The following is a 72,089-nucleotide window of genomic DNA, read 5'->3' as shown; positions in this document are numbered from 1 at the left end:
AATAAATTCTCTTCCATTTAATTTAGCTTATCTATGGTTTATATTTGACAAGAATTTAGGGCTTATACGGGACGCTATTGGGGCAAGGTAAGATGCGACCTTTTCCCTTTGTGTTATTAATGTAACTATAGTTATATGAGAGCTCTAATTTTAACTTGTAATTATTTTATAATAAATCAAATAGTAAGAGATAACTTCGTAACTAGATGATTAGCTACTTTTTAGAGAAAATGTAACTCTACTAGTTACTTTTAGATTTTTGAATGCTACTCATTACTTTTATAAAATTTTGAGAATTACTCGAATTCGCTAATTTTTTGAAAAAAAGATTACTATTATCTGAATCTATTTATTTTCAATGAGCTAACTGTAAATTGACATTTAAAATTTGAATTTACATTACCACCCCAACCAATTTCAGCGGATAGAATAGAAATAATCAAAATTTTATAAATTTTAGGAGAGAAGATAAGTAAGTATTTTATAACAATTTTTTAATAATAATAATAAAAAGTATGGATTATTTTTTTTAAACAAAAATAACAAAGAAAATTATAATTAACTTTTAACAAAATATGTCATAGAAGTTACATTAAAAAAATAAAACAATTTTCTTTGTCAAGTTTTTATTGTACCCTTTTTTAAAAAATTTTTTTTGTCATTTCCTCTGCATATGACATAATTTCACATCTTAGTAGCCATTAAGCTTTATCACCTGTCATGGCCATTTTCTTATCACAATAACATCTAAAAATTAATGGATATAAAAATGTTTTGATTAATTTATTTGCAATAATTAAATCATAAAATTAGAGCTAAGTTAAATACAAAGTCTTGATTATATAAGATAATTTTAGCATTAGATTAATATATTACGATGCGCCATTTTAATAATTAGTCAAGTAAATGCCTTACTTTTCCATGAATGTATATTGCATCTAGAATTATTCTCATTATTAATCTATTCAATAAAGGCTTGTTTTGGAACCAAGGTGTAAATTTAGCAGGTTTGGCGCGGACTCGTGCACGACTAGCTTGAGCTATACATTTGCCCATTTTCTATTAGCTTTATTATATCTACGGGTCTGTAGGTAATGCGTTATCCATTATTAATAATGATTCATTAACTTTTTATTTGGGGGGAGGGCTATTTACAGTCACCAATTGTATTAATATCCTTACAAAATCCTATTTAAATATTAATAAATTACTTCTAAAAATCAAAATAAACTAGAATAACCGCCATACAATATTATTTTATATATTATTAGAAATTTTAACACTAGAACTAATTCAGTTTAAACTTGAGTAGGCAGAAAGAGACCAATAAATCAAACGATTAATTCTGATACAATTAAAAAAATGAAAATTATTAAAAATATTACGATTTATGATACATCATTTTCTTAATGCTACTTTTTACATATTTTATTTTTAAAACCAAATTTGATATATTAGCTATAGGGTAAAAAAAAAATTCTATTCCTAATCTCCAAATTATATACAATGAAATCAATCTGTCAGGTTTTCCTTTCATGGGATCTATAAATTTTTGAGTCACATTTTTTTTTGCTTCTCGTCCTCTTGAGAGACAATAAAAAAAAGTTTTTTAAATCTAAAATATATATATTTAGCAGAGTTGTTAAAGGATCTAGATACTTGTATCTAGATCAGATATAAAAATGTGGTATCTGTATCTAGATAGATTTTTGATTAAAATATCTGTATCTAGATATTATTTTTTAAAAAGTATCTTTTAACAACTCTGATATTTAGTGATGCAAAATCGCTCCATTTAAGCCGATTTTTAAAAACGGTAAACTCACTTTAGGCAGAAAAATATTGCATAAGCCTCGAGATTTCGCTAAATGTTCAAACCTTTGTGCCATCTATGAGCAAAATCTTCAGTCTGGCGTAATAATTATTTGGATAAAATACTTAATGAGCCTTTTTAAAAATCGGCTCAAATTAAGACCCATTTAGTTTATTATAAATTTTATCTAATTCAAAACAGTGAAAAATGTTTGAAAAATCGAAATTTTCATATTCTCTTAAAAGTAAAAAAAATTGAAATTAGGAATAAATTCACTTTTAAAACAAAATTACAAATAATAAATACTATTAGAAATTTTTTTTTGAAATTTCTTCCCCGTTTCTTTTCTCTCTAAATCTTCACGCTATAATTATAAACATTTTTTATGTGTCACATGATTTTTAATTAGTGACATTTTTGGGAATATTTTTTTTATAATTGATAATTCGACTTTTAATAAAATATAAAATTGGGAATTCTAAATCTAGCAAAATTTTCTCTGGATTCAGTACGGGTTTGGTTCAGGTGGATCCAGAAAGACCTAACACAGTCTCACTTATTTTGAAGATATCAATCAAATATCGGGGTCGGGTTTGTGAATCTAAATATTTTCGGTCCGAGTTCGGCATGGGCTAGGTCCGGAAATTCGAGTTCGGGTTGGGCTCGGTTCGGAAGTTTGAGTTTGGTTTAGAACCCTGAATAATACTTTTTAAAAGTACAAATACACTTTTTGAAAAAATTAACTTAGGCAGTTGGATTAAAGGATTGCAATGGGTAGGGTTTTACCCACTTACTATTTAGTATAAAAAATTTTGAAAAATATAATATCCTTCACCCATTAGTTTAAAAGGGTATTATAATATATAGCGTCCTATAGCATATAAGCTATTTACTAGATAATGCCCAAATTTTATTAAATTAAAATGCAAACAGATAACGCTCATTTTAACGTATTAGCCCTAACTTCTCTAACTATAACTCTCCTCGAGCTGGTTAACTCTAATAATTTGTTGCGTTTCTGCTAAGGTCTTCCAACCTTTTAACCGCATCTGTCACTCTAAAATAATGATTATATAAATATATAGCATTTACTTCTTATAGTTCATTTTCGACTTAACAGTGTATCATTTCTGACTTAAAGTGTATTATTTTAATTCAAATCTTTAACGCTTCAAATATCAATTTTAAACTCATACCTATTTAAATAGTCGTTTCGTTTGAAATGATACTTTGCATGTTGTAAATAAAATGATACATTCTATGTTTTAACTTTTAAATGATACTCTATGATATAAAATGCTATTGCATTAGGATAATTTACGACGTTATGCAAAACAAATTATAAAAAGATCCTTTCAAAGCAGTGGCCCCTACACTTTCTGAGCAAATGAAGCAGAATACCCCCCCCCCTAAAAAGTACCCCCCCCCCTCCCCTCGAAAAAATGATAATTATTTTATGACACCCATAAATTTCAAAATAATTTTTATTGCATCATAATATAAATAAAATGCAAAAAATATATACTTTATAAATATTATTTTTAAATTAATAATTTTAGATAAATTAGGGGAAGAGAAATCTAAAGAATTTATAATTTCATCAATATTGAATTGTTTAAATAAATTTTTTTCCATTGATAATAAATATGGTTAAATTATTGAGAAATGAATCCTTCATGGTACTACGAAGTCGTTTTAATTAATTTAATTTTACTCATGACTCTTTCGGCAGTACATGAGGTTGTAGGAATGGTTAATAAATATTTATATAAAATTATTAAATTAGGGAAAGCGGAAAAATTTAAAAGTAGACGATAAGGTAAAATAAATGAATAGTTTTTCCAATCTGAATCGTAAGTCTCTGAATTATCATCATCATCAGAAGAAACTAAATAAAGTATTGGTAAAAATATTTTAATTAAATAAATTTACAATTCTCAGAATCTGACAAATCTTTAGATTCTTGAACCTCTAGGTCATGAGTAATAATTACATTCCCAATTTTGGCCATCTTATAAATATTTCTAAACTTCAACATTTCTTCGAAAATTTGACTTGAATATAAATTGTAAAATTCACAGATATCCTCGATATCTTCTTTAATAATTGATTTTTCTGCCATTCCCTTTGGCGTAAAAAATGATGTTTGATGTAAAAATTTCATCGAATCATCATTAAATCTTTCGTTAAACTGCATATGTTGTATTCATTAAAATTTAATAAAGCTAAATTAATATTTATTACTAGAATAGAGATAATAGGAATTTCTTGTTCTACTTTATCAAATCTCTGCTCTGTGTCTGCTTATAAAAAAATATAGCAGAGATAAAAAATAAGAGTAATTAAATGACCTCAGGTTTACTAATTTCATGATCATTATCAGAATCATCAGATACTATATTTTCTTCTAACACATTTTCTTTATTATTAGGACACTTTTAAAAGATAATTATATTAATTAAAAATATTTATTATACCAAAGCATTGAATTTCCAATTTTTACTTCTTTTTCTTAAATTGCGATTTAATACCCTTTATAATAAGATAAGTATAAATAATTAAATATTTAGTAAAAAAAATTACTTTTCTATTTGTCCAATTTTGAATAACATTCTTAAAAGCTACTATTTCAAAGCTTTTCTTTATATCGATAAAATTAAGCCCACCATGTCTTTTTCTAATCTATCCATTTATCATCTCTATATTATGCGATTTGCAATTTTTAATTAGGCATTTGTATTTTCTTTGGTTAATATTTTTAGGCATATTTTAAAATTGGAAAAATAATTTATGACAAGAAATCTCGGATAACAACCTAATTTACTAAACATCGACCAAAATTTCCGTCAATATATATTAAATTAAATATTAAGTTGGGAGGGGGTCCTTATTATTACATTTATAAACCAGAAATCACTTGATCATGATGGATGTAACAAAACAGTAAAAGAATTAAATAATAAAGCCCCACTCAAATTTACTAAAGCAGTTGCTTCGGACCCCCCCCCTACCCAGTTGTAGGGGCCACTGTTTCAAAGTGTTGTTACCATTCATCCCTGTAAAATTTGGTTTTGTGTTTATTTATTTTTTTAAAATTAAAATTATAAAAGAATATTTTATGCCCGCTTTGTCTATCCCACACCCATTTATAAAAAATTTTGCACTTCCATTGTTTAGATTTTTTTATCCCACCCACTCCCGCCCGTTGCAGGCATCCAAATTGCGTTTTAAAATATGATAGCGTTACAAATTTAAAGTTAAAAAAAGGTAGCTCAGTCACTTCAATTAATTGGATTTAATTTAGTATATCTCTCTCTATATATATATAATATAAAATGTTATGGATAATCAAAGAATGGAAATTTTTTTTAAGATATGCCCCCTAAAGGCATCATATTTGTAGCCATAATATACTCGAAATTTTGTTACTTTCTTATTTTATTTTATTCTATTTCATACTTATACATTTTGGAAAAAAAATTACAAGAAACGAATATAAATTAGGTTTCCTTTGTGATATCTTGATAATTTATTAATATATTTAAAAATAACCCATCTATACATTTTTTTAATTAACATATTATTATTTAAAGAAAAATGATGATATTTAATAAAAGTGTTTTATTTTATTAATATATTTCGGGTTGTATAGTAGAGCTCACATCTGACAGATCCGCCCAGATATCCATCCGAGGCTGTTATTTTTTCGACCTAACTCTTTTCTAGAACTTCGATTTCAAATTTAAAACATTTTTTTAAAATGAGCAACCTACCACGCTGAGCACTAAAAATGAACCGATGCGGGAGATTTATACTTAAAATTGTAAATATCAATGTTATGCAGAATTTATTATACTCTCCAAATTCGGCAAAACTGAGAATTTATCTCATTAAAACAAAAATAAATGAAATTTTTAAACTCTATTCTAGTAATAAATTTGGGAAAAATATTTAATTAATTATATATAATTTCCCATTCAAATGCGGCCTCATAGTTTAATGAATTTCTAGGCTAAAAAATCGTTCTTCGCTCCCAATCGATTTATTAGAAGCCGAATATATGGCAAATCAGAATTTTGCCACGAATTGTGAAGGGTTCGCGAAATTTATTTTCAAATATAAGAAACTTTTAAATAAAATAGATTCTTCTAATAAATATGGAGAGTTTGTATTTAATTTTTTTATACTTTTGACTTTGTAAATATATACATAATATTTAAATAAAAATTGATAAATTCGTAATTTGACAAAACAAAATTTACAAATACTTATATATCTCGTTCTTTAATTATTTTAATTAGTCAATCTCACTTTAAGAATACAGATCTAAGTATGTTTACTGTATTATTATCATCACAGTCTTACCATTAAAACGGTGCCCGAACCCTGCTCGAAGCGGGTCGTATTTTTTTTACAAAACCCGGAATTTACATTTGAAATAAAATATCAAACTAAATTATTTAAAACAGGGAATTTTAAAAATATTTATGGGCAAGCCAAGCTGAGTTAAAATTATTTATAAAAAAATCGTGATGGAGCTTAAATTTTTTTAAAAAAAAATAACATTTTGATCTCTGACATTATTAGGCCAATTATCAATATAATATTTTTGAATCTAGGATCATTTAGACATCCTTACTAAACATGAAAATAGATATAAACCCTTTATTTAAAGAGCAATTAATAGTTTAATAATAGACTACAATTATTTATTATTATTTTTCCTAATTAATCGATTTAAAATTTTTAAAAAGCATCTTTGCCAAAATATGGGGAACATATGAATATGATATAATATATAGTAGATCAATTTGATTTCGGCCATTAATTATTAATTCAACTTATGAAAAAAAGAGAATAATTAAATCGATAAACTTATTTTAAAGGAGATTTTAATTTAATTGAAATCGAGAAATATCTTCTAAAATCACGTCAATCAATGGGAAACCGAAATTCTAATTTTATTTTTAAAATTATAATTTTAAGCTTATCCAGTCTAAAGCACCGCCTTTTTTTCCTTCCCAACCCGGTTTTAGCCTGGTTTCAGAGTTCAGAAATGATCTAATTTCCTTAGGAAGTCAATCAAATTATTGTCATTCCTAATTTTAAAAAATCTAAATAGCAGTTATTTTTGTGCTCGTAAAAATAAAATTTTTATACCACATATAATATCGTTAAATGTGACAGATAACTGATTCACGAGAAACCATGTCCACAGATCTGGGTTCAGTAGAAGTCTGTCATACCTTCACTTTCTGTCACGCATACAATTGGGTAATTTTTATTTTTTTAGTTGAAAACTATTACCTCAGCATCGGGTATTTTTACCTAGGATAAAGCAAAAATAAGTTAACTCACCCCTCTTTTTGGATTTTTCGGCGCGTTAATCTGATTTAACGAATATAGCCAATTTTTATCTACCAACTTAAGTAATCTCATAATTATTATATTATTGCTAATTTTTACAATATATATGTATATACTTAAAATCCACTCCGCCGCCTTTATTTTATAAAAATATAAACTAGTAGCTTATTTAGCATACAAATATTTATTATTTTTTTTAATCATGATATTTTTCTTTTCGAACGATGAAATAAAAATACCATATAATAAATACTAAGTGAAAATCAACCAAGCATACATAAACCATTTTTTTGCATATTTAAAATCTTCTACCCTATCGATTTTTTTTTAAATGATAAAAATTTATGTTCATTATCAAAATATTAGTTGTATTTGGATTATTATATCTTAATTTCGCTATTGGACTACGGAAAGTGGAATGGAACGAAACATGAAAACAAAATCTATCTTTATAATAATAAGATGCACTGGCATAATTGCCAAACTAATAATTCTTATAACATTTTGGGAATCTTGTAAAAAAATATCTTAAATTAACCTTAAGAGATTTAACATCATATTTTTTTGTCCCTTTCCCCAAACTTTGTATAAAGTGTTTTAAAGAATTCTGTTTTTTTTAAAAAATATTTAAGAAAGACTTGCAATTACTAGTATCTGCTGTGTTATATCATTTTTTATTTTATTTTATCAGGATATTTTCAAGTAAATTATATTTAAAAAATTATAATTAACTTTAGATAATTAACCAATTTTCTTGTCAATACGATACCTTAGCGTAACAGAAAATTTTGAGTAGGTGTCCAATGTAAAAAAAATTTCTTTTGTATTTCATAATTTTTTTCGAAATAATTAATGTCAGATATTTATTTAATTAAAATGCAAACAAACAGAAATTACAATAATGAATTTTTTTTTAGATAATTATATTGCGCCCGTTAATATTGTGATTTTATGTCTAAGAAATTAAATCATATAATAAAAAAAGAAATTTAAATATCGCATAAATTATAAATTTCACAGGTTGAAAAATATATGAATTGTATAAAAAAGGTATTGAATTTGAAAATCGAAGAAATAATTACAATACAATGTAAACTTGTCTGGCAGGGACCAAGACCATAACGAATATCGGTTTGGGTTCAGATATAAATAACAATTTCAGGTTCGTTTCATTAAAAATAGTTCGGGCACCAAATATTTTAACGGTATGTTTAGGGTTCGGTAAATAATAACGATTCAGGTTCGGTTTAAATCTCTGCTGATTGGGTAAAAAAAATTACAAATATAATTTATTTTCAGTTTAACTCTCACTAAGCTTTCTACCATTTCTTATAATATCTTTTCATAGTTGGCAAGGGAGATTTTGGATACATTTACTAAGGCCAGTTAAATTTTTTTCAACGCCTCAATAGGATTCTGAAAACTATTTGAGGGCTTATAAGAATATTGTTCTAAAATGGGTTTTAATAATAACCATCTACAATATCTAAAACATAAAACGAAGCTAATCCCTACTAATTATTAAAATAACTGGTAATATCACATTAAAATACAGTATGAACCACAAATTTTATAGTATATTAATGTATATGAAATCAGAGTTTCAAATGTTCTAAATTTTTCTTAGGATTTTAATCAATTTTACCTTAAACTTTAAAAAAAAATTGTAAAAAATATTTTGTGATTTTTATGTATTAAAAATCTTTCATGCCTAAAATCATGGCTTCGAACTTTTAAATATAGCGGTTCGGTTTTTAGTTAAAAAATTTTAAAGGTTTTGTTCCATTTCGATTTTTTTTGAAAAAATTCATATCGGTTTGATTCGATTTCGAATTTATAACTGTTCTTTTCGGTCCGTTCCGGTTTTTATAAATTAGATTTTAAAAAATTAACCATAAACCATATGTGCATGAATCTTAGAGAAAAATCTTTTTAATTTGTATTTTTATGATTCCTTATTTAATTTAACCATGAATATTATTTCTTATCTAATAACTAGTAATTTGCCTAATCTCTATTAAATTGTATATATAATGTAAAAACAATAATGGTGATTTCATTGTAAAAAATTTTTTGAAAGGAAATCACGATTAAATTGTCACTGAGGAAAATTAAAATTTTTATTTTTTGATCCTGAGGAAAAAATCCAATTTTTGCTCAAAATATTTGGCTAATTTTTTTTTTTTTAAATATTATTCTTGCGTTAAGGAAACGCTTTAGAAATTCATTTTAATAGTAACCTAGAATTTATTAGCCAAATTTTTGGAAGAATAAAATGTTAAAATATTTATAATAGTATGGTCGGTCGTTAACAAAAAATTCTAAAGCCGTGTCCTGATTATTCTTATTTACAAAAGAGTCGTCCGTTAAGCCGTCTACAGCCTAGAAAGAAAAAGAGTCTATTTAGATTTACTTAAAGGGTAAAGATTCTTCGGAAAAAAAATAAAATTAGTGATCTGCATGGGGCCTAATTTTTCAAGCTCTAAATTATTTTTAAAAAATTTGCCTGTCCGGCCCGATCCCGAACGTAATTTTTTTTATTTGTCCCGAAAATCCCTTCCTTAAATAAAAAATTATTTGTCCGCCCGGTCCTGCCCGAATTTATTTAAAAATAGAAAAATTTAATATTTTTTTTGATTATAAAAAAATATTAGGCCTTGTTTCTTGCAAGAATTTTAAAATATATCAATATATTTAACAAAATGTAAGGATATCATATTTAATAATTTAAGCCCGGCCCGAAATATTTAAAAAATATTAAGTTCGAGTTCGAGCCATTCCGAACCGAAATTATTTTTAAAAAACAGACCCGGCCCGGGGCCATGATTTGTAGATCTCTAATATAAATAACAAATATCATTTATTTAATATATAAATATAAAGCAACCAAAATGGGGTGTCCTAGTTCAAAATCTGTTTGGGCCTTTTAATAAAATAAGACGAAACACACCCTAATTTTTTTTAGTCTCGTTTAAAGCATGAATTGTATTTCGAATTATCGCTTGAAGATAACGGTATATGACGAGCACACCCGTAAAACTATTTACATGGGAAATTAAATATATTTTGAATAAATTAGCCCATATATTTCAAAATTTTTGTATTAAATATGCCTCGTGTAACCATTGTTGGATTAGGGAGGTATATTCACACCCCTTAGTTACGCCACTGACAATATCATCATTGTCATTAGCCATGGTTATCAGATCAAAAAAATTTTTTAATGTGGGAAAAATTTTTAATAAAGTTTTTTCACTTACTATTTTTTTTATTGAGATTTTGGTATTAATTTTTTCGAAACGCTATTTTATTTTACATCAATGACATGGCACTAATATTTTTCCTGTATAATTTTCTTTTAAAATCACAAATCATTGTTACATTATTAAATTTATTCCACTCCTAGTATTGATTTTTGTATTGTTGCGAAAATTGGAAATGATCGTGGATATTAAATATAATAGTGTGCATTGCATTTTACAATGTATTTCATTTCATGTATATAATAAAATATTGACACAAAACAAAAATAGTTTATATCAGATAAATCATTATTGCGTCGTATTATTTTGATAAATTTTTGTGATCAATATTTTATAATAGGAAATAAATTGGCTTAGATATTATACATTATTTTTTTCAAAATAAATTATAAGCTCAATTAAGATATTACACTAAAGAAAAAAATGGCTAAAAAGATATTTAGATTCAAAAATTTGAAGGAAAAAGAGAAGGTTTATAATTATTTTCGAATCTAAGAAAAAATGCGCAGAAGGTAGAATGGAAAGATACAACTTATGCAAAGAAATGACTTAAGGTAACTAGAAACAAAAGCTTAGCGGAATATTTTGAAATATAAAATGTTTGCTACGAATAAGATATGACAATTCGATATAAAATTAACCTACTAACGATTCATTCATTTAAATATATTATAATATATCAGCTGGTCATTTTATTTCCCGTTTATATTAAAATTTTTATGAAAACTTTAAAAAAAATTTCCCCATAGTTTCATTTATTTATAAAAATTCTTATACTGGAAACAAAATGGCGTGTCCCTAGTAATCAATGCTTCAAAGATGCATTTTAATGAATTAAATTATCAGTTTAAGTAAGTATTATTATCTCATTAACCCAAGGAAGAGTGGAAATAAAAAGTAAGAAAGAATGGCTTGCCATATAAATATAAGGCAAGGGGAGATAAAAGGGGAAAAGTTCTGATTTTATAAATATATATAAAAATCATCCATCCATTTGTCTTTGTTTTATTATGAATTCGGAAATTTTTTGGGGGGCCTTTTATTTATACCAAACAATAATTATTTTTTTCATACTCCATGACATTGAAACGTGAATCCTTTGTATACGTAAGATGTGCTAAATTGTATATTTAAATAATATTAATAAAAAACTTTTTATAAAAATGTTCAAATATTTAAAAAATAATTTGAAATACGATATAATTTGTTATTAAAGAATTAAAATAAACTTTCGATTTAATATATTTCATTTTAAAACTTCTAGACTACAAATGTGCAATAACATTCATGAAACCTTGGGTATGGAGGGGCGGGTTATTCTATGCTTAAAATTATTCTGTGTACAATTTTACTAATCCTAACCCTACAGTAACACGGAATATTCTTTTAAATTAATTAGTATTCATTCTTTGAAAAGAAGGATTTTTTTTAAAAAAAATTCAAATGATATATTTAAATTTACTATAAAGAATTTCCCACCCCCTTCCATTTTTTAGGCGCTACGCTAATGCTCAAGCGCGTTTTTTTTAAAAAAGCAAAAGAAATAAATACTCACTCCCAAATAAAGTCCACTTCTTTTCCATGATTACTACGACACCTAGCAATTTTGGGCATGACCTCACCTTTTTATAATCTAATCTATAGGAAAAATCTTTCGATGCTATCTGTCACTCCTAAAAAATACTTATATCTGCCTTAGAATATTGGCTTAGAAATTTGCAGCTCAAATTTTTTAAAATGTTGTTTTTAAATTTTATATTGTTTTTATAAATAATATTTATGTCTTTTAATATATATTTGGGATTTATTTAATTAATAAATCGGTATATATTTAATACGTGCTTTAAAGTTATTTTACCCAACATTTTTTGGAGGTATAATTACACTAATAAAAATGCTTTTATTTTATATGTTTTACAATGGTATTTTAAAGGAAGAGCTCATTAGGCAAAAAATTTAACAAATTTTTATTTTCAACAAGGAGGAACTAATACTTAATTTTTACATAAAAATTTATAAATTAAACAGAATTTTATAATGAGGACTAGGAAAATTCTTATTTTTTTTCTTTAATATTGTATAACTATAATTAAATAAAATGGTAAAAGGGCTACTTTTATGTTATAATTTTGCAATATAACATGCCTGTAATCTTAGTGCCGGATTTTTAATATTAAAAAAATGTTGTAAACGCGAAGCATTTTGTAATTTTAAGATTTTTGATAAGAAGCGGGCATATTTTTGTATTACGTTGCATATGATTAATTAGTTATGCATTATTGATTTTTCTATTCGGCTCAGCTCTAAGGTTGGTAGATTCAGTAAAAGAGCATCAAATCTTTCCATGTTCGCACGCTATTAAAATTCTAAAAATTTCAATAGGGACGGGCAGAAAATAAACTATAGGCATTCACAAAAAAGGAAACCTTATATTTCACCTCGAGGATTTTAATTTTACCTAAAATCGAATACTTTTTTTTATAAAAAAATAAAGAATCTGCATTTTAATTAAATCTTAATTCTTTGAATGATTAGTATAATTGTTATTATATCGAATTGTTTAAAATAATAAAAATCAGATTTCAGAACACATAACCACTGTGAGTTTGGATTCTCTCGCCGATGAAAACGCTGCTAAAGGTTGCGATCGAGGTGAAAATATCGATATAGTCCATGGCAATATATTACGGCGAAAAATATTGTATTGTGCGACCCGGGCTAACGGTTCTTTTACCCAGGTTTTTCGTTCGAATTACATAACCGATTTAATGGAAATAGGTCTGTCGATCCAATCCTTTGACGGGCTAACTCACTATTTAGACGTCAACAGTTCGGGCACAATTGAGTACGTTACGAATTCTGATTCTGAACTGTTAATCGATAAACCGGCACATCATTCTAACGGATTGAATACGAATATTGAGCCCATTATGGGCTTTGGTATCAATTTTAGTTTTCTATTTTGGATGAAACACGACTCTAATATGGAATCCAAAAAAGAACACATTTTTTGCCGATCCGACGATCATTCCTTAAACAGGCACCATTTAGCCGTTTTCGTCAAAAATTGCAAGCTCGTTTTGCTGATTAGACAGGAAGAATATCTGGCACTTCATCACGAATATTTGGAAGGATTAGGTGTGAATAATCTTATAAAATTTTGTAATATAATATTGCTTATTTTTTAATATGTAAAAAAACTTTTAGGTATTCATACGATTAAGGAAGAAATGAATCTATAAGGATTTTAGTTTTTAGAACATTGATAAGTCTTGGACATTTTTATTCATTTATTATTCGTTGTTTATTCATTTAGTTATTTAATATTCTATAATAAAAATAATTATATTACCCTCTATTATCAAGACCGCAAAAAACTTTTCAGTCCCTCCGAGGTTAGGTGGAAACTTCCCGAAGTTTGCGATTCTCGGTGGCATCATTATGTTATAAATGTTAAATTTCCCAACGATTTCGAATTAATCCTAGACGGTAAAATGTTCAAACCCAATAAAAACCCCTTTTATAGCAATCGAATCAACGTAGACTTTGACTCTCATAACAATAATAACGTAATCAAAACCGCCCGAGAAATAGAGAACCCCCAGATAGTCGACGATTGGCCACTTCACAGTGAATCGCACCGTTTTTTCGATGATTTGAGAAAAATCGAGGGAAAAAATGTTAAAGTTAGAACAGTAGTGGGCGCTTGTTGGGAAGGCAAAAGAGGGAGAATGGATAAGCACTATAAAGGTTTTTTATCGGAGTTGGTCTTAATCAAGGGTTCCACAATCGACAGAGAAACGGTAGCGGATTGCTTACTCGATTGTAATGAGGGCTTATCAATGAAAAATTACGAGGAACCACGAATGAATGGGGTAGAGCATATCGATCGCGAGAATTATGATCGAACTACTACTAATAACCCTGATTATGAATGGAATGGCGAAAATAAAGACAAAATATCGGAAACTTTAACGATTAGGGCATGGGATAAATACGAAATGGAGAAGAAAGTGAGGGCCGTCAGATTTGGCTACTCTTACAAGCCCTTCTGGAATGATTTAATATCCAACGATGCTTATATCATGAGGTATCATAATTAAAATTGTATAAAGCGCATCCAATTTTAAATTAATTTTATACTCGAGTATGGTCAACCTTCCTTTCATGTAAAATACTAATCAAAATTTTATCTTTTATAGTCATTATTATCATTATTACCTTCCATTTCAAAGATGGGAAATTTCATCAATGTTCTCACCCAGGGATGCACCGCAACCGTTACTCAGTATCGATCGATACTTTTTATCTATACAATACTGCCCAATGGATACTAATATTAACTAAAAAAACCGATTATTTAAATATTTATCTTATTAATTCTTTAACTTTCTCTTCTCATATATCATATCATAATTGGGAATTTTATTTTAATTATCCGCTTGGCTTGCACATTTCCGAACCCATGAAACTAGAAAATATTAATGAAAAATTTGCTTTGGTTTAAATTTTAGGCCATCAAATTATTATTTGAAAAGAATAATATATTGTAAACGGGATTCGAACCTAGGCCTAAAACCGGCCTCAAACTAATCAAGACAGTGTTGAATATTTGATTTCGCATGTAGTCGCAAATTAATGCTAGTGCAAACTTTTTTGATTTCGCCTAGCAACACAAACTGGTGTCTTGCAAAATATCATTTAAAACACGATAACCTAATATATGATTAAAAAATAACCTTGAATATGAAAAATGATAAAATTAAATTTTTTAAACTCGATAGGTGAAATTTATTGACTATTTCGTAGAAATTAATTTATGTTGACAGACTAACTCAGTGATCAGTTTAAGGCGAGTCTAAATCGGAAAATATACCATGCAAAGCATATTACATTTAAATTAATCTTTCTTATGTTTATGTTTTCATTAAAACATAAATACTATTATAAGTATCGGTATCAGCTAAAAAAATGATGTCGGTCATCTCTGCTCCCATCTATATGGCTTATATAATTAAAAATTATTTGTCTGACATGTTTAGATATAATTTAGTTTTCTCTATTTTAGACCTGTACCTGGAATCCGGCGCGTCACTTTCAAAACTATCACCGTGTGTCGCAAAAATGGCACGGACCCAAAATTTGATCTAGAAACTTCGCTCACGGAATTCACCCCTTTCGATGTGGAAATCGACGTAGCCGACTTTGCCAAGCTTCATGAAATATCGGCTAAAGTAATCACTGATAATCAAGGAGATCTAGTTAGCCTTCAGAAAAATAAGCGAAATGATTTGGTTGTCCAGATCAACGATATAAAGCCTAGCGTTAATTTGTGGTTGGATAGTTCTGAAAACGTCGAAAATCTTTATAATAACAATGAAATTAAAATATCACACAATGACGTTAAACTTATATTACAACGAGAAGGCGATGATTCAACGGGCATGAAGATTGCGGACGATGAAACTGTTAATATTAATCGTATAGAAGATGGCCATAATGATAAGTATATAGGATCGAAAGAAGACATACACCAAAAGGATGGGAAAGTTGATGCGAATATAAATACAGATGCAATCGAAACCGTTAGTTACATGTCTGATGTAACCAACAACGGTGTTAAATTATTTAGCCACGTGACTCTGGCCCCCATTCCCTCCATAAAGGAAAACGTAAATATATATTATCGAAAACCCGTGTCCATCGAAAATACTTTTAAAGTCGCTAAATGCCAAATTTCAACTTTGCTTAAAGCCTACTCTCCATTTGAACAAGGCTTTTTTATGCTGCCAGCTGATCTAATATCCTCATTCGGGCTCGAGTTTGAAAAAATAACAGGGAATAACCCCAATGTATACCAAAGACTCAACAGAAAATTAGTGAAAGATGGAAAAGATCGAGTCAAAACGGTCTTGATTAGGAACGACAACACCATCAAAGCTTATGCCAAAGTTATCAAAGAACTGCGATATTTTCTTCCACCCATAATCGATCACAATGTGTCGATGTTTCAATCTAGCCGTTTAGATTTGACCTTGAAATGTTTTTACAACATGGCGAAAAATGATAATAAATCAAATATAAAAGTAGATCCTCAGTTAGCCACTAATGAATTATCCATTCAGCTTTTTATCAAACCCGATCTTTCTCGCCTTGTCCATATAGGTAAAACGAGAAAAAACTTAACAAATAAGGAGCATAATGAGGAAATCTCCAACAAAAGTTCTTCCATCAAAAGAATAATTCCCTCAAAGTTGTCTAGGTCCATTCAAATCGTGGGTGGCGACCTTTCGCTTCCCAGAGCTTATAGCCTGATGTCCCAACCATTATCGGAAAATGATGACAACATTATAAGGAACCCTCAAATAAACCTTATAACGATTGGTTCCGGGTTTTGTGTCGCTGTTGTTTTATTGGCCCTTTTGACTCACGTGGCGCTTAAGCATCGTCGTTCCGGTTCATACCTTAATGTTAGAAATTTCGACGAGAATGAAGGCCTCCATGGTAACACTTTTAAAGGGAAGTGCGAGAAAAATTTTAGTGACTTTGGAGATAGGAGCGAGTACGGGCATTTAAATAAATACGATGTCGAAAAAGGGGACACATCGAATCTATCGAAACTATTGAGAGCTGCGCCAGTTTCCTTCATCAAAAGAGCTTTCAAGAACAGTAATGCGAGTTACTATAGTGGCCTTGATAAAGATGGTGCGCGAGAAAGGAATCACATGATTGGGGATAGTTCTACTAAGAATTATCAACCGCTCAATAGTTTACCGGTGAGTTGGAGGAATTTATTTATAATGATTTGTGTGTTAACAATAAATTTTTGTTGACTAAGAAATGGAATAGATATTAGAAATATTATAATAAAATTTAAAAAGTCTTACAAAAGAGTCATAGATATTTACAGACATAAGACGGTGTAATTAAACCCTATAAAATAATGTTACAAATTTAAAATTTTAATTATCTGATTTAAATTACTGAATTATCTTTTTTCAAGCATTTGCATGCCACAAAACTATCATTATACTGGCGGGAATGGTAAATATAAATACATAGGTAATAAAGAAAATAGGACAGAGTGACTTGATTACACAAAAACATCGTTAATAAAATTGAAATTTTAGGACTAATTTTCTGCTTCCAAATTTGTAAAATTGTTAAGGCAAGAGTGATTTAATTTAATCTTAGTCATCTTAATATTTTATTATATTTCCAAACCTCCCATTATTCAAGTATCCTAAGAGTTCTATCATTACCGCTGACCCATCCCACCGAACAACTCGAAAGGAATTTTTTTTAGCTGGATTTACAAAATTGATAACCCTGGGTAAACGCGCTTCTAAAACTGCCGAGGAATTGGATTGGGATGATTCCTCATTCCCTCGCCTGCAGGTCACTGTCAACCCACTTTGTAACGATAGTTCTTTCGAAAGTGTGCCCTTAGGAAATGGTAATTTTTATAAGATAAATGAAATTGCTAAATAAAACTCCTAGAACGTTTTTAAAACAATTTTAGCAAATGGCGGCTAAATAGTTATTTTTTTTCTTACTATAAATTATTTAAAAGACAATCAAAATACACCGAGGAGTGAAACCAAATTTGATTCCTATACCACCCTCTCACCAGCCAGTGACTTATCCTCAAAATTAAATTCTAGTAATTCCAATAATAAGAAAGTCATCACCGATGAATGTGAAAATGATTTTGATGATTTCGATATTGAAAGCGATTGTTCGTCTCCCTCTGTAATCTCGAAATCATGTTGTTCTCATGATTCTTGCGATGAATGTGAACCCGATAGGAAAGGTTTTAAAAAAAATGTTTTATTTTTTAATATCCATTTTTTAAATTTTAGTCGTTATTAAATTCCTTCCTATTATTATATCTTGGTTTTATATTAGGGCATGCCTACAAAATTTTCACCGATCCGATATTTTCAATATATTACTATAAAACCCATCCAATAACCGATGTCAATATTTAAATTCATTTTATCTACCATCTATATTTGTCCTATCCTATATTTAATATCGGCACAGTCCTAGTGTTTATAAAGAATTCTTGTATTTTATTAGCTTATATCATAAGTAGGGCTGTGCCGATCCACATATTTTTCACTGATCCGATCCGATATTTTCCGATATTGCTTCAAAACCGATCCGATATTTATACTGATTTTTCACCATCCCCTATTGAACCAAATGTAATTAAGAAATCAATATTTTTTATGCAAAAAATAAAATCGAATTATGCATTTAATTTTTTATTTCTACAATTAAGACTAATTAAAAAAATATATATTTAATAATATATCCATTTTATGTTGGTATGAATTATAATATATTAGATTTTTTAAATAAATATGAGAGCCTCTAGATTTTCTGCAATAAGCTTCTACGATATGGACTATCTATATCTCTTGCCGTACTGAAGGCAGACTCAGATGATTCCGGAGATAAAGCATTTTGCAAAATTATCTTTGTCTTTTGTAAAATATTTCCATAATTCAGATGCCATATTTAAAAATATTCTTTTATTTAAAGTATAAATAATAAAATTGGCGTTATAAAAAGATTTAAAATAAATAAAACTTTGGGTGTTCCCTTCTTTTAAAATATTATAAATCTATTTAAAAAAAGAAATAAAATTTAGAGGGTGTTGTTCATTTGCATTGCATTGTTTAATAAAAAATTATTTAGAAAATATTATAATAATGTATAAATATACATAACATAAAATAACAAAAAAAGAAAAAGTAAAAAGTAAAAAGATCGGATCTGATCGCTATTTTTACAGGTATCGGCCCGATTCGATATTTAATAACGGCACAGTCCTAATCATAACTATAGTTATAGTATAAGTTTAAATATCATATCCTTTTTTATATCCCAATAAGAATCTAAATGTTATCCACTTTCAAACCAAAACGTCGACATTGATGATGGTGACAAATCGAATCATGATAACCTTAATCAGAATTCTTTCCCCTTATCCACGCATAAGCTGAACGGTGATACCAAAAAATTGCAGTTAAATGGTCAAAAATTTAAACATTTTTTAACTCAAAGAGTCAAAAGAATGCTAGATACGGATCCTAACAACGTTAACCATAAAACCAATGTTAATCTTACAAAATTGAGCTCTTCCAACATGCATCAATCTTGTCCCAATGGCGAAACACTATTTGATTCGTTAACTAATAAAAATACTGTTCGTAATTTCAAAAACTTTTCCTATTCTCCCAACACCGATATAATCAATTATTCACCCGAGAACGGGGAAAACAAGGAATATTTAACTAACAAAAAAAATAACTTGTCATTGGATACTGGGTTAGAGTGGGACGATTCTATGTAAATGTGTATGTTTGTTTCTTTTAAAAATTTTTTAAAATATTATTTTATGTATTATTTATTTTAAAAATTAATCGCTATTTAAGATCTCATATGTAAAAATTATAGATCTTTTTAGTTATTTGTCACGTAATTTTTTTAAAAAATTCTCATATCTGCTTAAAAGTTTATCAAAAGAATCTTTAGAATCTCATTTTTTTAACAGTCATTTATTGAAAAAATCTCATTTTGCATTGTTTTACTCAATTTAATTTTGGGAATACTATTTATTCTGTAAAAGTTTAAAACCAAATTACTATCTAATTGTATTAATGAACATCTTGTTAATAGTATTATGCTTTTGTCGGCATTTATATATATATATATTTTACATAATCAAACCAATCATGACTTCTAAATTTAATTTTATTAATTATTATGATTTAAAGAGAAAATATACATAGCGATTATATGATGGATAAAATTCTAAAGTATACTTTTGAAGCTTTTATTGACTTATTTATGTATTTTTTATATTACGATGATGTTTCATTATACCGCCAGCAAGCTTAAAACGTAAAATTGTCTCCATTTTTTAATTTAGATTATTTTTGAATGTATTTTATTTTTTTTTTGTAAAAATAATTCAATTTATGATATAATTTAGTATATAAATATTTTTTAGGATAAAATAATCACGAAATTAGTTATAATAAATTGTATTCAAGGATATCATCAGTATGTTTTAGAAATGAGACAATTTAATAGATTGCATACCGTTTTATGTACTTCCAATATACAAACATAATCAAAGTACATGCGAAAAAGTAACACATTATAATGTCAATGTCAAGTAAACATGTCTTAGGAGGGAGAGGTGTAGATACTATTAACCTTCATATATCTTTCACGGGGATAGGGAAGGAAATATATTTGGTGATGCATCTTGCCCACAATTTTTTTTTATCCTATGAAAATGCTGATGCCCAGTCATGCTCTGTGTCATGAATATCAATGATATAAAATAAGATTGCAAATTAAGGAAATTTTTAAACAATAAGCTTATTATTTGATAGATCATTTTTTTTATAGTCTGCTGATCAGTTTAAATATATATTCCAATAAATAGTTACTCAATGATTTTAAATACACCATTAGATTCGCGAATTATGCCTTTAAAATTGTAGATGCATATGAGTCAGATGTAGTACCATTTTATGGTTTCCTATCGATAATTTAGTTAGCGATAAGACAATTAGTCGATGTGCATACTGCAAAATAGTGCTACAGCTGACTTCTGTGTATGTAAACTTTATTAATGAATCATCAATCTAGTAGTATATACGCATTATGTTATGTAAACATCATTTTTGTTCTCATTCAATTCGAACATGTAATTACCCCTATTTCTTACTTCTTTTGACCAAATTCTCACGAGCAATTATTTTTAAAAGAATAATTTTTTAATTAAACTTATAAGTTTTTTATTAAAAGTCATCGGAATATCTATAAAAAATTTATTTGCATAAAATAATTTTGTGCATCAATTTTATAAAAATGAAGGTTTGAGCATATTGTAGAAGATAAAAAACATAGTTGAATCTAAATAAAAAAAGATAATAAATTGAATAACATAATTTATGCTTTCCTTTATTCATCTCCATTAATTATAAAATTATAAAGTAATACATATTGAATTAACATTATAAAAATACTATAGTAAAAAATAAAAAAAATTATAAGAAAAATAAAATGTGAATAATTAAGAAAATGTTAAAGTATATATTTACAATTATTTCGCTTTTTTATCTCATTTGCATAACAAAATTATTTATCTATACTGTCTGTGCATAACCAATCTTCATAATTCAATAAGTAATTTGGCATATAATAAAAAAAATATAAGTTATATTGTATATCATAACAAATTTTATCTCATAAAAATATTTTATAAAATGATCAAAATAAGTTATATTTTTTAATAAAGAGGAATATATGTAAATTTATTTTTGAACAAAAAAGAATATATGTAAACTTATTTTGAATAAAAAGAAAGCTATGACTTTTTATAAAAAAGAAATTAGGATATCCTTAATTTTTACAAGAACTATTTTGCCTTATAAGATTTGGAAAGTTATATAGAATCAAATTCTTTTAATGAAGCAGGTTTGAATGAGTAATTTTATTTTCTAAAAGACCATTATTGTATCATCTTAAAAAAACTAAAAGGAAATTGGTCTTTTGATATAAAAAATATTAATTAAACATGTAACGTATACGCATAATTAGTTGGAGCTTGGAAGGAACATCTTTTATTGATAAATATTTTTTAAAAATTAACTATTAAATTAGAGGAGTATATAAATCCTGCTTAGTTAGCCATTGATTATTAAAACAACGATAAAAATTTTTTTTATGTGTATTATATAGTGCTTGTAAACATTTCTGAAAAATCGAACACGTTTAATGTTCATTGACTAAAATTGAACACGTTCACTTTCAAAAAAAAGGAACGCATTATTCACGTTCGTTCAAAATTTTATGATAATTTTTTTTTTAAATTTAATTTAATATAAATAAATGTCTTATATGTTTTAACGCAATATATTAGCCATGTTAAAAAATAATACAGTTTTATTTTGATAATATAATTATAAATACAATATAATATATCGAATAAAAAGATATTAATATTTATAAAAAAAAATTCTTATTAAATTTTAATAACAATTGTTTTTCCATTTTCATCTGATAGACAGGAACATTTGGCAGTTAATACGGCATTAGCTATACTAAAAAAGCGTTCTACAAGGGCAGATGAGGGGATTGCTGTATTATACTTAGACCTGTGCGCCGATTTCGCCGCCGTCTACTAAATTGTGGGCGGCGGCGGCTCAATATTTATTTTAAATTTTTTTTAATGAATTTAATTTGTAATGTATTAAATTTTTTATAATTTATTTGGGCGATCTTTTCTAACAAATTGTTAACATAGTTTAATTGATCTTAAATTATTTCCTGTCTCACTCCAATTTAAATTTATGTATTTTCTCATTCTCAGAAATAGACTAAGGAATTGCATTTTTACTCAGATCAGAGTCACATCAACAACACATATAAGAAATATTCTATTGATTTTTATCATAATTAAAATAAATTTGGAATGCAAGCAAAATATAAAGTATGAAATATAATAAGTCAGAATTCAGATTTAGCAAAATTATAATTGTCATGAATAAACCGTATTTTATCAAGATTTATGGGGCATAAAGAAGTCCTTTTAGCATTGAGTATTAATCCAGCAACGGAAAAAATTCTTTCGCTGGGTGTACTGGTTGCAGGTATACAAAGAACCTTCCTAGCTAAATTAGCAAGCATAGGAAGTTCCAGTCGCTTTTTCTTCCAAATAATTAATGCATCCTCTTCTGGGATATCTGGGATATTATTTTGGCCGAGCAAAATATGGCATTCTTGTTCTAGATTACTTATTGTTATAATCGTTACTTGGAAGGGAATATTTACGAGCTAATTTAGATATATAAGAGCTTGATGTTTGACCATTATCCTCAACTTGAATTTCACTCTGTGCATTTCTATCATGCTCTGTTTTAAATGTCGAATTAAAAATTGCAATGTTGTCGTAAAATTCGAATTTAAATATTCTGAAACAACTTTAAGATTTTGAAATCTGGGATCAAGTAGAGTTGCTAATATATAATATTTAAAATCTAATTTTATTAATAAAAATATAAAATAACTTGAAGTTCAGTAATGGGAAACCTAGGATCAAGCTTTTTTTTTCATATTTTCTTTTAAGCATATAATATCTGAGCAATCAGATCTATTGATTTGTATATGAGCTTTTCATTGCGAAATAATAACCCTAAGTTTATTGTCAATCCTTTTTGGGAGGAAAGAAATTCCACCGACTCTCGGAATGGATTTAATACTCGTAAAGCTCATCAATCATATCCCATTCATTATTAAAGAGTTTTAAAGATTGTTTTCCTATTTGATTTAGAACATTATTTATAGGAATTTTGTTTACACTGTGAACACTTTCTAGCATAATTAATATGCTATGCCAACGGGTAGGGCAATTTAATTTTAAAGTTTTTGCATTAATTAGATTGGTTGGTGCAATGCCATTTCTATTATCCGATTCATCAGACATATCAAAATGCTCATCAAGGTATGGATCAGAATAATCAATATCCAAGATATTACCTGTCTCATAAATTGACTGCTGACATTTACTATGTTCAGCCTCAATTTCACATTCCAAATCAGCTACTCGATATCTAAGGGCTGAAATATCTAATTTTTTTAATGAGAATATCAATTTTGGTAACTTTTTTTATGCCATCAACTGTAACCAAATCATGAAGTCCATGCCCTAAGCATAAATGATGCTAATAATCCCCTAATCTGACGCTTCTTTTGACATTGGCCCCAGCATCAGTTACCTTTTGTATTATTTTGGCTATGAAACTCCTCTTCAATACTATCAATCTCTGATAATATTGTTTCCCCAGTATGCTTTTGAGTCACTTTCTAGTTGCTAGGGTAAAATATTTTAAATCAAAATTTTCATCTAAATGATGAAGACTAAATGTGATATAATTTCAACGCTTGAAATGATCGGTCCATAAATCAAAAGTAGAACAAAATTTTGGTCCAGAATCAATCAGATTTAAAACATGGGCCTTTATAGATAAATAAAAATCGTCTCTAGACGATACCCCGACTAATGGTTGTCATATTTGGCAACTCTGGCGAGGAATCAATTATCTTATATTACTATAGGCAATTTATTTTTTAATAATCATTTTATATAAATTTTAAACCTTTAGAAAATCTGTCATTTCTTTATTGTTTATAGCATCAAATGGCATTAAATCTAAGCAGCATATCAAAACATAATTTCGCCCAGGCGCGTAACCAATGGGGGGGGGGGGATGGGGAAAGGGGGAAATTTCATTTCCCATAGCAAATTTGACTGTTTTTCTAAATATTATTTTAAGGTAATAAAAAAAATTCCCTCGACCTCCCCCCCCCCCTGCCCCATCAAAATTTTTCAATATCAAGCAGAGTTTATCCTTACTGCTAGTTGCATTAATAAATTATTTTCCTATAGCTCACTACTATGTAGAAATTTACAAAAACCAAATTTCGATTTGGTTCAAGTTATTGATTTGGAGGAAACTGTACAGGAAGAATGAATGTAGTTGAATATTTCATAATATTGATATAGACATTGAATCAAACCAAATCTTATAAAATATCCAATTTCATTCCATTCTTAGATACTTTTTTATCGCAAATTAAAGTACGGTTTTTAGATAAAAAACAAGTCTTTGGTAATCTTCAAATTTTATTACCTAAAGACCCTTCTTCGTTTTCTGATGCCATTATTGGTATAATTAAATATTTAGCAAAATTTTATTCCTATGATATTGATACTGAATCAATTTAATCAGTGAATTCGAATTGTGGTATAAATATTTACTACTTTTATTATTTTACCTGAGCATGCTATTGATGCGCTCAATCGGTATAAGGAGGCTTAATTTCCAAATATTTTTAAGGTATTTAATATTCTTGCTTGTTTGCTTATTACAACATATACGAATGAAAGGACCTTTTTCAAATTGAGAAAGTTGAAAACTTATTTACAAAATACTACTTCTCGGCTAAATGGGTTAGCTCTGTTAAATATCCACAGGGATTTAATTCCAACGACAAAGAAAATTCTTAATGAATTGGAAAAATTCCCACGAAAATTAAAAATCGCATTATAATTCTAGTATTTAATAAATTTTTTATATAATATTGTATTTAATAAGTTATAAAAATTTGTTCTTTAAAAATTTTCTAGTCAATATTTTATACACACTTAGTATTTCAATTAAAAAAAATTTATATTTATATTATATGAGAATTTAAGCTGAGGCTAGTTTTTAAAGCAAATTTTATATAAAAAAAAATTGACACTAAACTTTATTTCAATTAAATATTTTTAAAAAATTTTTATTTATAATATGCCTAACTTAAAATAAAAATTGGGTTCTAACCTTTATTTGTTCTTATATTCATAAGCGCGAATTAGTAAATAAATGAGGAGACCCAAAAGAAAGCGTCTACTTACGTCAACGCATAGAAATTCAGATTATAAAATCTAATTTCACATGCCATAGGTTCATTCCCCGAGGAGCCGATTAATATAGATTTTCTTCTTCTTCCCTAAATTATTTAAAATCCCCCCCCCCCTTCTTTTTCTTCATATAATCATTTGCATTTATTATATTTATATTATATCTATTATTATACTTTGTATTATGAAGTCCTTGTTTGTTAAATTTCTTTAATTTGTCTTTATTAATAAATGTTAAATTTAAAAAATTAAAAAAAAAAATTCTTAAATAATTAATTTATAAAAGGAACCAAAATTCAAATAAAAGTTAAAAATATTAATATAATTATTATTGAATTATGAATAATTTAAAAGAATAGCTCAAAGATATGACCCGGCCTAAGGTGGGGAAAAGCTGGCCAAAGGGGGTTTGGGGGCAAAGCCACCAAAAATTCCCCCCCCCCCTATAGGAAAATCCTGGATATGCCACTGATTTCGCCTATTAGATTTCATATTTATTTTAAACATTAAAAAGATATTTATAAAACATCAAAATAATTAGAGCTGGAATGAAACAAATTATAAATTAGATTTAGTTTTAACATAACTAATTTAATAAATTATATATTAAGTTTATACTTTAAAAAGATATTTAAAAACAAAATAATTAGAGCTGGAATGAAACAAATTATAAATTTGATTTAGTTTTAACTTTCTAAAATAAAGTTTTAAATAATTAATTTAATAAATTATATATTAAGTAATACTTTAAAACATCAAAATAATTAGAGCAGGAATGAAACAAATTATGAATTTGATTTAGTAGTATCTTTCAAAATAAAGTTTTACATAATTAATTTAATAAATTATATATTAAGTTTATATATTAAAAAGATCCCAAAATAGAGCTGGCAATAAATAAACTAAAAATTTAGTTGTTTTGAACTTTCAAAATAAAGCTTAATAAAATTAATTTAACAAACCAGTTAAAAATTTTAAATGATTAATAAATAATATTAACCTAGGAGCCATTTTTTATCTTTTATATGTTGCTGCTGAATTTAAAAACTTTTACTTTGAATGGATTTATTATTATTCATTTTTTTCTGATAGTTTGTGATAATTAATTAAGTGCTGAGATAGGTTACTTGTACTTATATTTTTACTAAAACATTTTATTTCATAACTAAAATATAAAATATATATAAATATAAGTCTAAAACAAAGATAAATTACTGTGAAAATGAAATATGTTTATTCGAATCTTCCTCATCTTTTTTCGCCAATTTTAAGCAAGGTTCACAATAAATATAATCAGGCATTATTGTGCTTTTCTTATTTTCATTCTTCAAAATAAGATTTCCAAAGTACCTTCAGACATAACTTGATTTATGATTAGTAGAGAGAGTTATTTCATAATTGTATATAGGGTGGTTTAAAACGTGCAAGTCCATAAAAATAATGAATATGAATTGTTTGTGGAAATAAAATATGATGTATGAATGAATGTAAACATATACACTAGTCTATTATATATAGTAATAGAATATAATTCATATTTTAATTTTATTAGTATTCAAATTAAAATAATAATAATTTAATATATGAATATAATTAATATGCTTTCTAAAAATTACATACGCCGCGCCGCCGACATAATAAAAATCTATCGGCGGCTTTTCCGGCGTGAGCTGACGGCGCACAGGTCTAGTTTAGTGCTGTAAACATTTCTAAAAAAATCGAACGCGTTCACTTTCTTTCAAAATTTTATGATAAATATTTTCAAAAATTTAATTTAATATAAATAAATGTTTTATATTTTTTTAACACAATATATTAGATATGTTAAAAAATAATATAGTTTTATTTTAATAATATAATTAAAAATTCAATATAATATAGCTAATAAAAAGATATTTATATTTATAAAAAAAATTTCTTATTAATTTTTATTAACATTTGTTTTAAAATTTTTTATCTGATAGTGAGGAACGCTTGGGGCAGTAAATATGACATTAGGTATGCTAAAAACGCGCTCAACAGGGGCAAATGAGGGGATTGCGGTATTATACTTAATAAACAACTCTTTTAACGTGGGGAATTTAGTAAAAACATGTTTTGTTCTTTGCTTCAAAAAAATGAGATAAGTTATCTTCCTCCAATCCATCCTCTACTTCCTCGTCAAAAAAAAGGATATCTCGAAATTAACAGTTCTTGCATTATCATTTCTAGGGTTTTCAAAGCATTTTTTTCAATAACGCTATAATTTTATTTTTAATAGGTTCGTTCTGTGGAAGTTTTATCCATGGCTATTAAAGCTTGAATACTGGATGTATAATTGCAGAAAGAACATATTGATCTTCATATATATGTTCAAATCTTTAAAAAAAATAAAATATATGTAATTAATTGAGAGTGATAGGTTTAATACCTTTTATTAATACCATTTAATAGGGCGTCTATCAATGGTTGACCATATTTTAGGCTACTAATTTTTTTTTAATTTTAAATAACTATCGTTATTGTTGGCGTCATGTGGCCCAAATGCATTTTTTCTTCAAATTTAATGATTTCACTTAGTAATATTATATTATATAAAATAATTAATATTATAATCAAATGTCGTTTTGAATTGGAACTTGAAGATTTTGAAACTTATATTATTTTTGGGCACATTATACATTTGGCAATTATTGAATTAGTTCTTCAATATAGGAAGTTACTATAAAATATTTATTAAATTTGGGCCATGGTGTTAATAATAATAATATCCATGCGGATGCTACTTTTAAATTAAAATATAAACAATAATATCCAAATTAATAAACTATAATAATGGCTTGTTAAAAAAATTGAAACGTGAAAAAGGAAAAACAGTTGATTATAAAATATAAGACTTTTTTCTTAAAAAATTTGGATTAATATTAAATTTTTCAAACAAATAAAAAGAATGAACGTTAAATTCGAACACATTTGTCATAAATAAGGAATGCGTTCACGTTTCAAAGTTCGTCAAAAATAAAAGGAATGTCGTTCATCAATTTTTTCAAAAAAACGAACTTCGTTCACAAACGCGTTCCTTTTACAATACTTGTATTAAATATTAACTATTTAGCTATAAATTAATTTTTTAAGATAATTCCGATTATCTTATAATTTACTTTTATGCTATACCAATGATGCATATAATTATTTTAAGCAAATAAATTTATTTAGAATTTTTTAAATTTATGGATATTCCGCTGACTTTTAATGAATAAATTATAGTTTGATGCAAAATTTTTCTATAATAAATGATAGTTTTAAATGAGAATTTGTTCGAAAGAACGTAAATATATATTTTATGATGTTCGAATTAATTAGAACATAATAGGCCCGATTCTAGGTCTATCAAAAAAGGGGGGGGGGTGGAAGAATAATGATCAAGATGTCAAAGTCAGAATTAGAAATATGAGCTTGAACTCCCAAAAACAAAATGGATAGCTTAGATTTTTAATTTATTCATATTGTAAATATTTTACAATTGATTTAAATCAGGTATCACCAAAAAATAGGCTAACATCAAGTGGTGTTAAAAAGCTCGATTTGGGTAGATTTTAAAAAACGGCCCTTTAAAAACAAAATAATATTATGTAGGTCTGGAAATTTTTCTCATGCAGAAAGGTTCAGACATCTAATTGCCAAATGATTAGGCTTGCAAAATATTATTCTAGCTAAAATCTTAATAGGGTCCTTTTTAAAAAGTGACTGAAATTGGGTTTTTTAATAATACCTATCAAAAAGAGTTACTAATAATGGAAGAATATTTTCTTTGAAGTTTTATATATACGTATAGGTTGAAATTTTGAAGCTGATGCAATTTTTTGCCTTCTTTGTAAAATCTATAACTTAAAAAATGGTGAATCAAATTTATATCAAAAAGGGTTTACCAACTTGGAGAAAGTTCTTGTATACAGGGGCCTTGAGAAACATTATAATTGCGGTATACATAGAAGAAGAGGATTATAAGACTAAAATATTTTCAATTTTTTTTTGTATAAACTAATTAGCAAATTTATATATAGCCATTTTAATTTTCTAGATATAAAAAAATTTGAACCTTATTGGTAACCAATATTACTAAAGAGAAATTAGTAATTGCAATTGAGATTGTTAAAAATTATTTGTTAAAAAATAGAGAATTATAAAGATTGTAAAATTAGATTTTGTCAAATTTTCATACCCATATAATAAATGCATTTCCAAATGTTTTTCAAATATTCTGTAACTTAAATCATCCACGTCGAGTTATGAGTTAACTTTTCCACCATTAAAATATCAGATAAACGTTTGAGTAGGGATATAAGAAAGGGTAAATTGGTTTTATTAGGAAATAGAAAAATCAAAACCGAAATTATTAATTTTGGAATGTTTTTAAGGTATTTTAAAAAAACACAAAATTATGTTGTTAATGCTTTATTTTTGTTAGTTTTATACTGCTCAATAATTGATCATAATATCAATTGTAATATAGTTACAAATATTTTCTAAATTACATATATTTAATAATTGAATTCCTAACATGTACAAGCACAATTAATTATATCAACATTATTATAAATATTTGTAAAATAATTAAATCAACTTATTTCTTTACAGCTCTAAATCAATTCTTATCTTTTATCTAATTTTATTAACATATTTGATGTAAATATAACTGTATATTGCAATTTTGTGTTCAAATAACTTAAATATTTGGTCTATGACTTAAATTTTTTTTAACTGCCCCTCCAAAATTTTTGAATTTGTTATTAATAAAGCAACTTAAAGATAATTGGCATTATGTAATACATTTTATTTAAAATAATGAAAAAAATGAATTTTAATTTAGTGTGTAATTGCCTCAGGCGTGTATGCCAGAATTCGTAGGAGGGGCGCGGGATAATTAATTTTTTAAAAAAATAATTCAAAAGAATATCTTTTATTTCAAAATATAATCTAGTGACTGTAAAATATTATTCTTAATTCACAAATTCATATAAAAATTAAGAAAAAAAATACTAATTGTTTACAATATTTGTAAAAAACCTTTTAGATTTAAAATTTGATATATAAATTGAGTTAACCGCTTTTAAAAATAAGCAAATATAGCCATTTAACAACACTACCTTTCATATATGTTTTTATGCTTATTAAAAAAGAAAATGTTCTTTCAGTCTAGAAGTAGTAATGGGTATAGTTGCCAAAATATATAATAGTTTATACATATTAGGAAGATAATCAAAAATGTGTTTAAAATTTTGCGAAACATTATCAACCATATTTAATCTTTATTCATAGTTTTTATTAAGCTAGGAAAGAATCATAAGTTACTTAAACATCCTCACAATAAAACTGAGAATTATAAATATTTAATTTTTCTAAAAAATTTTTTAATAATTTCAGAGGGATTCTGGATAAATAATATTTGCAGATTTGTAAGTGCTGCCTGAAAGAAAATGTTATTTATTTGAGTATATTAATATTGAATCGTCTTAATGCGAGTTGAGGAAGACAAATATTAAATACATAGGGCTCTAATTTTGACGCAACATTGGCATTTAATTTATAAAAATTGTCATCTATATTACCCTAAGTTCTAATATAATGATTTCAGTGTGAATTAAATGACCTTATTTGAGCTTTCTTTTTGAAAAACGGCTATCCCAATTTTGCATCGAGAAAAATATTAAGTAAGCCTAAGGATTTCGCTCACCAAGGATCTGGACAAGCCAAATTTTGAGGCTTAGGCACTGGCCAAAATATTGAGTTAGCAGTTTTTAAAAATCGAGGATTATCACAATCTTTTATATATTCTCATTCTCATAATCTAAATCATATCGATGTCATTTTTTTTTAAACATGCTAGTTTTATTGTGAAAAGGTTTCAAATGATATGGTGGGGAATTTTAAAATGGTAGACAAATATAATGCTAAGGAAAATTTAAGATCGATATTAATTCCTAGTGTACTTATTTCTGCTGTATGTAATAAATAAATATTAATGGAATATATAGGAGATAAGAGGTGGGAAGAAGTAATAATTTATAGCAGGAATCTAGGGGGGGGGGGGTGCTTACGACTAAATTGTAGACAGTTCGAAAAAGATATTCATTATGTTTAAAGTCCACTTACTTAAAAAATAGTAGTAGAACTAGTTATTTTTTTGAAAAATAACGGTAGGATAAACAAATATTTTTAATTTACTTCTCCAATTTTAATGATATAATGTTTATAAATGTCAAGGATATTGCTTAAATTTCAATTAATTGAATCTTACTTTTATCACTCATTTTATTCATTGAAAATAATTATATCAATGAAATAAACGACTAAGTAACTTAACAAAAAGAAATGGGGCTGGTGATCTGCGAAGACTTAAATTGCCCTAAAGATTATTATCATCTATCTTAAATATATTCGTGCAGGATCTTTCTAATGGGAAATAATACTGATGTCTTTATAGAACCTTTCACCAAATCATTATTGAATTTTTATTTGCTCGATGTCTAAAATAAAAAAATTTCAAATAATAACTTGCCTGGACTCGAGCATAAGTGAAATATAAGTAGGTTTCTTAAATATATGCACCCCTTCCACTATCGCTTTTCAAAATATTGGAACTTATAAAATAAATATATACAATTTACGTTTTTTATCATCGACCGGACCAGGTATCGTTAATTAATAGCATTCATTCATTTATTTTTATCACACGTTATCAAGCTATGAAATATTTATTTTTATTTTTCATTGTATTTAGTTATCTTACTTTTTACGAAAATATTCAAAGTATATAATACTATAAATTAAGGCTATATTTTAAAATAGTTAAAAAATGCATAGATCCTCAGTTTAAACATAAAATTTATACCTCATCAGATGGTATATTAGCAACAAAGTCTGTTGTCATTATAGACTTTATAGTAAAATGCCAAAATGGATTAAGGGTAAAATAATTTTTTCAATTAGCTAATAATTTATTTTAGGATCTTAATTTTTATGCCAACATTGATGGTGATTTTAAACCAATAGCAAAATCAATGGATGGGTCCAAATATGAAGTTAAAATCTATAGATTATTATTTACAAAGGTAATTTAGATAACCTTGCAAGGTGACCGAAACCAGCTAAAGTCTGGAAATTATTTGATCAAAATATATTATGCAGAGGATTATTCTAAAATAATTTCAGTAAACTTTGCATAAATAATTTATAATTTCTTAATATGTTAGGTGCAAGGAAGTAATAAAGATACCAATGACATAAAACCATTATACATAATTGACTATAAGCATAAAGTATTTTTATAGCATAATATATTCTATATATATACTTATTTTCAGGGAATTTATAATGGTCCTATGATTAAACCTCAAATTTTAATTATTATTATAAGTGCTTTGTTATGGTATTTTGCCTATAGTACAAAATATAAAATTGTTAACTAAATTATCAAATATAAGAGAATGAAATAAAATTAAATTGATTAAAATATTTTTTTTAAAAAGGCTTATTCATTTAGGATTTTAGAGAACCTGTGTGCCTCCTCTTACTCATAATAATGATGCTACTGGGGTGGCCAAGAAATGACATATATAATTCTATTAAGATGTTTTACCCTATTGGGTCTTTTTTGTTGTTCTAAAGTACAAAGCAGAGACCTTCATGGGCCTTAATTTTTTGACCAAGCCCAGCCCAGGCCCACAGTAAAAAAATATTTAATGTTAAAAAAAATATACCAAGTCCGGCTCAAGCCCATTATAAGTTTTACAAATATTTCTCAAGCCCATTCATATTTAATGATTCCACTGATTTAAGACTAGGAAAAATTCTAACACCATTGAATAGTTAGAAATTCCCTCGAACCATTTCTGAGGGCAAGGATCCAAATATGAAGGTAAACACTAAAGTGCAAAGTTATAATTTTGTTAAAAATCCACATATTTTTTTGCTTATGCACGCCATTCTTTAAATTTGGTATTGAATGATGTGACTGAAAGTTATATCTATGCAATTAATTTTTTTTTAATTAAAACAAAATATTTATGTATTTTTATCATCATTAGGATTTTTTTAAAAATGAAACACTTAGGTTTGAGTAGGTAAAGCATCTTTGTGACAATTTCCTCACCAAAACATTTATTTAATCTATACAAAGCAAACCAAAATAGGTTGTCCTAGTCAAAATCAGCTTAGCATGGGATAAACAGAAATAAATTTTAAAAATAAAACAACATAGCCTCAAGTCTTGAAAAACTGATGAGTAAGCAGAAAATACCACCTGTGTTTTTAGATTTACTATGAACTCATTAAAATAGTTAAGGATAAATCTATAATTCGTTTTTTATGGTAGCAATGAATTAAAAAATCTTTCAAACAATATGATATTATGAATGATTTGAATCCATACACTCCAAACAAAATTTATTTTGGAGCAGACTTCAGCAACATTTTTTAATTAATTTAAAATAAAAGATTTCTGCAATAATTCAGAGATTGGGCATATTATCTATTTAGTCAACTTTACAAAAGCCTTTGTTCATGCCTATCATATATTATTGAAATTATGAAAAACACTCATGAATATCGAAATAATGAAGTGTTTGCTTATAAAGATGCTGTAAATTTAGCTAAAAAATTAAAAGATCTAATTGAGTCACAAGAATGTATATAATTAATTTCAAACAAAATATATCACAGTGGATTCTGTAACACATGATAACAGCTTTGATTAATATTCAGGCAAAAATTTAAGAGCTTGATCTAAATAATAAGTTACTAAGAATTTAAACCATTCTTATAAATGAGATGTTATATCAAATATAGGGGTGGACTGGCGACGCTACGGCCTCTTGGGCATTTTTTATAGAGGCCTCATTTATATGAGGCATTCGCCCCCATACCTCCATTTTGCGGGCTTCAGTCCGCCTTTGCCCGGGTTTCTTTAAATGGCTTCTTTAATCTACATGATTTACTTTTTATTTTTTGAAAATAAGTTCAAACGTTTTACATTTTTAGTAAAAAAAAAAGAATAGTATACGATAATCATATATTTTATTTTAAAAAAAATGCACATCTAAAATCATATTCATTACCTATATAAAATAATATTTATTGAAAATATATATTTTATATTAAATTTACAACGATATTGCACTATAAAATCAAATCATACATCACATGTTAAATATTAAAAAAATGCATACTCAATATATTAAATCAATTAATTATAAATATAAAATTATTGCAGTTATACAATATTAAAGAGAATAAAATTGCTGCACTTTTATAAAATCAGGCACTGATCATATTGTAAATAATATTAATAAGATTCTAATAAAAGAATTAAAAAAATATATAATTTTTACGTTAATAAATCTCATTAACTTTGAACCTTTGTGCAAATATACAGGAATATCTTCTGGTTAAATCTACGCTAATAGTTCTCGTTCAACTGACATCATTAAAAACGCTTCTAATTTTTCTTGGTCAATATTAGCTCTCAGCTTATTTTTAATTTATTAAATGCTTTCTCGCAAACCTGCGTAAATGATAAAGTTAATATGTATTCATTATGCCAAAAATAAATTAGTGTCACTTGTATGCATATTGTAACTTTTAAGAATTTCATACACGCATATTAAACACTTGTTACATTTATAATCACACTCTGATTTATTATATTGTAATATTCAATCTTCTTTATTTGACTCCTCACTTGTACATGCGATATCATCGTCCGTTTCATTTAATTCTGCTACCAAATCTTTGAATACACTGGCAAATGAACATAATTCGTTATGAAATTTAACACTCAATATATATGCCAATTGTGCCAGTTTTTCCAAGGCCTTTTCAGAAATACCTTTGCTATTTATTCATCAAAATGTCTTGGATGCAAATATTGCACATTCTAGATAAGCTTTCAATTCGCAGAAAGTAGTTCCGACAAGCTTTTTATAATTTGATCAATTATAGGACAAAATAGTTCGAACCTATAAAGCTCAATCGATTCTTGAGGACGTTCATCTTGGCATTTGTCACTATATATTCTCTTCGCTGATCCTATTCAATTTTTTTACAGAACATTTTTTACTCAGATACTCTCCTGGAGCTATAAATATAAATGTTTCATTTAAATTAGCAGCCATTTTATTGCTTTATTAGCATCTTCTTTCATTTTCCATGCTGACAAAGTACCTAATTTTTTAGTTTGAAGGATATGACAGTGGCCCCATTATTTTAAAAATTTGCAAATATATTATAGCTGTTCTTAGAGTCTTAAATTTACATAAATTATCAAGTTTACTTATATTATTTATTATCTATTATAAATTGAAGTGCCTTTATCGTTATTGGGAGCAAGCTCTCTTTACCATATATCCATCTAAGGGCTTTTTCACGTGCCCCCACTTTATCTCACCTATTTTTTTGCACCCTTCTCAACTTATTTTGGCCAGATGAATTATTCTGTTTCACCCAAGCATCTACCCTTTTATCTGATTCACCGACCTGGATTTTATTTTATTTCAATGAATTTAGAACAAGAAATGTTGGCTATATTATTTCTACAATAAATCAATGTATAAAAATATAATATAATAAATTAATCAAAACTTAGCTTTCACCCCTCAAACGCGTTTTCACTTCATTTGAAAAAAAAAACAAAGAAAAGAACATGGTGATGTGTAGCATCAAGCGATGTTTTTGATATAATATGCATTAAAATAAAGTAAACGAGATGACAATTCTCAAGAAATGTGATATTCAAATCATAGAGATCATTAAAAATAAATAAATGATAAGAGATAATAATGTAAACATAATATTTTTTTTCTAATCGGCCTCAAAAATCGACATTTTCTCGCGGCCTCGTGGGCAAAATGCCCACCGGGTCTTATGGCCAGTCCGCCCCTGGTCAAATATCACATTTTAAAATTATTTATATTGTTAATGAAAATCATTACCTTTTTTTTGAAGAATTTTAACTATTTATATTTAAATTACTTATTTTATTATATCTTAAAAAGTGTTGTCTAATTTTTTTAAATTTTGAAATAAACAATCATATTGAAAATTTTGTGATAGTAAAATTGTTTAAAATTTTATGAGCTGATTTAAAAATTAAGAAATTTAATACAGCGACAATATATAATGAATTTCCACCATTGTATGCTTCTAATTAATTATATTCAACTTATATTGCAAATTTATGAAAGAAATATTCGAAATGTCAGATGATAATAATAAGCATTAATTATCTTGGTCTAGAGAACAATTTCAGCTGGGAAATCTTTAACAGCTAAATAGAGTTTTGACGTAAATGGAATAATTTTTTCATATTTAGAGGTAAGATTATTCTACAGCAATAAAAATTTCTAAGACTATGATTATTTTTTTAATAAACTGCTTTTATTTAGTGTATTAAGTCGTATTTAATTATATTATTTTGAAAAAATTAAAGTAACTACTAGTTTAAGGTGATTAAGTTATGTAACTAGGTAAGATTTGGGGTAAACTTTTAATATCAATCTTCAATGTATTACGTTATACTTCATAAATAATACAATATCCAATAAATAATTTTAAAAAGTTTATAGTTGAAGAATATAAAAAATGTATATATATTAAAATTACCAAAAAAATACAATTTTTACCAAAATGATTCGGTTATTTGTAAATTGAAATTGGACCATATATAAATTATGAATTTGCGCGTTTTTTTAAAAAAGAATTAGTAATAAAAAAATTCATCCAAAATTTCGTTACAATTTATTATACAAATTTTACTTCTAGTTATATATCAATTAATTATAGTATGATAAAAGCTTATTCAAAAAATATAATTTAATCAAACTAAATTTAATATTTTCAGGAAAAAAAAACAATAAAAAATTCCTAAATTACTTTCTTATTTTTTTTTAAAAAAATATTATGCGAATAAATATAAAAATTCAAAGTCGATCTTAATATTTTAAAATAATGCATTATTATAAGTTTAAAAACAGATTAAAAAAAATATAGTAAATAATTCAAAAAATATATTGTTACAAATTTATAATTAATGCAAGTTTTAAAAAGATTATAATCATTTTTAAGATGGAATGTATTAAATATTATAATTTACTTTTTTTTACATTATTTATATAACCTTAATACAAGTAGGCTGGCTTCTGGCTTTTTAAAAAAAAATTTCGGAACCCAGAAATCGTATAATTTACAATATTTGTCGATTTTAACGTTTTTTGCTTACGAGTTTAAAAAAAATAGATTATTTAAATAAAACAAAAATGCGTTTGAATTCTTTTATGTAAAATATTACGTTTATACTGTTAAAAAAATACAAACTATCAACCATTTTAAGTCGCATCATCTGTAAAGGTAAATTTATGAATTATTTAAATTGTGTAAGAACGGATTGGTATTTTGTCGTGTCATTTGGAATGGCGGGTAATTATATTTGCCAGGATTTTGGGAGGTTAAATCTTTGTAATCTAAAACTTTTTTTTCAGATAATAAATATAAATAAATCTTATTTTTTAAGAAAATTTTCTAGATTATTTATTCCTAAATAAAAACAATTTCCTCTTAAAAAAGATTACGTCTTTCTTTTTGATTCGATTTATATTGAGATGATTCGGATATTTGCAAAATTTTATGAGATTCCAGAAAGGGATTGTTCGTGGCTGCTGAAATTATTTTTTTGAAATGTAAACAATTTATAAGATTACAAATATAAATACTATGCTATAATTTTTTAAAAAAACATATAAGAAGGAAAAGGAGGCCTTCACTGAGATCTGAAGAAACGAAAAAACACGGCAATTTGAGTAATTTTAAAACCAATTAATATTTAACCATTCAAGATACTATGAGAAAGTATAAAAAGTAGGTAATTTTTCCCAAGCATAAATTTAAATCAGCAACCTTTTTCGATAGATTTTCTATTTGTAAATGTCCTTTCCGATTCTATTATACCATTGTTAGTCACATCACTGTCAAGCATGTCATAACCTATTATTTGGCCATTGTGGCTGAAGCTACCATGGTTTCTTCGTTTAAAATCGCCGACCAATCTCTTATTATCATCGCTATTTTCTTCTGAATAGGTGGGAAAAGGGATGAGCGAATCTAATATGCAGCCATTTGTATTATGGTTATTGACTTTAAGATAATCTGTATCGTAATTATTATTAAACGCGGAATCGAAGGTCGTAGTAGATAAAGGAGGGGTGACGAAAGAAGGAAGGGTAGAAAAATTTTGAGTTATCTGCCGGCACAGGAATTTTATATCGTCACTCTCTGCGTCTTCTGCTATTTTAATTTCTTCGTTGATTTTTCCCAGCTCGTCACTACCCAAAAGCGATTCGTCCAAAATATGACTATTAGTTTTATTGTTATTTAAAATATTGAAATGGAATCCATAGCTCTTTTGCTGAGCATTATGTTGTAAGCTGGATGGCATCTCATTTAGCCTTAACGATAGTTGTTTTTTAAAAGGAGAGCAGGTTTTATTGGACGATAATTGTGGACATCGAAACGAAGCTTGCCTGAGTAATTCCAATTTGACTTTGGGTCTTTGTCGAGCCGATTTTCGTGTTTCGTCCGAGATTAGGGAAAATGGAAGTTCGGTTCCATCATGAGTAGAACCTTTATTTATGAAATTTAGTGAATTATTATATTGAGATCGTTGCCTAAAAGTGTATCAACGATTTATTTTACGAGAAGCAAAATGAATAAAATATTTTTTCGGAAAAACATATCATATTGATTTAGTTTAATCATCAATTTAGGGTATAAAAATGTAAATAGAATATAATATTGTCGTAATCGTACATTTTCCTTTTTTTCATGTTGAAATTTTAATGGATATTGTAATATATTTTTTTTATAAAACATTATGTTTATGGTGTTATTTTTTTATTATGAATTTTTAATATTGATACACATATATTTTAATACGTAAAAAATTAAAAGAAATTTTAGCAAACAAAGAAAAAAAATAGATAAATATAAATGAAGCATATAAGTAATATAAGAATATAAAAAAGGTTAGGTGAAAAAAATTAAATAAGATCTATATATAAGAGTTCCGATAAAATGGTGCCGGAACCTTTGTAAAAACTAAAATAGGATTATAAAAAAGGCCACAAATTTAAAAAATAAATAGAATTCCAGAAAAATGTTATAAAAGTAATGTTGTTAAACGGCTTGATTTGAGCCGATTTTTAAAAATGGCTCACTCAGAGAAAAATATTGTCTGTAAAGAAAAATAATGTATATTAGTATTTTATCATTAATAACAGTGTTAATTGTTGGATATATTTTAACGTTAATAATAGTTAAAAAATTTTAATTAAAATAGTAATTAATTTCTCATGAATATGTTAAAGGTTAAAGTCTCAAAATATGATAATTTAACAAAAAATAGCATAGGGACAGTAGTAGTTGTACTTGCCTGGATATAAGGCTACTATTAAAAATGAGAATAAAGAGAAATCAGTATATAAATTCGGGGGGGGGGGCATTCATTGACTATTGAAGGTCATGAAAAACAGGAAGATATTTTAGGCACCGTTAATTAGAGATCTGCAAAAGTAGGCAAGGCCCAAACGTGTATATTATAAAAAATAATATTGTAAATAATGATTTGATATAAAACAGTTGTCCAACAGAATTAAAGGTTTAATGCAAGGAATATAAAAAATATAGAAAAATGGTATGGGAGAAATATAAAAAATATAGAAAAATGGTATGGGAGAAAAGTCATGAGAAGAACCAGTAGAAAATTTTGCGACGTGCTCAGGGTTCCTTTTGAATGGAAGGATGAAATCGAATTGGAATTAGATTGAAGGTTATTGGACGCAATTATATTTTCCATTGATAAGTGATTGGACAATCCTATTGGTCCCAGTGCAAAAAATCCAATGTTAAATTGCGTTTATGTACGGACTTTAGCGTGACTCTGAATTCTTGTGTAGTAGAGATTAAGTATACTTCATAGGATAGATGAAATGTTATCGAATTTAAAAGAAAGAAAGTATTTTTAGAAGGTAGATTTTTCTTAAACTTATTTACAACTACCTATAAATGAAGAAGCATGTAAATTGCTTACGATTACGATGCCCAAAGGTTTACTAGCATTCTGTATATTATCTTTTAGGTTAAGTGTATCAGCATCTTAGCCCTGATTCCATCGTTTCCAATTCCCCTGATGATTATATTAACTACCATATCGAGTTTTTGCATTCCCAAACTTTTTCACTCCTAGCGGCTATGATTATTTTTGGAAAGATGACAATTTCCTGTAATACCAGCGTTTTTTATTGGTTAATGATGCTTACTACCTTAAGGTACTACCTATAAAATTTGAATTTTGTTTATTTTTCATTTGGATAGGCACTACCAAATATATTTATAATATATGTTTGAAGTGATTTTTGGAAAGCCTCTATGGCCTAGTAGACAAGAGCTTCGCTTACTGATCCCATGGTCGTGGGTTCGAATCCCGGGAATGGCATGCTTTTTTTCTCTTAATCTAACTTGGTGATTCCATCCTTTGGGGGATGATATATAGAAGGCCGGACTCGACCACGTGATTCCGTTATAATATATTAAATAATAAGGGTTTTATTTATTACATTTTAATAAATTTTGGTTGGTATTTAGAATATCTCCATTCATTCACTTGCTAGTAAGCATCGTTAACCTTTTTTATTACTATAAATAAAAGCGATAGATAAAATTTTTAGCCACGTAAATTCAAATTTACCAGAACATGTTTTTGATTTAAAAAAAATATAACATAACTATGTGTATTTTTTTATTTTATTAATCTTTTTAACTATGCTTTCATTTAAAATTTCTATTTTGTCATTTTTATGTTAGTAAAGGATTTGCAGAAGCATTAGTCATCTATAAATGAAAAAATTTCTGATCAACTATCTTTGGAGGGAATTTGTTAGTAATACATAATAATGAATCGCCTTTTACCAATAACATATTGTATCGATTAAATAATAAATAACTCAATTTAAGTACAAAAAAGTAAATAAATTATTTTAATATTGAAAGGGAATAAGATAATAAACAGGATTTCAAGCCGAACCTGGGTAATGGGCATTTTTTGTAAACCCCTACCAAACATATTTTCAGACTGTGACATGAGAATCTGAACTCAATTTTTTTTAAAAAAAAGGGTTCCATTCGTAGCAATTATTTTAATTAATTTGATCATTTCTGGAAGAATAAAATAATACTTCATTTAGCTCAATGGGTTAGAATTTTATAAATCATAGTTTTTTAAATCTAGATTTTAAAATAATATCAAATAAGAGTATTATTAGCACAAGAAGAAATTATTAAATTAATTTGTTGTTAAAATCCCAAAATAAAGCGCACCGTTCATCAAAGATCCGGAATTTCCATTGACATAATTTCTGCCAATGCCGTTACCTAAATTAATATTAAAGTATTTTGTTAGCTATGATATTAATTATACTATATACATCTTTACAAAATATCCTATCACCATTTTCCTATATAAAACCAGAAATAAAATCACTTCTCAAAATCCTTAACATAATCCAATGTGAGGGCCATAAAATTAACTCAATATTCTTATCGCTACAAACTCTTTCCATTAAAATAACAAAAATAAATGTTTCGAATAACTTTAAAACATTATCATTGATATACTTTCATATTCAATTTTCTAAAAATTTTACCAATAATATTTTCGCGTTTTTCGTCCCTAGCAAAAGATCCGAACCTTGTGAAGGCGGTCTTGTTAGACCCGTCATATTTAACAGCCACCCCACACTGTGTATCGCGAGCTTGTTTGCGCTCTAGACATGCCGCAAACGCGCAGCCTACCGCGTGGCTAAGCCGTTCCCCCTTTAAAAAAAGAAAAAAAGTAAAAGAATGAGTGAAGATAGAGTAGAATTTTATTTTGACAAGTATTTCCTACCCCATTTTTTTATACTTTATTATATGTATTAAATTCCCTTTTAAAACTCCTTTTCGATTTTTCTTGAATCTTTAATGTGATCATAAATCATATGAACGATAATAACGGGGGCGAACTTGCTATAAGTAGATAACCCTAATTGAAAAACATAGTGTGGATTTCCTTGAGTCTAGTCATGAACTATTAAGAATACCTAGAAACTACGGGAGTACCAATTTTTAAAAAATAATATTAAGGGTATTTTCATTTTAAATAATTATAGTTTTTATTAAATTCTTTTTCTTTTAATATTATTTAATTTGAAGGCTAGGTAAAGCTTTAATTGAGCTGGTAGAAGAGTTGCAAATCTTGCAATCCCATCTATAAATTTTTAGTTTAATATATTAAGAAATAAGAAGACCTACCACAATTACAATCTTGATACCAATAAATTGATTTTATAGCCACAAATAGGAAACCCCTTTCATATAATAATTTTTGCCAATAATTGACTTTGTAACAGATAATATATAAAAAGTATTATGTGATAAGTTCAAAACATATTTTTTTCCAAGTATAGTCAATTCTAAAAAAAAGATTTAAAAAAACTATTAAATACCCTTGAGAATTCTTTTGATTATTAAAATTAATTTATTTACTAAAGATTGAAATAAAAAAAACGAAAATAAGCAAATCATATAATATCGAGTCCGAAATTATATTATACAATTTTTTTATTTTCAAAAAGGAAATTTTATTTTGTCATTCTTAATGAACAGGAATATAATGTTTTTACTATGAGATTAGAGTTCTATTCATCGGTTTTATGGTCAAATATAATAGAGAGTTCAATAAAAATTTTAATGGAGAGTCAGATTAGCCTTGTCCGAGAATTTGATTACATTATTTTGGCACTACATTTAAATTATTTAGTTTACATAAGAGAAATGTTATAAATAACCTAACATAAACCATATTTTTTTGCAAAATGCTTTATTTTATTTATAAATAAGTTCTTCAGTACTTTTTTCTTATATATCCACAATAAACATGTTAAAATATAATTTAGAATGATCTTTATATGTATTATTGCATTGTGATCTTCTATCTAAAATATAGGGCTGTGCAAATTCACAAACTTTTAACAATCCGCATTTTAATTGATTTTTATTAACCATTTATCTTCAATGCCATAAAAATATCATTATTTTTTTATTTAAAAAAAAACTAACTTTCAAGAATGATTAAGTGTATTTTATTTTTGTTCTCCAAAAGTTAATAATATGCCATGGATGGGTGAATGCAGTATTGCTAAACAGCTCCATTTAGCCGATTTTTAAAAATGGCTAAATCAAAATTTCAGCCAAAATATTAATACTTAAGCCTTGAAATTTCACCAATAGAAGTCCAAATCTTTTTACCATTTGTGGGCAAAATCAATATGCTTGAGTAATTTACTTTTGGTCAAAATTTGGAGTAAAACGTTTTTAAAAATTGGATAAATCGGACAGTTTAATAGCTAAATTTGACTCGTTAGATATGTTGCAGATAATTTAACAAAAAATAGTGTAAAATTTTTAACTATTTTACATTACAACAAATTGTATTTTAGTTCCTTTCATTAATTTATTATTATAAAACTATTTATAAAATAAAAAATTATATTAATATATGATTAAATAACAATACAAAATATCGGATCAGTTTTTTTAAAAAATATTGGCCCGATCAACGCTAAATATCCGTACCGATCTAATATTTTATATCGGCACAGCCCTACTTAAATACAAGAAATATATTTTTTTAAAGTGCTCTCCTGAACAATTTTAAAAGATGGGTATAGAACACTATAATATTCAGCCGACGGTATATATTTCATTTTTAATATATTCAAATTATATTGTGAAATCTAGTGTTCATATGTGTATGTGATTGAAGAACCATTACAAAATTTCTAAAATGTTTAATAAATAATATTTATAGTTTCTAGAACAAAGCAAGCGTGATCATAATGCAATTCATATTTTTAAAAAAAATTGAAATCAGACCGGTTCGACGATGCCTCAAAATTTAGTTCCAAGTCGAGAGGGACGGAACTGGATCAGATCTGAGCATATGTTGAGCATGTAAAAATAAAATAATGAATATTTGTGAGTTAGGCTTAGGCAGTGATTCGTGAGTAATTGCAAAGTGCGATAGATATATAATTATTGGTGCGTTTGTATAAAAAAAACTGGTTTTAGTAATTTTGTAAAATTATTTAATTTTTTTTAGCGTTAGTCCATAATTTATATGAATAAAGTGTTAAAAGTAGGGTGGCAAAAAATTAAGCTATTGCCCTTTTTTGTAAAATTGTTACTTTAACATGTGTACGTTTTCTGAATATACCATTTTTCTATTTTTTAAAAAAAAAGGATATAAAAATAATTTAATAAAAATATAATAGCAAAACTCCCCTCAAATTTAATATTTTTTTTAAATAAGTCTTTTATTTAGTGACTAAATATTATAAATCATTTTAAAAAAAATTAGGAACCAGGAAACAGAAAAATGAACTGTATAATCTTAATCTTTGATTTTAAAACTATATTTTTCTTTTTTTTTATAAAACGAAATAATAAATAAATTAAAATTTAATATTCATTTTCAAATTTATGATTAAATTATTGAATGATTTCGTATTCCAAACCGGGGTTATATGACCCCTAAATCGAAACTGTTACACTCTTTATTGCCTAATAATCAGGGTTGGCAAGTCGGTCAATTGACCAGTCAAATTCAGTCAATTGACGGGTCAATTGACCGGAGGAGTATTTGACCTGTCAAATACGGTCAAATACTCTAAAAAATTTAAAGGAAGAATAAATTGAAAATATGTTTAAAAAAGGGAAAAAAGATGTAAATACATGTGATCACAATGTTTGCTTATTTTTTGTGTTCACAATATCAAGAGGAGAGCTCACAAGTATGTGATATAATTCAAGAATTAGCTCTTTTACAAGGTAGTGATGACCAAAATATTTTAAGTGATATAATTAATTTCAGAAGCAAAAACAGCATGTTTAATATAGCAAATTATGCGGAAAGTAGTAATTTCCAGAAACAATCAATTCCGACCTCTAGTTAATAGATTAAACTTTGTCCACCCTGCCCATTAAGAGACTAACAATTCCTAGTTCTACTTCTTCTTTAGAAAGAAATAGGTCGATTAGGGTTAATATTCTTATGAAAATGGAAATCGATTGAAGATCTAAGACATCAGGAAAATTGATTAAAAAATATTAAAGAAAATGATAATATTGAAAATGAATCAGAACAAGAACTCCGCTACAATAGCTACACGTTAGTTATTGAATGACAATGAATTTAAAAAATTAATTTTATAGATTTTATTTTACTATTATATTCAAAATAAAGTTAATATTAACTTTAAAAAAACATATATTTGAATTTGACCGTATTTGACCATATTTGACCGGTCAAATATCGGTCAATTGACCGAAACGTATTTGACCGGTCAAATGCACAACCCTGCTAATAATATCTAAATAATGTCGTAATCGGTCCTGGGTTAAATATAGAGCCCCAAAAATCGCAAACCGAACTTTAGAAAATAATAATCATAAAAATAATATTGATTTAAAAAAATATAAAAAAGGACTAACCGAATATTTGAGTGCTAAAAACCCGTGGCACATCCACCTGCGGGTAGTGCCATCTCGACAAATGTATGAAAATCCTCTGTCATAATTCCGGTCAGGAGCGCAAAACGATACCTTTTCGATAGTTTGGTCCACTATCAACCCCTTTAAGATTTTATATTCGTAATTATGAGATCATATGGGGAGAAATATAACATTTTGATGTTTTTTTAAATAAATAGACCTAAAGAAGAATTTTGCATTCATACATTTAATAATGTAGAATAATAAATTCTACAAATTCAACATTCCTAGTTGTTAGATATATTATATAAATTTATAATATAATAATAATACGACAAATTTTTCACTAATACACAACATTTAGAACATGCAAAAAAAATATTCGACGTCAACACAGCTATGACAGATTTTTACAAAAGCTATCCAAATGGATTCCTGAACCAAATAAATTTAATCCTTCCTTTTGTAATATTATGGATTTTAAAATGAAAACTTTGTAATATATATTATATGGTGAGAAATGGAGAGAGAGAAAAATGAGATCATTAATCATTTGATTCTAGTGGAGGTGGTTTGGAGATGCTAAACTAAAAGGCAGAGAAGATGTGTAGAGATGCTTCTCAGGAATAGAGACCAGGAGTAAGACATTTTATAATATGCATGATAGAATGGACCCAACTAAAGCACTATTAAGACCTATTTTTCCAGGTACAACATTAAGCAATAACTTTTGTTCAAAAAAAACTATATTCAGTCAGATCCAAATTAACATTTTTAGAAAATAGGCAAGAACTTATATATAAAAATCCCCAAAAACAATATATTATAAAAGCATTGGGAAGTCCATGCTGGACCCGAATAATGATTCTAGAAAGCAGTCTCGTCATTGGCGATGCTGGGGATATAGGAAAATATATAGAGGAAACTGACCTCCATTAACGGAAACAAGAAGATTCACACCGAAGCAAGCCGATATAATAATAATATACCTTAGTTATTTTTAAATTGAAAAACTGAATTGAGGATCTACAACCAAGATCTTTCATTCTATATAATAAAAAAGGATTAAATAAAAGGTCCGAAACTAGTCCAATAATCATTTATATTATTAATAAAAAAACTAGCTTTCCGTGTGGATAATATAAAATATAATCCAAAACCTAAACAAAATGATTGTCATAATATTTTTCCCCTAAGGGAAATTCGACGAAAAAAAAAGAAGAGAAGATAAATTATAGAGTATTGCGATTTTTTTTTTAAATAGTGTAATTTTTTATGTTTGTAAAAAAGAAAGTTATCGGTTTTTAATATTTTTTCGAAATATTCTAACCAACAAAAATCGAGAATATTTTTTATTATTTGAGGTCTTCCAAGTAGACAACCAATCGCAGTTCACAAAATTTTGCTTGAGATATTATTATAATCAAATAGGATTGCATTTCTAGGTAGGTGACTTTAAATAATCATCTTTAATTATGTTTCGATTCTCATAACTAAAAAATGTGTCCCAATAAGAAATTTGCATGCCTCACAATATCCTAAAAATTAGCTATATAAAAAAGGATAATAGTGAAAAGAGAGCTTTAATACTTTTTGAGATATTTTTTTATAAAGAAAAATGATAGCCAAAATATAAATATCGGTTTTTGGCATGTCACTCTAAATTTTTATAGAGATTTCTGAGAGGTCTTCTTTAAAATATAAAAAAATAGACCTATTAAAATAATCATCATTGAATTATTTATCGGCTGCTCGAACCCGATTTGTTAGTTGACTTCGGTCATATCAACATTTGTTCTTATTAATTTATATATTATTTTAAAAAAAATTTATTATTTAAACTTTATTCAAAAATAAATAAATTTATCTAGGATTAAGCAATGCATATTCGCCTTTTTTATAGACCTAAGATTGCGTGAATGTGTGGATGGTAACTTAAAAAATTTTTTGGGAATCAAATTATCGCTTACCTTTCAATTAATTTTTTGTATTTGAATTCTTTCAAGACAATAAGCCGTGTTATTTATAAGATAACAATCTCGTTTAGAGATCAATAAGAGGTAAAATATAAAGTAATATCTGGGAAAACACATTTTGTAAGTTCAGCTGAATACCAAATGGCAGAAATATATACCAATATTTTACCACCCCCCAACAAAAGTAGATTAATAAAATTATACTGCTGTATTATCACCGGTAAGATGATGATGCATATTGATTGAAGAAATCTTTTTATTTCATGTCATTATAAACAGGAAGATTTCAATGAGGTTAGTTTTCATCGGCCGGTAGGAATAACAATTGGATTTGCATATATCACCAGATAATATACTCTAGATCTACTCATAATAGATAAATTTTAACGAATATAGTGTATAATAAAAAGTTTTAGACTCTATCTAAAGTTAAGCCACTGCCTTCATCCCATATGATCATTGAAAATAATAGTAATAATAGGGCTTTATTAGCGAACTTGTTATAGCACTCTGTGGTTTATATAGGCATGGAAACGGAAGTTGAAATAATTGATGTTCATGAGATTCTAGAAGGTTTTAAATTATTTTATATTTAATTTTTACATAAATATATAATAAAATTTCTAATCAATTATAAGCAGGGACCCGGAAGAAAGGCATTTTTGCCTTTCCGTTCTGGTCAAAAAATTATTGTCCAGGCTTCATTCCAGCTTTCGGAACGTTAAGCGAGAAATATCTAAAATATAGATCTACACATTCTAATTAATCTTTATTTAATCACTAAATTAATCAATTATTACATCGAGGCAATAATATATTATCTAAAAGATTATAACTTATATTTTTTTATGGTGTTAGTATAAATTTGAGTGTCGAAAACAACGTTCAACACTTACCTAGGTATGGATGATTTTTTTTATTATTATCAAAAATAAAATTGTCCATTTAAAAATCTATTTAATAAGAAAAATTTAATTTTATAGAAAAAAATAGTTAAATTTAAATTTGATAAAAATGTTTTCCCTCTTTTTAATCTACTACTTGTTCTAATTTTTATTACTTTGCTAGTATTATATAGTTTAATGTGATTAATGATTATTAAAAAAATTATAAAAGAACTTAATATATCAACTATCAGACGAATTAAAAAATTTTATTTTTTAATTATAGAAATAAATAAGAAATTTATATATATTTTTAGGACAGTTCCGGTTCCGTTACATGTCCCTAATTATATAAGATGATCAATTAACTCTTCTATATTGCCTAGCCATCATAGTTGTTCCTATGACAATTTAAATTTAATAGCTACATGGATGCTGAAGGAGATTTAATGAATGAGGATTTTAAAAGAGTGTCAAGATCCACATTTTTTAAATGCCAAGCTTTGGAATAAACAGCATAAAGCATCTAGGGTGTGAGAAGTTTTCAAAAAAATAAGGTTGTTATTTATTAACACCCAACACTAAGAGATGGAATAGTGTTTACGATGCTATGAAACTATTAGCATTGTTTCTGGGTGAGAAAAGATTAGAAATGGATTATATATCTGATCAAGTAGGAATCCAGTGGAAATGAGGAGTATACTTTCATTAAAGAATATACGGAGGTATTTCTAAATAATATAAATTTCATATTATATTTAATCATTTTATATTTTAAGGTCCTAGGTTATGCAATATGTTGCAGCATCAATTTATCTTGGAAGGTCAGGATAATATAAGCATGGGATATTGTGTACCAACGCTGAGTATCTTAATTACCAAGCTAAAAGGCTTATCTAATATTTTGCCAATCCCTGGAAAATCTATGAAAGCCTTGAGAAAAGGTAAAAAACTCTATTTTTGATAATTATTATTTTATATATATAACCATATAAAATGGTTAATTTATAATATCTTTATCTATGATTAAATAATGATTTATTGATCGACTAGCCATAATTTAATTAGCTTAATTTACAACACAATCTATAATATTAAAATATAGCATATAAAATTCGCAAATAATAATGTGTAGCATAATTTTATTTTTCAAATATTTATTTATCAAGCAATTTTAACATTTCATTAAATGTTACATAAATATAGAATGAAGATGCTGATATCTGAGATAAATCTATTTTAACTCAATAACTAATCATTTCTTAAATTTTGATTCTTCTTTTACAATAAATACAATCATTTTATATAAATTAGATTTTCAAATATAAATGATAGTTTCAAGTTGAATTGGCCATATATTAATTTGACTGAATCCAAATGGTAACTTGATAGTTTTATGTTAACATTAAATACAACCAAGCCAAATTACGATACCTTAGCTAGATCAAAAACGTCGTCTACTATAGATAATTTTTTGAAATATTATACTATTGATCATCCTCTAGATCTATTTTTTAAATCTAAAAATGAATTAACATTTTCAATGATTATATATATATAAAATATGTATATTATTTATTACTGTATTGCCCTTAAGTGCTAGTTGAACGTTTATTTAGTACGGCAAAGTTTATACTTCCTGATCGCCGCTCTAGAGAGGATGCGTATAGAAATGTTATTATTGAAATGCAATAAAAGAAATATATATTTAAAATTTTATCATATTTTTCTTGTAAATAGATAGGTAAAAAATATTTTAAAAAAATTCTAAAGTAGCGTAAAAGTATTGCGCTACTTTTTTTTGCAAAATAGCTATAGCGCGATACTTTTAAAGGCAGTCTTTAACAACACTGATGCCGACAATTAAGGCGTGAGCAGCGCGGAAATATTCCGCTACTTTTTTTTGTAAAATAGCGATACTTTTAAACGTAGCCTTTAATAACAGTGATGCCGACAAACAAATTAAGACGCGAGCAGCGCTAGAATAATATTCTTTGTAAATATATATAAATACAATATACAGGAGCCATAAAAATATTTTTGTTTTTGTAGGGAGGCCTCGAGTTTTGTGTTATGCCTCTGATCAGAACAGGGTTTCGAACCGAACTGAACCGAACCGCCAAACCGGAATGAACCGTTATGATTTTCTAAACCGTAACCTTAACCGAACCGTTATAAAGAAAATATAAAAAGAGCGAACCGAACCGTTATAAATATTTTTAACCGGTTAAACCGGTTCAGTTTTAAAAAATAATTAATTTTAAATTTTAATTTTCCTTGGGGGAAGTTTTTAAATTGGTGATTTCTTTTAAATTAAATATTTTTATACTATCAACATTATATATCAATTAATACCAAGTTTATGTTTTTTTCTTTAAATACTTATTTTATTAGAGATTAGGCTAATTATCTGTTAATTAGATAAGATACTTAAAATCACACATAATTATTCTTGGCTAAATTAACAAGTTTATATATATAAGTTATAAATAAGCTTTTATAATAATACTTGCTAATAATTTAGGAAAAAATTAAATAAATCTACTATTAATAACTAACATCTAATAGAAATCAAGTACTTTTTACATTCATTTTTATATTATATGGTTTATTTTTTATCTCATTATAAAAACTTGGATCATAGAATTTAAATGACAATAAATAAAATGATCAGCAATATTTTAATGATATGATAATTTTTTATTTACAATCATATTGTTTTTTTTAAATTCAGAATTCTAATATTCATTTAAGTCATTATAAATTATTTATTATTAAAATAATATTTTTAACATTTGAAGAAAGAGAGACCGCCAGAAAACATCTTTGTAAAACTTGGAACTTGATACAAAGTCTAAATAATCAGAATATTGAAATTCTAAATACTATACCTACGTGTTCGCATTCGAAAGATAATTTAGATGATGATTTTGAAAATTTATTAAAGTCGCATAAAAGTCTTAATAAGAATAATTCTCAGGGCATAGAAAATTATAATAAATGTATAGAAATAGAATATATAATTCGGTCATTTGATAATATAGAGAGATTAGAAAAAGATACTAATCTTTTGAATAATTGGGAAATGAAAAGAATAGTATTCCAGAACTTTATAAGTTAGCTATAAATATGCTAGCAGTTCCAGCTATGCAGGTATCCGTAGAAAGAGCATTTTCTAGCCTTAAGTTTATACTCTCTGCGCAGAGAACTAAATTAAATCCTGAAATATTAGAAAATTTTTTTTAGTAATCCGTTCTAATTCTCTTTTTAAACATAAATAGTATACCTTTTATTATATTTATGTGTTATTTTATTCATCATTGTATTTACACATGTTTGTTTTTATCTTATTTATTTATGAAATAAAAAAAATTAATTTGTCTAATTTATATTTACTAAGTTTAATAAAAATATCTATTAGATTATCATGGTTAAATTAAATTAGAAATTGAAAAGATTATTCTCTAAAATTAATATATACATATACATGGTTAATGATTAATTTTTTTTAAAATCAAATTTATAAAAACCGGAACAAACCGAAATGAACCGTTATAAATTATAAACCGAACCGATATGAATTTTTTTTTAAAAAACCGAAATGGAACAAAACCTTTATAAAATTTTAAACTAAAAACCGGAACAAACCGAACCGTTATGCTTAACGGTTCGAAACCCTGGATCAGAATATACAAAATTTCAAATATTTATCCAATAAATTAATTTTATCTCATATTAGGGTTAATTTTCGCTTTAGACATACCATAAGTATATTTTAATTGAAAAAGTTAAAATAATTGGTAGGAACAATGACATGCAATAATAAGTAATTCATGCAATTTTATTTTTGTGCGTGTTGATGAAATTTACTTGTGTGCTTAGATCTATCACCTGTAGACTGGTGGTCGATATTTTCAAAATGGCCATAATAATTTTTTTCCTGAAATTCTTAAGTTCGTTGTTTTGATTATAAAAATATAAATATATTTTTCTATAAAATAGTATTGTAATTCAGTGATATTTTCTTTAAAAAAAGTGATAAAATTTAATTTCCCATTGAGATGGGTTTATTTATAATTTCCCAGTGGAAAGTTATAAAGTGGCTAAATTTTTGACAGAAGCTGTTGATACCAGGCCAGATGGCACTTCAGAGAACTGGCCGAAAGTGAAATAGATGGGAATTCTGATCATTTTTATATAAATGACAGTTTAAGAGTGGTTTTCTTTTTAATAAATTCTTCCGATTTTTTTAACTAACTAACAATATATTACAAAAATTAAAAGGACAGGAGGGGTTAAGATTGGGGGTTTTAGAATAAAAACAAAATTACCATTAAGAAATTGCCAAAAAAAGTGTTAAAAAAATGATTGCGATCCCTATAATAGTATTATATAAAGAAGTATTACTGATTTGCATACCTAATACTAGTTATAGTCTGATTTTAATAATTAAAATTATTTTTAAGACATTATTTGAAAGTAAAAAAAAGCATTTCATATATGTTGATTTTAGTGTGTGGCGGAGGGGATCTCATTTAATTAAATAATTTAACATAAAACAAAGTTAAAATCTTTGAAATTAAAAAACAAAAGTTAAAAAAACAAATATCAAGTGCCTGGAGATGTCACTTTAGAAATAAATGAGTGAAAAATTTGTCGTATCCTTATTATCAATATTTTTCACATTTTCGGATGATAAAAGAAAATTTTGTGATAAATTCATTCGAATACAAACTTTAGAATCCTTATCAACAACTCTTAATGCTTCTCCGTTGACGTGTAATGTAGCTCTCAGAGATTTTTTTTTGCCCCTCTAAATAAATTTTTTAAAAAATAAAAAAATAATAATCCACATAATTTGATTTCTATATTAATATTCAGGTCTGAGTTTTGGTTTGGCAGGCTTAGTCCTTTCCCATCTATATGTAATATAGTGTATTATGACTCTTTATCGCCATTTTTCCATATTGACTATTTCTTTCTTTCCTTTCTTACCCTTCATAACTATCATAATCATAATTTAAATTAAACATTAACTTTACCGCATCACAAACTATTTAAAATTCAAATGTTTTATTAAAAACAGTCGTTCGTCATAACAAATTAAATTTATCGTAAGGGACATAACCAATTTATCACGTTTAAAATATAATGATACAATAAACATTTTAAATTTTTTTTAAAAAATAGATTATAAACAAAAAAATAATTGTTTTGGCAAAAATAATTATTTTTAACACCTTTTATATTGTAATGAATAAACTTAAAAGTAATTATATTTAAAAATCTTAATCATTATATCTTAGGGTTATTGCCCAACGACAAATAACGAAGATTCGTTTGAATTAAAATCACTCAAATGTAAAAAAATTTTTAAAAAAGGGAACCAAAAAAGAAGGTTAAGGCTATAAGCAAACAGTATACACATGTTTTTTTAAATTTTGTATTGTACATTTAACCCTTCCGCAATCATGCGGATGTATGATACCCCAAGTCATATTTTAAATAACTAACATAAATGTATTGGATAAAAAGACCCTGAGATAAGTACCCTGGACAAAAATACCCCAATTTAAAATTTTTTCTAATTCGTTAAAAAAGGTAATTTAATTTTTTTTCAAAATTTGAGATGTTTTTGTCCAGGCTATTTATGACAGTGATTTGTTAAAATTATATAATATAAAAACTTAATAAGACCTGAAATCTTTAATAGCTATCATAGAATTTATCTTATAATATTGTATTCAAAATTTTGTTCATTTTTAGTAGTTTATAAAATGTAAGTGTTTTGGGAGGATTGGGTTTGTTAAACCCCTCAAGAGTAAATAAATAAGTTTTTTTTAAAACCTGAGTCAATATATATTTTTTTTAATGATAAACATTAACTTTATGAAACCAAAAGTCGGTTTTATTATTGACTAATTTATGTTTCCTAAAAAAAAATTTTTTTGCCATAAAATAATTATCATCAATATTTTGTATAATATATAACATAAATACATTTTATTAAAGTTTAAGGTTTGTTTGTTATTTCTTATATAAAAACATAATAATTAATATGGAAATATATCAGTTTAAAATTGGGATTTGTCACATCCCACCTGAGCATTTACTTTTTCCCCACCTGAGTATTAAAGAGTTAATTAATAATTAGTCGGTTTAGAATTAGAGTGCACCACTTGCATAAATGATTAAAATGAGGAAATCAACATTAAAATTTAAAATCAAAAATAGGAAAAGCTTATTGATCAATTTTGACAGAGGTAAAACTTTGACAATAATTAATATTTTTTAATCTAATTTTTTTTAAAAATATATATTGAGAATATATAAGTTTATTATCCACCTCTAACTCAAAAATTTTGAATGTAGAGTGGAGCACTCCAATTCTAGACCGACGAATTATTCGATAGTCACCGCTATACCCAGAACTTCGAGAGATATAGTAGAGTGTAGTGTATCTCCCTGTTGAAAACTATCCGTTTATCAGACCTGACGGAATGATATGATTTTAATTCGGGTTGGGCCAATTTTTAAAATATAAAATTAATTAATGGAAAATTTTATATTGGATCGTTAAATATTCCTCTACTGCTCATATTTTCAATTTCCCTATAAAACAACTTGCAAAATTATCTAAAATAAAGAAACTCTAAAAATTCCGGGCCGAGAAATTGAAAATCTGCACCTGGCAAAAAAAACCCAGGGGCCTAAAATTTTGACCTCTGCGGGTCCTTGGCTTTCATTTTTTAAAAATAAAATATCGAAACACGTCAGTGAATTATCAACATATCGAATTAAATGGAGGTGGTGACTCTAGGAAGTCTGAACTGAAAAAACACAGCTAGATATTTAGACCGGAGTTCAATCAATGGTGGGGTCCATTTTTTTTCAAGCCAACCACATGATAGGGTTAAAAAAGGTTAAAGATATGGGGTAGATTTAATATAAATTTTTTGTACAACTTTTATTTTAACAAAAATATTCTCAGCGTGTTTAAATATTTTATTTAAAAAAAGACACATATAAACTCACCCAACCGACGGGGACATTATAAGTCTATCAGCTCTACTGAGATTTTAAATGGTTGTCAATAATTTTGGTTAAATATGATTTCTATTCTTCCGTAAATTAAATTTTACAAAATTGGAGGTTCAAATCAGATAGGTTCTTTCTTGGGTCAATATTTTAAGATATAAATCAGAGACCTGCAGAGGTACCATTTGTACGGCCAGAACTGGTGCAGATTATTTAAAAAAAAAATTTTTTTGGCCCTGCCCGGATATTTTTTTCAAAAATTAAAACACGGCCGGGCCTGCAGGTCTCTGATATAAATAATTATTGTTTTTATAAATCATACTTTTATAAAAAAGTAAAAATTAAACAAACCTTCAGCGTTTTAAATGCCTCTTCGCACACCTGCATTCCACGTGACTCGAAAACTTCCGTACACCCCAAATACTATAATATTGTAAAAATAATTTTTTTTAAAATACTTTAATCATAAAAACCAATTAATATTACACTTTATCGATTTATCCATCCGCATTTTTTTATCGTGTCAGTCACACAATAAATGTAAATAAATTACAAATTATGTTATAGGGCGCGTTATTTTTTTAAGATACCTACCCCCCCCCCCCCCATCTTAAATAGAAGAGATAATTATATTTAATGTTGGGATGATAAAAAAAACATTTACTCATTTAAGAGTTTTTAATTATTATAAAAAAATGGCTACAAAACCTTTAGCTTTTATTTAAAAAGCTACTGACATGATAAAGATGAGTACTAAGCTCTCCATTATGCGAATAAATTATCATTAAAAAAATTAGCTTGCTTTTTTAAAATGAACAAAACTACGACATAAGGTGGTAGTAAAAATGGATATCTGTTACTTGATCATGTGTATATATATGGAATGAATTATCGAGAATTTTAAATAAACATTAAGCCTTTATATAATAAATTTAAATAAAATTGATATTATTTCTAAAAAAATGGAAAATAATATTAGCACCGTTAAAATATTTCCCTATTTGATATAAAAAAAATTAGCGATCAGATATAATGCTCTCGGATTATATTTTTAATATTTTTTTAGTGGGATAAGGTTAGTCTCTATAATATAGCTATGGTTGGTAATTAGTATTAGAGATCGAAGTCGCCTGGCAGATTGTGTGAAATATTTTTACGGACTGGGTCGAAGTTTTGAAAATTTTTCAAAAATTATAATTAGGCAAATTTACGTGATAAAAGCGTATCGATCTCTGTTGTGGATCCAATACTAGTGGTATAATAACAAGTTAGCAGTTCTCTTAAGGCTGATGGTAAAATTAAAAAATCGATATTTCTAGGTATCCAGGAAACCATTTGTCAAGAAAATAGCTACTTTTAAGGATATTTCTATAAATTGATTTATTATTTAGAATTGTATTTTAATAATTGTATAGCTGGCTAATTAATCAATTTATCAGGCTAAAAAACGGTGAAACCTAGTTTCAAGCCAAAAAACTATCAGATCAGTCTCAATTTTTTTTTAAATGAAAAATACAGCTCAATTTTGAAAAGTAAATAAATTAACTCGGGCCTCGATGCCTATAGTGGATTTTTTTCCGGCACGTGCACTGTAGATTGCGCCAGTTTATTCCAATTTTTTATTTTAACCATTACCTAAACAACAATAATTATTAGTAGTTATAACTTATGAATTTAGATTCAAAGTAAAAAACATGTCTTTTAGACTAAGTCCAAAATATCAAAAAAATACGATTCGCAAACCTTTTAAACTTTATAGAAAAAATAATAATATAAACTTTTTTTAAGGTTGTGTCCAAAAATTAAATTCGCAAACTTTCGAAACTTTGTCGAAAAAAAAGAAATTAGCTTTTCTTAATATAAAAATAAAAACATGTCCAAAATATAAAAAAAATTTAAATTGATACGATTTCATTAAAATTTCAAATTTCATGAAATTTTTTAACATATCCTGATATAAAAACATGTCTAATATAAAATTCTATAAAGTTTTATAACTTCTGAATGTTTTAAAACAATTCCAATTTATTAAAAAAGATTTTGGACTAAGCGTTCAAATATATTAAATAAAACAACATAGAATAAACTCAGAGAAAGACTTTACATACTTATATTTTTTTATAAACAATTAAAATATAAAGTTAGGTTTAGGTAAAGAGGGGGTTAAAATAAAATCAAAATTTATGAACATAATACCTTCATATTTTTTTATGATATAATCATACACGTGGCAATGACTTATAATAAGTTCCTTGAAAACAATAATCGACAATTTTTTAACTTTTTAAAATAAATAAATTTAAAAAACAGAAAATAGAATTTAAGAACTTTAAATTAGGTAGGAAATTAAGCGGGGCAAACGTAATGAAGCCTTCTACCTAAAACAAGGCCATTCATCACAGCGATTGCATTGCTATTCGTGATTCCATATAGCAATGCAGAAAATAAACCAAAGACTTTCATGGGCCTTAATTTCTTGATCAAACCTAGCCTACCATAAAAAATTTTTTAGGCCCAAGCCCAGCCCATCATATTTAATATTAAACCGGTCCAAACCTATATTTAAAAATTTAATTTATTGTATTTTCATGAAAAAAAAAATATTTAAGTCATTTAAGCAATCATTTTGTTTATAATACTGAAATTTATTATAAGAAATATAATTATTTTTAAGTTGGCAACTAAATAAGCGAAATTTATATTAAAAAAATTTTAGACCCAAGTCCATTAGAAATTTTTTTTAAATCAAGGCCCGGCCCAGGCCTACTAGAAACTATAATATTAAGCCCATACCCGCCCAGTTCATGGAGGTTTCTGAAATAAGCCCATATCACTCTTTTTTTTTAAATCGTCTAATTTATTTAAAGTTATTTTTATAATCGCGATTTGTTTTTATTATAAATCTTTTTAAACTCGTTTTTAATTTTTAGTAAAAAAAATTTTCCTAATAATAATTTGTGGCAATTTTATCTTAAGCTGCATTTATAGTAAGAGCGATTTGCTCAAGCGAAGCACAATTAATCGCTAACGAAATCACAGCTGATTCGTCATAGCTATAATTAATACCTTTTGGATTATACGTAAACAGTTGTCGCAATATTCATTTCGCTCTGTATTTACAAATTATACCGATTATTGGATTGCATTTGTAAATTTATGCAGCGTTAGACTTATTTTTTGTTTAATCAACAAGCGGACAATGAAAATTTATTTTTAAACAATGTCCAATTCCAATCCATATCAGAATTAAAATCTAAAATAAAGGCCAGAACCCCACCGTTCTCGAAAAAATATCTGACCAAATGCGAATGTCCGGAGTTCGGTTGGACGAACCAGATGTAACAGTAAATAATATTCAAATTTAATCAGACAGTATATTGAGTAAATCGGTTCCCGGACTTCAATACATCTACATCTACACTTTCAATAAAATTAATCGTTTTCAGTCTATGATAAAATGACATTGGGTATATTAATTTTTCCTTAAAGTCATTAACTAATACTTATTATTTTTTAAAAAAATTAGGTTTATAGTTTGCCTATTTTATTCATATGGTAGGCAAAGGAATGGGCTGCAGGGTTTATCAATTTTTATTGGCTAGCAGGCATTTACGAAACTTGGCAAATTTGTCAAGGAGGAATTTTTCACCCCAATTGGCTAGATGCCTATGCTTAAGATAGCGAATATTTTTCTACTAGTTATCTTATTTTACACGTTCATTTTTGTAATATAAATTTATTAACACATTCTTTGTATACAACTGGTTTGGTTTATAAAGCAAAAATCTAAAATGGCATAATTAAGTAATATAATTAAATGACTTTAATTTACTAAAATAATTTATATGAAAAAAAAATCACACATTCTATTATAATAAAATAAGATATATTTATCTGGTAGTTTGATGTACTGTACTAATAAAAAAATATTATCTATTTCTTTAAAATATATATTTTTTTTAAATAATGTAAAATTTACTTATATATTAAGAACGGTTATAATAACTTCAATAAAATATGATTTCGAAATAAGAAACCGGCCAAAAATAATAGAAAAAGAATTTAACGAAAATTCAGGTAGGACATATAATTTATCGTCTTGATCAAACTATATTGCTATCAATTAGGACCTTCACGGACAGGTCAAAACCAGACGCGTGCAAAGTTGGGTCAGATCAACTTAAACCAATTAAAACTCGGCCTAGAGTTCTATTATCTTTATTATAATTTTTTTAACGGTAAAATTAATTTTATAAAATACTATTAAATAAACATTCTAAAGATTCTCATAATATTATATAATAAATTACAGTCATTTTTGTTTGAACAGGTTCATGAAAATTTTAAAATAGGTTTTGCTTCCGTTTCTGGTAGGCTGTGCGAAAAAGGTCTAAAACCGGAATCAGATCCTATTTCTTTGAAATTTCGGGAACCGGAACTAAATTCAAATTCCAAAAACTATAAAATGTCGAATTAAGTTAAAGAAGCAGTTATAGTAAATATCAAATAAATTAAAATTGAGTGGCAGTTATTTTATTACTTCACGGCCAAAATAATTTATATAATATTAATCCTTTAATAGCTATTTGAAAAAGTAAATGAATGCAAATAAATGATAAATAATTCATATTCACTCTTTTATTAAAAACTGCAAAATGAAAACAAACAGGGATCCATATTGAATCTAATTATTTTTATCGACTCGAACAATTAAAGAGTTGGATGATTCGGTTTGAACCATGATTTTATATAATATTGTAATTTATTGCGAATGAATATTTATCTTGAGAGTTGTGTAATTGACCGTAAAATTTGATGAAATTCAAATAAATGTTTTATAAGATAACATTAACTTTATTTTGTATATAATAGTAAAATGAACATGTATTAATTTACAATATTTTTTTAATTTATTGTCATTCTATCTAGCATTAATGTTTGGCTCTCCGTGGCAGGCTTGTTCTGATTCATATTCAATATTATTATTTTTTTAAATATAAATAAGTTTTTCTATTGTCGAGGTCTAAATCAATCTCTGTTGTAGTGAATATTAACCCAACTAGATCAATTTTCTGAAGAAGTAGAACTAGGAATTGTTAATAAAATGCCACTTATGGGCAAGGAGTTCCACCAACTTGGGGCCGAAATCTGATTGTTTCTTTTTGAAATTACTGCTTTCCACATATTTTGTTATTAAATATGCTGTTTTTACTTCTGAAATTTATGATATCACTTGAAATATTTTAATCACCACCACCTTGTAAAATGACTAATTCTGGTATTATATCACATGATTCATTAAATTGAGGATCCAATAAATAAGCAGCATTGTGATCACATGCATTTATATTGTTCTTTTTTTTCTATTTTTAATTCTTTTTTCAGATTTTTTAAAGTAATTGATTTGACCATTGACCGGCTAATTGACCGATTTCCAACCCTTGATTATCTTAATTATCAATCTTAAATGATCAGTATCAGATGTATTTGTAAATAATTATTTGACGGTACCAGTTACCCAAGTTAGAGTATAGAGGAGTCTAAAATTTATATTTTCCTTTTATAGATTTACTGAAATATTAGATAATTTAATAATTATCTTAACTATAAAGAATTTGTTTTATTAATAAATGAGTTAGCAATTAAGTTATTAATTTTTTTTACAATAAAAAATATAATAATAATAATAAATAGGGCTGTGCGGATACACATATTCACCGATCCGATCCGATATTGGTTCAAACCCAATCCGATACCTATACCGATATTTATACTGATTTTTCACCACCCCCTTTGAAATAAATGTAATTAGGAAATCAATATTTTTTATGCAAAAAATCGAATTATGCATTTAATTTAAATTTTTTTTCTACAGTTAAGACTATAATAAAAAAAAATTATATTATAATAGATAAAAAAAATATATTTAATAATATATCCATTTTATATTTATAAAATTATAATATTTAATAAATAAAATTATAATATATTAGATTTTTTAAAATAAATATGAGAGCCTCTAGATTTTCTGGCAATAAAATAATAAAATTGGCATTAATTATTTAAAAAGATTTAAAATAAATAAAACTTTGGGTGTTCCCTCATATTTTTATAAAAAAAACTTTTAAAATACTATAAATCTATTTAAAAAAATAAATAAAATTTAGGGGGTGTTGTGCATTTGCATTGTTTAAAAAAAAATTATTTATAAAATATTATAATAATGATAAATATACTTAACATAAAATAACAAAAGAAGTAAAAAGATCGAATCAGATCGGGTTTTACAGGTATCGGCACGATCCGATATTTTTGGAAAACGCTAAATATTGGTGCCGATCCGATATTTAATATCGGCACAGACCTAATAAATATCTCGCTCAGTGGTTATTCATTTACCGATTTATTTTGCAGAATATTTGGGTGCAATAATAAAATAAAGATTAGTAAGGTTGCGGCGATTCCCAAATTTTTTACCATTTGATCCGATATTCATATAAAACCGATCCGAACCAAACCTTACATTTATTTTTATTTGCCAACCATCTGATCAATGTAATAAAATAAAATCAATATTTTCTATGCAAAAAAAATAGGTTCTGTAACTAAGAGTAAAGCAAGGAACACTATAAAATCTTCCGGTTCTTTAGTCAAGGAAATTGGCGCGTTGAATGATTTAGTGTATTTTGTTATTTTCCTATCCGGGTCATTTCACGTCAAATGAGCAAAAAAAATGAGATTTTCGGCCGACCCCTTTCGATTTTTTTAAAATTTGGTAAGCAAAGAAAGGTCAATGTAACAATAACGAATTTAATATCAAAATTACGTACAAAAATTCTACTTTTAGATAAAAATATTTTTTATTTATTTTTCCAATATCCGGCCATTTTATTTAATATATAAGGACTAAAAACGATTTTTTGGAAATAAAACGACCTTCAATTTTTAAAAAAATTTTAGTAGACATTATTAAACTCTTCCTTTATATTTACAAAAAAAAATTGGTCTGAGACGCAGCCATCTTCATTCTCAAAATCGATAAAAATGTTTAGAAAAGTGTATAAATATTTTCCCGAAAGGGGGCGTCTTTGTATAAAATTGTATAAATCAGTGTTTAATGGTTTTTCTTGGACTATTTGATATAATTTAAAGGATTATTCATCTTGTAAGTGAAAATAAATGGGGCTTTCATTCAATTATAGAAATTTCTATCGATAAAAGAAATTCAATTTATTACTTTATTTATAATTTATTATAAAAATTTTTGCCCATATATCATAAATTTAATGAATATTAATAAAATATATTCAACCAAGTTTATAGTTCTTGAATATATGAATCAGAATCTTGTGCATTTCATAGACGCCAAAAATAATATCAAAATTTTCTATACTCAATTTTTTAAAATAATTTGATATTTTTAAAATATCACAAATATTAATTTATTATTATTATGAAATTATATACAAAATAAAAGCATTATCAAAAAATAACCCAAAAGAAGGATTTTCTAAAATCGGCATAGCCTTACTAAATTAGAATAACAATAAATAAGTGTTTCAATCAATAAAATAAATAAAAAATTTAAAATTGATTAATCATTCAATAACACATGCTCACAATATTAATTCATTTTTTAATTAATTTCTTAGTATTTTGATTTCTATCAACACCTAACCCCAAGCCTGGAAAAACTATAGACGAAAATACAGTTAAAATTGTACAAGAATTTTATTGTATGGACGAAATAAGCAGAATCATGCCAGGCAAGAAAGATTGCGTTTCGATTCTGGCCAAAGACCGAAAAAAGAATACCAATTTTAGATAATTTGAAAGAAATTTATATATTTTTTAAAGAAATGAGGCCTGATGTTAAAATTGGTTTTTCGAAATTTGCAAGCATTCGCCCAAAATTGTATACTCGTTGGAGGTAGTGGTACACATGTATGTGAATGCAGCTACCACCAAAATTTTAAATTAATGATCATTGGATCAAATTTACCCAATTTAACCAATGATATGTTGCCCTTTAAAACATACAAACATATTTTACACTTAATAATTTGTAATTCGCCTCAACCATCCAGTTATATGGGCAAATGTAATAATTGTCCAGGATCAACACATTTACGCGATCAAATAGAAATATTGTTTCGTTCTAAGGACATCGAATTTATAGCATACAAACAATGGCTATCCGTAGATAGAACCACCCTTGAAACAATAACCAAACCAGTAGGTGAATTTATCAATGCCTTTTTTGAAAAAATAGAATCTTTATTACTCCATTTTTTTATTTCAACACAACAATCGTTGAATCAAAACAATCTAAAATTGAACTTAGACGAAGACCAATATTTAATTTTATGTGATTTTTAAGAATATAGCTTTATACTTCAGGATGAAGTACAAAATTATCATTGGAATAGGGCTCAATACACTGTTCACCCTTTTGTTATATATTATAAAGATAATTTTGCCAATATTTGTTGCCTAAATTATGCAATGATATCCGAATCTTTGCAACACAATAAAATAGCAGTACATAATTTCAAAAAACATAGGTAAATTTTTAAATCAATAAAATTTGTAGGCCAAATAATATTTTTTATTTTTCCGATGGATCCGCTGCACAGTATAAAAATCGTAAAAATTTTATTAATATTTGCCATCATGAGATGGATTGTGGGGTACAGACGAAATGATATTTTTCTGCTACAGCACACGGGAAAAGTGTTTGTGATAGGATTGGTGGCACTGTTAAAAGATTAGCCGCTAGAGCTAGTTTACAAGGCCTTACTCAAAGTAAATAACCACATCATATGAATTGTACGAGTTAGCTAAAGAAAATATTAATGTCATATATTTTGAATAGATGAGCAAAATAAATTATGATTACGAAGATCTATTACTCAGGGAAAAATTTTCAAAAACTAGATCAGTATAATTATTGAAGAAATATCAGGATACCTAACGTATCCTTATGATTCTAATTGGTGGTTAGTTTTGTTTTCGTTAAAAATCAAAAGCAGGAAGAAATATATATAAAGTTTTTACACCCATCCGGACTTTCTAATTCCTTTACATTTCCAAGTATAGATGACTTGCCCAAATGTCATATCTTAACTTTAGTTTCACTGTTAACTGCTACTGGCCGTAGTTATACATTGTCGTCACAAGAAAGTAAATTGCGCTACTTAAAAATTAGAATCTTTTAAAAGTGAGTTGTATATTAGATTTTTAAATTTAAATTATAACAATTTTTTAATATTTAGGGGGCCATATATAAAATGCACCAGATTCTGATTCATATATTCAAGAACTCGAAACTTAATTAAACATATTTTATTAATATTCATTAAATATATGTTATATGGGCAAAAATTTTTATAATAAAATATAAATAAAGTAGTAAATTGAATTTCTTTTATCGATAGACAATTTCTATAATTGAATGAAAGCCCCATTTATTGTTATTTTCACTTACAATATGAATAATCTTTTAAATTATATCAAAAAAAACCATTAAAAACTGATTTATATAATTTTATACAAAGACGCCCCCTTTCGGGAAAATATTTATACACTTTTATCGATTTTGAGAATGAAGATGGCCGCGTCCCAGATTAATTTTTTTTTATAAATATAAAGGAAGAGTTTAATCATGTCTACTAAATTTTTTTTAAAAATTGAAGGTGGTATTATTTCCAAAAAATCGTTTTTAGTCCTTATATTAAATAAAATGACCGGAAATTGGAAAAAAAAATAAAATTTTTTTTATCTAAAAGTAGAATCTTTGTACGTAATTTTGATATTAAATTTGTTATTTACAATTATGTAGTTTTTAAGATATGCTTAATTGAATGAAGGCAGATAATGGTAAAAATACGTCATTTTTGCCACTTTGAACCTTAATTCAAAAATATAAATGTTAGGAGGCTAAAATTTTGGCTATTTCTTAATTACATTGACCTTTCTTTGCTTACCAAATTTTTAAAAAATCGAAGGGGGTCGGCCGAATCGTGGTTGATTTGTCATGGAATGACCCATCCCACAAAAGTTAATCACCGAATTTAAAAATATAGGCAATGTTTATAACTGAATTGCGAGGACTAGTTAAATATTTTTAAATCCTATTTTTGTTGCAAATAATATAACAAAAAAATAATATCACATTTTTCGAGACTCTATTTTTTAAAATAATTTAATTTTTATCAAAAATATTTAAAAGTATATATAATAGGGATTAGAGATGAGTGTGGACCGTTAAAATCTCCTTGACTTATCGGACAACGCCGTAATTAAAAATTTCGCGTGATTCATGAAAATTTTTTAAAAAGTAATATCTTTAATTTCCTGATCTCTTTCCTGTCAGTTCCAGCCAGTTCGGTTTCTAGTGAAAAACTATTTTTTAATGACCTAATACTGCAAAGGCGTACGACGATTTTTAAAATTATATGGAAATAAATAAGGCAGTTAAAATATTTTTAAAAATTATGAATTTTCCGGACGTGATAAAAATTTGACCCCTTGTGATTGGTTGAGGGAGGGGGGTAATTTGATTGATATATAATTTTTAAATGAAAATGGCTTATGTTGTGTATATTCATAGATGATGCTATACCATAACATTGAAAGTTTTAAATATTAAATATTTATAACGATAATTAATATCGGATCGGTAATCGGCCTATATCAATATAATATCGGATCAGAAAACGACTTATATCAGTATAATATCGGCAGCCTATAAAAAGTATCCGTACACTTATATATAGTCATAAAGTAACCAAAAGCAATTATCATGTCGTTTTTAAAAAACATCGTTCAAATCCGATTTTTTTTTAATGTGCTACTCTTTCTATATATATATTTCTAAATTAAGAAAAAAAATTTGTATATGAAAGGAATCAAACCGGGAAGGTTTCAAATCGAATCTGAGTGAAGTAGAATCGATTTTTTTTTATAGGTAGGAAACCGTGATAAATTATTATTTTTTTTAAAACTCAATTTAAAAAAAGATGAATGAATAAAAGCTAAATATTTTGAATAATTTTATTAAAGAAAGACTGGAATTCTATATAAATGTTGGTAAATAAACCTATACAAAATATCATGTATAATAGTTATATCGATTATTTTTAAAGGGGTGAAGTTGAGTTTTTTAACACCATAGCAAAAGTTGTTAAAGTTATATATATATTTATGCATTATATATGAGAGGGGGGAGCGAGACCCATCAGGCCAATAATATAACTAGTGGCTGCAATTGCAATGTTTAAACAAAAAATATAAATGGAAGCTACTACCACAAATTTTTCACCGATCCGATCTGATATTTATATTGATTTTTATTATCATCTATTTTTGTATCAATGTCATAAATATATCAATATTTTATACTTTAAAAAACGAACTAACTTACATGAATGAATAAGCGTATTTTATTTCATTTATTTTTCAAAAGTTAATATTCTCATTTAAAATATTTGAAATGTTTATGGGTGAATGTAGTGTTGTTTAACATCTCTTTGCTCGATTAAAAAGGACCAAATCAAAATTTTAACCAAAATATTATTGCCTATGCCTCGAAATTTCGCCAATAGAAGCCCAAACCTATCTGATATCTTTGGGAAAAATAATAAGCATGAATATTTACTCTTGATTAAATTTCAATAAAAAATATTATATGATTATATATATAATTATAAAATAACCAAAAACAATATAAAAAATATTGGATCGGTTTTTAAAAAAAGATCGGCTCGATATGATATTTTTTGAAAACGCTAAATATCAGTGTCGATCCGATCATATTAAATATTGGCACAGCCCTAGAAGTTAGTATCATGCCCAAATATTGGACAAGAAATAAAAATAAATAAGTTTTAGGTATCATCATCTATGTCTACCATAACCTATGTATTTAAAATATATTGCTATCAAAGTTAATTATTATTTTAGCCAAACACAAATGTAAAAATATAAGTGCTGTATTTTTTTCCAAATATATCAGGTATGGCCACTTCCATACAGAATGTCTTTTCAAAGCGGTTTTTGGGTAATGTTAGCAGTAATTTTTATTATTTGTTTCCAAACAAAAGATATGTGGTCTGTAATGGGGTTCGTTAAACATTTTTTTTTTAAAATATTTATAAAAAAATTGCTGGTAATATTAACCCAAAAACTGCTTTGAAAAAATGTTCTGTCTGGAAGTGGCCTATCAGTATTACAGAAGTAATGTGTTAAAAAAATGGGTTACTTTATTATTGTGCCTTTTTTGCTTTATTACTGTTAGTCTAATATATATACATTAAAAAAATAAATAAAGAGCAGTTTAAAAACATATTATAGGTATATCTTGATTTATTCTTTTCTCAGCTGATACCTTTATTGGTTATTGGTCCATTGAATTTTTTAATTATATTAGTGTAGTGCTAGCGAAGGTAATATTATATGAATTAGTGATCTGCATTGGGCCTAATTTTTCAAGCCAAGCCCATCCCAAACCTGAAATTTTTTAAAAAAAGTTTTGCCAGCCCATCCCAAACCCAAAATTTTTTTTAAAAAAATTTGCCAACTCAGCCCGAATTTATTCAAATATAGAAATTAATTTTTATAATTACTCAAAATAAGATATATGTTATATGGCATCTAGTTTCTATAAATAAAATCAAATATTTATTTTACATAAAATTTCAACATAAAATTGATAAATTTAGATATATTTTTAAAAAAATTCAAGGCCCAACCCAACCCAAGTTTTTTTAAAAAATATTAGGCCTGACCCAGCCCAAATTTTTTTAAAAAATATTAGGCCTGACCCAGCCCAAACTTTTTTAAAAATATTAGGCCCAATGCAGCCCAGATTTTTTTAAAAAAATAGGCCCAGCCCAAAGCCCGTTCAGGCAAGGCCAGGTTCAGGCCTACTTTCTCTAATACGAATTGTCTTCATCATTATCTTAAGGTCCATTTTTTGCAGAAATATATTAAATCTATGTATAAAATTATTGCTTAGGCACTCCATTCCAGAAAAAGATGAAACTTTTTTATAATGATATTAATTACCATGATTCAGACTGAACTATCAAAATTTTTCTGGAAAAATATATCTCTAGAAAAGAAAACTACCAATTTCCAAACATTAAAATTCTGTTTATTAATAATAAGCTCCTACCATCAGCAGTCAATATGGAGTGGGTGCTCAGCACAGTAAAAGGGGTATTGAGAGATAAGTTTAAAATCAATTTCTATAAAATCATCAAAAAAAATTATCAGCATATTTATTGCTTAATATTTAAGAATAATTCTATCACTTATTAAAAAAAATATGCCTTTTAAATAAAATTTTAATGTGCATTTTATTAATTTTTAAAAAATTACTTTTAAAATATTCTCACCCCCCCCCCCCCCCCGCCTACCTAAAGAGAAAATCTGTGATGCCTCTGGTCCAATCAATATATGTTCCTACTTTATCTATATTACTTGTTATAAATTATTACTAAAATCTTTTAAAAATTGTTAGAATCTAACACCAGGAATTTAAGTGCACTAATTATTTTTTATATATAATTATACATGGTTTGTTTATATTATGTGTAAAATAAATAGAATTTATAATTCAGGATCTATTATTAATTAATATACAAAATTAATTATTTAAGATTAATTATGTTAATATTAATAAAATGCACATTAAAATTTTTAAAAATATGAATTATTCACCTTGACTTGAAAATTGCATGTCCCTGCTCTCACTGCCACTTCATCAGTTTGCCATTCGATCGGCTTGGAAGTTTCTGTTGTGTTTTGAGTTTTTTTTCTTCTAAAGCTTTCGCGTATACTCTTTTTTAGCTTATCCATCATGTAATGCAAACAATTGTAATTCTAATGAACTTGAACTTCATATTATAGAGTAATTAAGGGGATAAAATCAAATATTCGCGTGGGAAATATTACATTAGGCTCATGCGCCATTATTTGATGAAGATATTCAAAATATTGCTACCAGCGACATTGTGATTTTTTTAATAAAATCTTAATGAATGTATGATATAAAAACTTATAAATTATTTTAACGTATTTACCAGTCATATTATATTAGAACCATACCGATGAATATTAATTTAAATATCATTGATTAGAGCAAAGGCCAAGTAATTAAGTTAGTGGTTTTTAATGGAGTGGGGGAGGGGATTAGCTCGCTCGTCCATACACGCTAAACATTGGGCCTGCAACAATTTTTTCATAAACCAATGATATATATATATATCATTGTATAAAACAAAAGCCTGGGCTGCTGAATGAAAAAATTTCTAGGTGAAATGAGTTTAAAAGGCTAATATTGATTAATTTATTTCTTTGTCTTATAAGCTTAACTAATTAATATCAAAATGAAATAAATAGAGCCTAACTAACCAATTAATTAATTTTAAACATTAAACGGACAGACGGAATCAAATTTTTTTATGATTGTAAAAATTCAGGAACGGGTTGGTAGCAGGGTAATTTTTTTTAAACAATAAATGATAAGTCTTTTAGTGGTTCTTAATTCAAAAGTATTAGTGTTAGATCAGTCATCATAATATTATACGGAGTTTCGGTAGGGTTACTAGAGGGGGGGGGGCTCGAACCACCTCAAAATTTTGATATTACTTTTTCACAAAAAAGGTAATTTTTGATAATGTTTGTTAAAATAAAGGTAATTTTGGAAATAATTTTTAAAAAATTTTGGAGCCATATGAGATTGTAAAGGCTAGTAACTCTCCTGCATAGTTCCATATTTGCATAACAAACTAATAATTCATCTAAAAATCAATTTACGTCTTACTCATTGCAAAACAGAATTATTGGCGGCTAGTGCTATATGTATTCACCGACTAGGCCACAGAAGCTTAATGAAACTTATAATTATTTTTATATATATATTATAAGAACGAATGTAATGAAAACTAAAAGGGATTGCTAAAATGCATTCCGATCTACGATATAATAATCTTTATATACCGGTTATAGCTAACACTATTGACCACTTTAGAAGGTCTAACTCTCTTTTGTCTTATTAGATCTTTACAGGAAATCTTTTAGGGTTATCACTTAAAACTAAGATCAAATTGAGGTTTTCAAAAGTATTATCTGTCATTCATATAAATTTCCGGTAACTCATTGAATCACGGGGTTTTTAACATTATTTTTTTTTATTTTTTTTATTTTTTTTATTTATTATTTTTTAAATTAAAATTTTTTTTTTATTGTTTGGTCTGGTAGAATGAAGTCATATTTTAATTTTAACAATTTAGCTATAAATTGTCTTATTCAGTATTTTATTAATTTGAACGATACAATTTTATAAAATTATAATAACTACAATATTATATATAAGAGTATCAATTAAATTATATTTAATTTTATGGGTCATTCAATTTCAACGATTTTAAACCCAACGATGCCCAAATTAAACAAGTGCTTACTTTTAAATCTAAAAATAACCATTTCTTTTTTGAAATATTAACCTTTTTCCACAAAAAATTTTTTATTCTAATAAGTTGATTAATTATTTAGTATTTGATTTATTAGTCCTTACTATTTTATTATTTGTAATTTATGCGATACAATTTTAATAAAATTATAATAACTGAAAAC

General features: G+C 26.5%; 3 protein-coding genes across 9 annotated transcripts in view; 2 read left to right on the top strand and 1 right to left on the bottom strand.

Annotated features, from left to right (window-relative positions):
- LOC135925356 (uncharacterized) overlaps positions 1-20,514 on the top strand; it is a 29,135-nt gene extending 8,621 nt beyond the window's left edge. The window contains exons 2-7 of the mRNA XM_065460629.1: positions 13,023-13,581; positions 13,810-14,533; positions 15,512-17,219; positions 17,683-17,899; positions 18,017-18,256; positions 19,347-20,514. Coding sequence (XP_065316701.1) covers positions 13,023-13,581; positions 13,810-14,533; positions 15,512-17,219; positions 17,683-17,899; positions 18,017-18,256; positions 19,347-19,807 — 3,909 coding nt within the window. The 3' untranslated portion in view covers positions 19,808-20,514. The remainder of the gene's footprint in view (positions 1-13,022; positions 13,582-13,809; positions 14,534-15,511; positions 17,220-17,682; positions 17,900-18,016; positions 18,257-19,346) is intronic.
- Positions 20,515-32,631: 12,117 nt separating this feature from the next.
- On the top strand, positions 32,632-33,403 carry LOC135924859 (translocon-associated protein subunit delta-like). Its single transcript, XM_065459984.1, has 6 exons — positions 32,632-32,725; positions 32,765-32,883; positions 32,923-32,997; positions 33,037-33,126; positions 33,169-33,234; positions 33,280-33,403. The coding sequence occupies exons 1-6, from the start codon at positions 32,662-32,664 to the stop codon at positions 33,382-33,384; spliced, it is 519 nt and encodes a 172-aa protein (XP_065316056.1). The 5' UTR covers positions 32,632-32,661; the 3' UTR covers positions 33,385-33,403.
- A 4,207-nt stretch (positions 33,404-37,610) lies between these two features.
- On the bottom strand, positions 37,611-70,489 carry LOC135925481 (protein numb-like). Of its 7 annotated transcripts, none has more exons than XM_065460821.1 (11): positions 70,173-70,488; positions 56,799-56,870; positions 54,145-54,222; positions 53,280-53,357; positions 46,550-46,690; positions 45,244-45,279; positions 42,664-42,832; positions 42,338-42,391; positions 38,864-39,586; positions 38,539-38,622; positions 37,613-38,436 (listed from the first exon to the last, which is right to left on the bottom strand). In XM_065460821.1, the coding sequence occupies exons 1-11, from the start codon at positions 70,311-70,313 to the stop codon at positions 38,324-38,326; spliced, it is 1,689 nt and encodes a 562-aa protein (XP_065316893.1). In that variant the 5' UTR covers positions 70,314-70,488; the 3' UTR covers positions 37,613-38,323. The 7 variants fall into 7 exon arrangements, with proteins under 7 accessions (XP_065316894.1, XP_065316893.1, XP_065316892.1 ...); XM_065460820.1 differs by having other exon boundaries at positions 37,614-38,436; positions 38,539-38,625; positions 70,173-70,487; XM_065460822.1 differs by lacking the exon at positions 45,244-45,279 and having other exon boundaries at positions 37,611-38,436; positions 38,539-38,625; positions 70,173-70,489.
- Between the last annotated feature and the right edge of the window lie 1,600 nt (positions 70,490-72,089).

The sequence above is a fragment of the Gordionus sp. m RMFG-2023 genome, chromosome 2, assembly GCF_954871325.1.
Source record: "Gordionus sp. m RMFG-2023 chromosome 2, tfGorSpeb1-WG-v2, whole genome shotgun sequence".
Classification (NCBI taxonomy): Eukaryota; Metazoa; Nematomorpha; class Gordioida; order Chordodea; family Parachordodidae; genus Gordionus; species Gordionus sp. m RMFG-2023.
This window is presented reverse-complemented; position numbering and strand designations above follow the sequence as displayed.

Coding starts and splice junctions, on each gene's coding strand:
- LOC135924859 (XM_065459984.1), top strand. CDS start 32,662: ATGAAATATTTATTTTTATTTTTCATTGTATTTAGTTATCTTACTTTT. Junction 32,998..33,036: donor TGGATGGGTCCAAATATGAA/GTTAAAATCTAT, acceptor AAGGTAATTTAG/ATAACCTTGCAAGGTGACCG. Junction 33,127..33,168: donor ATTATTCTAAAATAATTTCA/GTAAACTTTGCA, acceptor TTAATATGTTAG/GTGCAAGGAAGTAATAAAGA.
- LOC135925481 (XM_065460820.1), bottom strand. CDS start 70,313: ATGATGGATAAGCTAAAAAAGAGTATACGCGAAAGCTTTAGAAGAAAA. Junction 56,871..70,172: donor CATGCAATTTTCAAGTCAAG/GTGAATAATTCA, acceptor ACAATATTATAG/TATTTGGGGTGTACGGAAGT. Junction 39,587..42,337: donor TTCCGGATCTTTGATGAACG/GTGCGCTTTATT, acceptor TCATAAATAAAG/GTTCTACTCATGATGGAACC.